The sequence below is a fragment of the Balaenoptera ricei genome, chromosome 14, assembly GCF_028023285.1.
Source record: "Balaenoptera ricei isolate mBalRic1 chromosome 14, mBalRic1.hap2, whole genome shotgun sequence".
In the NCBI taxonomy this organism is placed as follows: Eukaryota; Metazoa; Chordata; class Mammalia; order Artiodactyla; family Balaenopteridae; genus Balaenoptera; species Balaenoptera ricei.
The window spans coordinates 59,144,112-59,216,200 of NC_082652.1; the positions used below are offsets into that span (position 1 = coordinate 59,144,112).

Genomic DNA, 72,089 nt, shown 5'->3' on the forward strand with positions numbered 1-72,089 from the left:
AAGTGTATTTTGTTGTTTTTGGATGGAATGTCCGATAAATATCAATTAAGTCCATCTTGTTTAATGTATCATTTAAAGCTTGTGTTTCTACTGTATTTTCATTTTTGATGATCTGTCTATCGGTGAAAGTGAGGTGTTAACGTGCCCTGCTATGATTGTGTTACTGTTGACTTCCCCTTTTATGGCTGTTAGTATTTGCCTTATGTTCTGAGGTCCTCCTATTTTGGGTGCATAAATATTTACAATTGTTACAACCTTCTTCTTGGATTGATCCCTTGATCATTATGTAGTGTCCTTCTTTGTCTCTTGTAATAGTCTTTATTTTAAAGTCTATTTTGTCTGATATGAGAATTGCTACTCCAGCTTTCTTTTGATTTCCATTTGCATGGAATATCTTTTTCCATCGCCTCACTTTCAGTCTATATGTGTCCCTAAGTAGGAAGTGTGTCTCTTGTAGACAGCATGTATACAGGTCTTGTTATTGTATCCATTCAGCCAGTCTTTGTCTTTTGGTTGGAGCATTAAATCCATTTAGCTTTAAGATAATCATTGATACGTATGTTCCTATTACCATTTTCTTAATTGTTTTTGGGTTTGTTGTTGTAGGTCTTTTCCTTCTCTTGTGTGTCCTGCCTAGAGAAGTTCCTTTAGCATTTGATGTAAAGCTGGTTTGATGGTGCTGAATTCTCTGAGCTTTTGCTTGTCTGTAAGTTTTTAATTTCTTTGTCAAACCTAAATGAGAACCTTGCAGGGTAGAGTAATCTTGCTTGTAGCTTTTCCCCCTTCATCATTTTAAATATGTACTGCCACTCCCTTCTGGCTTGCAGAGTTTCTGCTGAAAGATCAGCTGTTAGCCTTATGGGGATTCCCTTGTGTGTAATTTGTTGTTTTTCCCTTGCTGCGTTTAATATGTGTTCTTTGTATTTAATTTTTGATAATTTGATTAATATGTGTATTGGCGTGTTTCTCCTTGGATTTATCCTGCATGGGACTCTCTATGCTTCCTGGACTGGATTAATTATTTCCTTTCCCATATTAGGGAAATTTCCAAATATAATCTCTTCAAATATTTTCTTAGTCCGTTTCTTTTTCTCTTCTTCTTCTGGGACCCCTATAATTCGAATGTTGGTGCAGTTATTATTGTCCCAGAGGTCTCTGAGACTGTCTTCAATTCTTTTCATTCTTTTTTCTTTATTCTTTTCTGCAGTAGTTATTTCCACTATTTTATCTTTCAGGTCACTTATCCGTTCTTCTGCCTCAGTTATTCTGCTATTGATCCCTTCTAGAGAATTTTAAATTTCATTTATTGTGTTGTTCATCATTGTTTGTTTGCTCTTTAGTTCTTCTAGGTCCTTGTTAAACGTTTCTTGTATTTTCTCCATTCAATTTGCAAGATTTTGGATCAACTTTACTATCATTATTCTGAATTCTTTTTCAATTAGACTGCCTATTTCCTCTTCATTTGTTAGGTGGGTTTTTACCTTGCTCCTTCACCTGCTGTGTGTTTCTCTGTCTTCTCATTTTGCTTAACTTACTGTGTTTGGGGTCTCCTTTTCACAGGCTGCAGGTTTCTAGTTCCCATTGTTTTGGTGTCAGCCCCCAGTGGCTAAGGTTGGTTCAGTGGGTTGTTTAGGTTTCCTGGTGGAGGGGACTAGTGACTGTGTTCTGGTGGATGAGGCTGGATGTTGTCTTTCTGGAGGGCAGGTCCACGTCTTGTGGTGTGTTTTGGGGTGTCTGTGGCCTCATTATGAATTTAGGCACCCTGTCTATAATGGAAGGGCTTGTGCTCCTGTCTTGCTAGTTGTTTGGCATAGGGTGTCCAGCACTGTATTTTGCTGGTCTTTGAGTGGAGCTGGGTGTTGGCGTTCAGGTGGAAGTCTCTGGGAGATTTTCACTGTTTGACATTACGTGGAGCTCAGAGGTCTCTTCTGGACCAATGTCCTGAACTTGGCTGTCCCACCTCAGAGGCACAGCCCTGACGCCTAGCTGGAGCACCAAGAGCCTGTCATCCACATGACTCAGAATAAAAGGGAGAAAGAAAGTAAGAAAGAAAGAAGAAGGTAAAATTAAATAAAATATAATATAATAAAGTAATTAAAATAAAAAATAAATAAATTAAAATTATTTTTCAAAAGTAATTAAAAATAAACGACAGAAAGGAAGGAGTAACCTAACCTAAAAGCAAATCCACCAATGATAACAATCACTAAAAACTATACAAAACAAACAAACAAGCAAACAAAATGGACAGACAGAACCCTAAGAGAAATGCTAATAGCAAAGCTATACAGACAAAATCACACAGAGAAGCATACACATACACACTCACAAAAAGAGAAAAAGGGAAAAATATATAGATATCATTGCTCCCAAGTCCACCTCCTCTGTTTGGGATGATTCATTGTCTATTGATATATTCCACAGATGCAGCGTATGTCAAGTTGATTGTGGAGATTTAATCCGTTGCTTCTAAGGCTGCTGGGAGAAATTTCCCTTTCTCTTCTTTGTTCGCACAGCTCCTTGGGTTCAACTTTGGATTTTCCCGTGTCTCTGCATGTAGGTCACCTGAGGGCATCTGTTCTTCTTTCAGAGAGGACAGGATTAAAGGAGCAGCTGATTTGGGGTCTCTGGCTCACTCAGGCCTGGGGGAGGGAGGGGTATGGAGTGCAGGGTGAGCCTGTGGTGGAAAAGGCCAGCATGACATTGCAACTGCCTGAGGCATGCCATGTGCTCTCCCAGGGAAGTTGTCCCTGGATCACGGGACCCTGGCAGTGGTGGGCTGCACAGGTTCCCTGGAGGGGAGGTGTGGATAGTGACCTGTGCTTGCACATGGACTTCTTGGTGGCTGCAGCAGCAACCTTAGTGACTCAGGCCCGTCTCTGTGGTCTGCGCTGATAGCCGTGGCTCGCGCCCGTCTCTGGAGCTCCCTTAAGTGGCTCTCTTAATCTCCTCTCCTCGCGCACCAGGAAACAAAGAGGCAAGAAAAAGTCTCTTGCCTCTTTAGCAGCTCAGACTTTTTCCCAGACTCCCTCCTGGCCAGCTGTGGTGCACTAGCCCCCTTCAGGCTGTGTTCACACAGCTAACACCAATCCTCTCCCTGGGATCCGACCTCTGAAGCCCAAGCCTCAGCTCTCAGCCCCAACCCGTCCTGGCGTGTGAGCAGACAAGCCTCTCGGGCTGGTGAGTGCTGGTCAGCACTGATCCTCTGTGTTCAAATCTCTCTGCTCTGCCCTCCACACCTCTCTTGCTGTGCTCTCCTCCGTGGCTCTGAAGCTTCCCCCCTTCACCACCCACAGTCTCTGCCAGTGAAGGGCCTTCCTAGTGTGTGGAAACCTTTCCTCCTTCACCGTTCCCTCCCACTGGTGCAGGTCCTGTCCCTATCTTTTTGTCTCTATTTTTTCTTTTTTCTTTTGCTCTACCCATGTACGTGGGAAGTTTCTTATCTTTTGGGAGGTCTGAGGTCTTCTACCAGCGTTCAGTATGAGTTCTGTAGAGGTTGTTCCACATGTAGATGTATTTCTGTTGTATTTGTTGGCAGGAAGGTGATCTCCACGTCTTACTCTTCCACCATCTTGATGCTCCCCCCCCCTTCGCCAATTAGCTTAATCTTGTATGATGTGTGTGCCTCATGGATATCTAAAGGACTTATTATCACATTCTTATTATTTCTTCCTCTTGAAGAAGCCATTTATAATTTATTCTTACATATTGCCCTATTCAAGCCATTAGACATGAGAAGCTGGATAGCAAAATTAGGTTTTTGAAATGCCAATTCATGTAAAGCTTAAACAATGATGAAAATAATAAACAGTATAGTGAATTTATGATTTCATAAATGATATATTATACTGTTAAATTTTATAACAAGATAAAGGATTCAGAGCTATTGCCCAGAGATTCTTTTCTGTAACTCATAGTGGGTCATGCAACGTTATCAACATTCCAGTATCAAGATACTTAGAAAACTGATTTAGAAGAAAAAGAAAGGATTGCAGCAAACAGCCTTTAAAAGTTTACAAAGTGATTATTTTCTCTTCAGAAACATAATCTTTGAGGAAATACTTCTTGACTAACAACATACATATTGCCTATAATTTAATGTTACTAACTGAGTTTCATTAATAAAGAGGCCTTGCTGAATTATGGGATATTTTAAAATGAGTGCATTTTATTCATTTCAGCAATAGCTTTTAAGCAAATACCCTGGTGTATTTTCAAGAAGGGATACAAGATAACTTGTGTAGGATATAGTTTGTATATACAGTAGGGCCTTGCATTAAAATTGAATAATGAGCAAAATAGGAACTAGAGGAACTCACCTATTGGGGGTGAGGGTAAGAGATATTTAGATTGAGGGAGTAAAAAGGGTAAGTGATGATATGTAGTCAAAGTGTCTCACAATCTAGGAAAGCAGACAACCATGGGGGATCCAAAAGCCATGTTTTCCTCTACCACAAAATAATGCTTGATATGTTTTCAGTGCCAGCATGTTTCTTGACAAAGAATGTTATGGCAGAATCTACTTGGAAATTTTCCACTGATACTTTAAAGTGCCTCTTTGAATGAGTAAAACAGTTTTAAAGACATCTTTTCTGGTTTAATTGAGGAAGAAAATATGTTCCCAAGTGCAATGTTCCTGCAGTGTATTATGATAGAAAGAAAACTGGATAGGAAGGATGAAACATGTCTGGAGGCTGTGACAATATTTTGATTCTTTGGGTCTTAATTGCCTCATCTTGAAGATGGTGAACAAAAGTATACTACATTTATACCTATATCTAACATCTTTTCCAAATGCACCCTTAATATTCTTAAATAATTCTGCAATAAAAAGTTCAGAGACTTTAAAGTGAGCAAATGACCAAATAAGCATACAACTACATCAGATATATTTTCCAGAGCACAGTTTTTCAAGTGCAGGTAGATACCCATTAGTGGATCCTGAAATCAACTTAATGTATTCCATCATCATTTATCAGAAAGAAACAGAATGTAATGGAAAACACAAGAATGCATGGCAAGAAGTAAGGACAAATATTGTATCTTGAAACTTTTCTTGTGGTAGCCTACATACTATATATGTATGTGTGCAATGGGTCTAGAGTAAAATATATTTTTTATTGTCCATAGGTATCAATATATTTGTGAACTATTTAGAGTGTCTGTTTGGGTTAAAGGAGAAAAGAGGCCTTTACTCAACAATAGTTGAAACCGTGCAACTTCATTTGGGACTTGAACACTTGTGTTGGGACTTGAACTCTTGTGATGGGACTCGAACAGAGGCTAAACCCAGATTGGAGCTTGAACCCACATGTCCTGGACTCAAACCTGGCCAAAACCCTGATTGGGACTTGAATTCATGAGGTTGGGACTTGAACCTGGCCAAAACCTACAGTCTTCAAACTGAGATCATACATCTGGTTTCAAGACTTAATGAAGCCCAGGTTCTTGATGTCTCATCCAGAAAGAATTCAGTGAGAGACAAAGTGATAGGTAAGAAGTGGATTTATTTATTCCACAGACAGAGTGTAGACCATCTCAGAAGGCCAGAGCAGCCTTGGAAGAATCACACTCCACAGACAGAGTGGGGGCCCTCTCAGAATGTGAAAAAGGCACCAGGGTATAGGGTTGTCAGTTTTTATAGGGGTGGGTAATTTCGTAGGCTAATGAGTGGGAGGAGTATTCAAGCTATTTTAGGAATTGGGCTACTGCCCACATTTTGATATTTATGGTCTGTCTTGGAACTGTCATGGCACCTGTGGGTGTGTCATTTAGCTTCTTGATGTGTTACAGTGAGTGTATACTGAGGCTCAAGGTCTAGTGGAAGTCAACTTGTCCACCATCTTGGACCCATTTTGTTCTAATCAGTTTATGTCATGTCCTCGGGCTATGTCATTCTTTCAAGGGTTGTGCCCTGCCCCCTTCCCTCCTGTTTCGGTTGGGTCATGATAATCAGGGAACTGATGGCTACATTGTCATTGCTGAAAAACAAATAAATTAAATTTAACAAAAATTCACCAGGTCATCAATAAATTATTAACCAATGTAACATTAGTATTCTAATAGGTTCTAGTAAGTAATTTATTTCTCAGTGACTAATTTAATTATAAAACATGAACCACAAAATGATAGTAAGATAAAGTTCTAGAGGGAAAAAAATATATCTAGAGGAAAAAATAATCCCAGATATTTCTCTGGAATAAATTTGTCCAAATTTTAAGTGTATTTCAATAAAAATTGCATTGAAGTAAAAATAAAGAAGCTCTTTACATAAGAGGAATGTAAACTAGCAGTAGGATCCTTCTTGGCTTGCTCTGGTTAAACAGCTGGTATTAGCAGGGAAGAATTTTTCACTAAGAGATGTTCCCGTACATTTTCTGTGACTTAACTTCCTCATCTTTATAATAAACAAATACTCTCTGAGGTCTCTATTAGTTATGAAGGTACATGATTACATGAGGTTTTATCCTTAGTTTTTCATGGCTAAAATTATTTGTCACTTTTATTTTGTCTAATTCATATTATTTAGAACACTATTAATTTGCATTACTTTTTTTTTTTGGTGTCTCTTCTCAGTTTTCTACACTCTTTTCAAAACTATAATTTTGTAAAACATATTTAATGTTTCTGTTGTAGAATTTCCCCATATAAATTTCCATTATTAGGAGACAAAGAAAACTCTGAAGCAAAGCAACAAACTCAGAAAAAATTTGGTATATAATAGTTCTTCTCTTCCTTTTTCCTTCTGTGTGTGTTTGTGTATGTGTGTGTGTGTGTTGATAATGACTCTCTCTTTGACCAACTTTATTTAGGTTTCTCTAAGTCCTCTTTTCAACTAGGCCTTGACCTTGGCCCCTGTCCTTTCTAGGCCTGTACAGTCCAGCTGTAACAAGACTCCTGCTAACTCAGTGTAGAGAAATTCCCCTACCGTTGATATCTAACACCTTGGCCTGGCTTCAGTAAGAATTCTTTTAAGTCTGTTTAGCAATAATTCTCCTACCCTTGATGTCCCTTCTTAATTATTTTTTATCCACCAATGCCTCCTCTCATTTCCCCTCCTTTGCCTATAAAACCCCACTTTTCCTTGTATTTGGAATTAAGCTCAGTTTATAATGAAGTCTCTTTACTCTTAGTTCCTGAATAAAATGTGTTTTTACTACTTTACTGTCTGGCTTTGGTTCCTTTTAACAGCATACATGCTTTAGAAAATGTTCAGAGCAGAGAAGACTCTGTTAAATTCAACAAACCTGTACAAGGCACTAGCTGAAAAATGCAAAGAAATAGAATCTGACACAGTAAAAGAGAATTTGTTTACACTTTGACAGTATTTACCTCCTGTCTTTGCATTAACAAAGGAAGTCCATATGAAAGTATTACTTAATTTGACAGCTTAGGGAAAATTTTTGAAATGCAAATCAATATTCCTTATAGATAGCCTTAAGACTAAGAATATTTCTTGTAAACAAACTGAAAGCAACATGTTTATTAAGTGGATATCGAGAATTTGGAAAATGTTTTTCATTAATTGTAAAATAGCGGTCTCCTCTATCTCTTAGTCCCTTGCTGGTTTACTCTCAAGTAGATCACAGAGGTCATAAGCCTGGCCTCATAATGAACAATTAGATTGGTTAGTCAATCAACTAAATTTGAAAGATATCTCAGGTTCATTTAAAACAAAAATGAAGAGACCCACTCCACCTCACTCAAAGCAAAGAGATATGCACCTATTCATTAACATGATTAAGAGCCTCAACATCCATTATATGACAGTCAATTATTTAGGCCAAAATCTTGAAGACATCTTTGGGCATTTTACTTCTCTTAAGTTTTATGAATTTTTAGTTTTACTACCAAAATATCATTCAAATATGTCTAGATTCTTTATCATATTACTCTAGTTCAGAATCTTATGTTTCTCTTGAAAATCTCTTGCAATAGACTGAAAACTGATTTCTCTGTAGCTATTTTCTTTCCCTTGCATTAGAACTTTTACAGTGATACTAGAATTATTTGAAAAAACATCATGCATATGTCATCAACTATTAGGATAAAAATCATAGTTGTTAATACAACATGATAGTGTACATTGTCTTTCATGTTACCCATCATACTTTGTCAGCCTCAATTTACACCACTGTCCAAACAGCTACTCTGTATAGTCAGACTTACTGAAGTACTTTCCATATATGAGCATACTTTTATCCCATGGCTTAGAATGGCCTTCAACTTTTCCTTCATTTTCATATCATACCAACACAGACTTTCCTTGACTAACATTTAGTCAAGCTCCTCTGACCCCTCCTCTAAACTAGGCCTTGACTTTTAGGCTTCCATATGTTTCTCTGCATTGCCTAGTGTTAGTAAGAATTTTGCTAAGTCAGTTTAGAGGGAATGCCCCACAATTCATATCTGATCAAATTCATCATTCCCCACTATCATCCCCCAGGTGATATCTAATTATTTTGGTCTGCATTCAGCAAGAATACTATTAAGTATGTTTAACCAGAATCCACTCTAGACAACTAACTGCTGAACAATCATCGACAGGAAGACACTAGAACTCACCAAAAAGACACCTCACATCCAGAGACAAAGGAGAAGCCACAATGAGATGGTGGGAGGGGAACAATCACAATAAAATCAAATCCCATAACTGCTGGGTGGGTGACTCAAAAACTGCAGAACACTTATACCACAGAAGTCCACCCACTGGAGTGAAGGTTCTGAGCCCCACATCAGGCTTCCCAACCTGGGAGTCCAGCAATGGGAGCAGGAATTCCTAGAAAATCAGACTTTGAAGGCTAGAAGGATTTGATTGCAGGACTTCGACAGGACTGGTGGAAACAGAGACTCCACTCCTGGAGGGCACACACAAAGTAGTGTGCACATCGGGACCCAAGGGAAGGAGTAGTGACCCCATAGGAGACTGAACCAGACCTATCTGTTAGTGTTGGAGGGTCTCCTGCAGAGGTGGGGGATGGCTGTGTCTCACTGTGAGGACAAGGACACTGGCAGCAGAAGTTCTGGGAAGTACTCCTTGGTGTGAGCCCTCCCAGAGTTTGCCATTAGCCCCACCAAAGAGCCTGGGTAGACTCCAGTGTTGGGTCATCTCGGGCCAAACAAGCAACAGGGAGGGAACCCAGCCCCACCCAGCAGCAGACAAGCAGATTAAAGTTTTACTGAGTTCTGCTCAACAGAGCAACAGTCATCTATACCCACCACCAGTCCCATCCACCAGGAAACATGCACAAGCTTCTTAGATAGTCTCATCCACCAGAGCGCAGACAGCAAAAGCAAAAAGAACTATAATCCTGCAGCCTGTAGAAGAAAAAGCACATTCAAAGAAAGATAGACAAGATGAAAAGGCACAAGGCTATATACCAGATGAAGGAACAAGATAAAACCTCAGAATAAAAACTAAATGAAGTGGAGATAGGCAACTTTCCAGAAAAAGAATTCAGAATAATGATAGTGAAGATGATCCAGGACCTCAGAATAAGAATGGAGGCAAAGATCAAGAAGATGCAAGAAATGTTTAACAAAGACCTAGAAGAATTAAAGAACAAATAAACAGAGATGAACAATACAATAACTGAAATGAAAACTACACTAGAAGGAATCAATAGCAGAATAACTGAGAGAGAAGAATGGATAAGTGACCTGCAAGACAGAATGGTGGAATTCACTGCTGCAGAACAAAATAAAGAAAAAAGAATGAAAAGAAATGAAGACAGTCTAAGAGACCTCTGGGACAACATTAAATGCAACAACATTCGCATTATAGAGGTCCCAGAAGGAGAAGAGAGAGAGAAAGGACCCGAGAAAATATTTGAAGAGATTATAGTTGAAAACTTCCCTAACATGGGAAAGGAAATAGCCACCCAAGTCCAGGAAGCGCAGAGAATCCCATACAGGATAAACCCAAGGAGAAACACGCCGAGACACATAGCAACAAAATTGGAAAAAATGAAAGACACAGAAAAATTATTGAAAGCAGCAAGGGAAAGACAAAAAATAACATAGAAGGGAACTCCCATAATGTTAACAGTTGATTTTTCAGCAGAAACTCTACAAGCCAGAAGGGAGTAGCATGACATATTTAAAGTGATGAAAGGGAAGAATCTACAACCAAGATTACTCTACCTGGCAAGGATCTCACTCATATTTGATGGAGAAATCAAAAGCCTTACAGACAAACAAAAGCTCAGAGAATTCAACACCACCAAACCAGCTCTACAACAAATGCTAAAGGAACTTCTCTAAGTGGGAAACACAAGAAAAGAAAAGGACCTACAAAAACAAACCCAAAACAATTAAGAAAATGGTCATAGGAACATACATATCGATAATGACCTTAAAAGTGAATGGATTAAATGCTCCAACCAAAAGACACAGGCTCGCTGAATGGATTCAAAAGCAAGACCCCTATATATGCTGTCTACAAGAGACACACTTCAGACTTAGGGAAACATATAGACTGAAAGTGAGGAGATGGAAGAAGATATTCCATGCAAATGGAAATCAAAAGAAAGCTGGAGTAGCTATACTCATATCAGATAAAATAGACTTTAAAATAAAGAATGTTACAAGAGACAAGGAAGGATACTACATAATGATGAAGGGATCAATCCAAGAAGAAGATATTAGAATTAGAAATATAGGTGCACCCAACATAGGACCACCACAATACATAAGGCAACTGCTAACAGCTATAAAAGAGGAAATCGACAGTAACACAATAATAGTGACAAACTTTAACACCTCACTTACACCAATGGACAGGTCATCTAAACTGAAAATAAATAAGGAAACAGAAGCTTTAAGTGACACAATAGACCAGATAGATTTAATTGATATTTATAGGATAATCCATCTAAAAACAGCAGATTAAACTTTCTTCTCAAGTGTGCATGGAACATTCTGCATGATAGATCACATCTTGGATCACAAATCAAGCCTCAGTAAATTTAAGAAAATTGAAATCATATCAAGCATCTTTTCTGATCACAATGCTATGAGATTAGAAATCAATTACAGGGGAAAAAAATGCAAAAAAACACAAACCCTTGGAGGCTGAACAATACGTTACCAAATAACCAAGAGATCACTGAAGAAATCAAAGAGGAAACCAAGAAAAAAACCTAGAGACAAATGACAGTGAAAGCAGGACGATCCAAAACCTATGGGATGCAGCAAAAGAAGTTCTAAGAGGGAAGTTTATAGCTATACAAGCCTACCTCAAGAAACAAGAAAAACTTCAAATAAACATTCTAACCTTACACTTAAAGGAACTAGAGAAAGAAGAACAAACAAAACCCAAAGTTAGAAGAAGGAAAGAAATCATAAAGATCAGAGTGGAAATAAATGAAATAGAAACAAAGAAAACAATAGCAAAGATCAATAAAATTAAAAGCTGGTTCCTTGAGAAGATAAACAAAATTGATAAGCCATTAGCCAGACTCATCAAGAAAAAGAGGGAGAGGACTCAAATCAATACAATTAGAAATGAAAAAGGAGAAGTTACAACAGACACCACAGAAATACAAAGCATCATAAGAGACTATGACAAGCAACTCTATGCCAATAAAATGGACAACCTGGAAGAAATGGACAAATTCTTAGAAAGGTATAACCTGCTAAGACTGAACCAGGAAGAAACAGAAAATATGAACAGACCAATCACAAGTAATGAAATTGAAACTGTGATTAAAAATCTTCCAACAAACAAAAGTCCAGGACCAGATGGCTTCACAGGTGAGTTCTATCAAACATTTAGAGAAGAGTTAACACCCATCCTTCTCAAAGTCTTCTAAAAAATTGCAGAGGAAGGGAGATTAACCAAGATGGCGGAGTAGAAGGACGTGCTGTCACTCCCTCTTGCGAGAGCACCAGAATCACAACTGACTGCTGGACCATCATTGACAGGAAGACCCTGGACTTCACCAAGGAGGATACCCCACGTCCAAGGACAGAGGAGAAGCCACAGTGAGACGGTAGGAGGGGCGCAAGCAGAGTAAAATCAAACCCCGTAACTGCTGGGTGGGTGACTCACAGACTGGCGAACACTTATACCACAGAAGTCCACCCACTGGAATAAAGGTTCTGAGCCCCACGTCAGGCTTCCCAACCTGGGGGTCAGGCAACGGGAGGAGGAATTCCTAGAGAATCAGACTTTGAAGCCTAGTGGGAATTGGATTGCAGGACTTTGACGGGACTGGGGGAAACAGAGACCCCACTCTTGGAGGGCACACACAAAGTAATGTGTGCATCAGGACCCAGGGGAAGGAGCAGTGAGCCTGGGGGAGACTGAACCAGACCTACCTGCTGGTGTTGGGGGGTCTCCTGCAGAGGCGAGTGGTGGCTCTGTTTCACCGTGGGGATAAGGACACTGGCAGCAGAGGTTCTGGGAAGTTCTCCTTGGCGTGAGCCCTCCCAGAGTCTGCCATTAACCCCACCAAAGAGCACGGGTAGGCTCCAGTGTTGGGTTGCCTCAGGCAAAACAGCCAACAGGGAGGGAACCCAGCCCCACCCATCAACAGTCAAGTGGATTAAGGTTTTACTGAGCTCTGACCGCCACAGCAACAGGGAGGGAACCCAGCCCCACCCATCAACAGTCAAGTGGATTAAGGTTTTACTGAGCTCTGACCGCCACAGCAACAGTCAGCTCTACCCACCACCAGAGCCTCCCATCAAGCCTCTTAGATAGCCTCAACCACCAGAGGGCAGACAACAGAAGCAAGAAAAACTATAATCCTGCAGTCTGTGGACCAAAAACCACAGTTACAGAAAGATAGAGAAGATGAAAAGGCAGAGGGCTATGTACCAGATGAAGGAACAAGAAAAAACCCCAGAAAAACAACTAAATGAAGTGGAGATAGGCAACCTTCCAGAAAAAGAATTCAGAATAATGATAGTGAAGATGATCCAGGACCTTGGAATAAGAATGGAGGCAAAGATTGAGAAGATGCAAGAAATGATTAACAAAGACCTAGAAGAATTAAAGAACAAACAAACAGAGATGACCAATACAATAACTGAAATGAAAACTACACTAGAAGGAATCAATAGCAGAATAACTGAGGCAGAAGAACGGATAAGTGACCTGGAAGACAGAATGATGGAATTCACTGCTGCGGAACAGACTAAAGAAAAAAGAATGAAAAGAAATGAAGACAGCCTAAGAGACCTCTGGGACAACATTAAACGCAACAACATTCGCATTATAGGGGTCCCAGAAGGAGAAGAGAGAGAGAAAGGACCAGAGAAAATATTTGAAGAGATTATAGTCGAAAACTTCCCTAACATGGGAAAGGAAATAGCCACCCAAGTCCAGGAAGCGCAGAGAGTCCCATACAGGATAAACCCAAGGAGAAACACGCCGAGACACATAGTAATCAAAGTGGCAAAAATTAAAGACAAAGAAAAATTATTGAAAGCAGCAAGGGAAAAATGACAAATAACATACAAGGGAACTCCCATAAGGTTAACAGCTGATTTCTCAGCAGAAACTCTGCAAGCCAGAAGGGAGTGGCATGATATACTTAAAGTGATGAAAGGGAAGAACCTACAACCAAGATTACTCTACCCGGCAAGGATCTCATTTAGATTTGATGGAGAAATCAAAAGCTTTACAGACAAGCAAAAGCTAAGAGAATTCAGCACCACCAAACCAGCTCTACAACAAATGCTAAAGGAACTTCTCTAAGTGGGAAACACAAGAGAAGAAAAGGACCTACACAAACAAACCCAAAACAATTAAGAAAATGGTCATAGGAACATACATATCGATAATTACCTTAAACGTGAATGGATTAAATGCCCCAACCAAAAGACATAGACTGGCTGAATGGATACAAAAACAAGACCCATATATATGCTGTCTACAAGAGACCCACTTTAGACCTAGGGACACATACAGACTGAAAGTGAGGGGATGGAAAAAGATATTCCATGCAAATGGAAATCAAAAGAAAGCTGGAGTAGCTATACTCATATCAGATAAAATAGACTTTAAATTAAAGAATGTTACAAGAGACAAGGAAGGACACTACATAATGATCCAGGGATCAATCCAAGAAGAAGATATAACAATTATAAATATATATGCACCCAACATAGGAGCACCTCAATACATAAGGCAACTGCTAACAGCTATAAAAGAGGAAATCGACAGTAACACAATAATAGTGGGGGACTTTAACACCTCACTTACACCAATGGACAGATCATCCAAAATGAAAATAAATAAGGAAACAGAAGCTTTAAATGACACAATAGACCAGATAGATTTAATTGATATATATCGGACATTCCATCCAAAAACAGCAGATTACACGTTCTTCTCAAGTGCGCACGGAACATTCTCCAAGATAGATCACATCTTGGGTCACAAATCAAGCCTCAGTAAATTTAAGAAAATTGAAATCATATCAAGCATCTTTTCTGACCACAACGCTATGAGATTAGAAATGAATTACAGGGAAAAAAACGTAAAAAGGACAAACACATGGAGGCTAAACAATACGTTACTAAATAACCAAGAGATCACTGAAGAAATCAAAGAGGAAATCAAAAAATACCTAGAGACAAATGACAATGAAAACACGACGACCCAAAACCTATGGGATGCAGCAAAAGCAGTTCTAAGAGGGAAGTTTATAGCTATACAAGCCTACCTAAAGAAACAAGAAAAAGCTCAAGTAAACAATCTAACCTTACACTTAAAGAAACTAGAGAAAGAAGAACAAACAAAACCCAAAGTTAGCAGAAGGAAAGAAATCATAAAGATCAGAGCAGAAATAAATGAAATAGAAACAAAGAAAACAATAGCAAAGATCAATAAAACTAAAAGTTGGTTCTTTGAGAAGATAAACAAAATTGATAAGCCATTAGCCAGACTCATCAAGAAAAAGAGGGAGAGGACTCAAATCAATAAAATCAGAAATGAAAAAGGAGAAGTTACAACAGACACTGCAGAAATACAAAGCATCCTAAGAGACTACTACAAGCAACTTTATGCCAATAAAATGGACAACCTGGAAGAAATGGACAAATTCTTAGAAAGGTATAACCTTCCAAGACTGAACCAGGAAGAAACAGAAAATATGAACAGACCAATCACAAGTAATGAAATTGAAACTGTGATTAAAAATCTTCCAACAAACAAAAGTCCAGGACCAGATGGCTTCACAGGTGAATTCTATCAAACATTTAGAGAAGAGCTAACACCCATCCTTCTCAAACTCTTCCAAAAAATTGCAGAGGAAGGAACACTCCCAAACTCATTCTATGAGGCCACCATCACCCTGATACCAAAACCAGACAAAGACACTACAAAAAAAGAAAATTACAGACCAATATCACTGATGAATATAGATGCAAAAATCCTCAACAAAATACTAGCAAACAGAATCCAACAACACATTAAAAGGATCATACACCACGATCAATTGGGATTTATCCCAGGGATGCAAGGATTCTTCAATATACGCAAATCAATCAATGTGATACACCATATTAACAAATTGAAGAATAAAAACCATATGATCATCTCAATAGATGCAGAAAAAGCTTTTGACAAAATTCAACACCCATTTATGATAAAAACTCTCCAGAAAGTGGGCATAGAGGGAACCTACCTCAACATAATAAAGGCCATATATGACAAACCCACAGCAAACATCATTCTCAATGGTGAAAAACTGAAAGCATTTCCTCTAAGATCAGGAACGAGACAAGGATGTCCACTCTCACCACTATTATTCAACATAGTTTTGGAAGTCCTAACCACGGCAATCAGAGAAGAAAAAGAAATAAAAGGAATACAAATTGGAAAAGAAGAAGTAAAACTGTCACTGTTTGCGGATGACATGATACTATACATAGAGAATCCTAAAACTGCCACCAGAAAACTGCTAGAGCTAATTAATGAATATGGTAAAGTTGCAGGATACAAAATTAATGCACAGAAATCTCTTGCATTCCTATACACTAATGATGAAAAATCTGAAAGAGAAATTATGGAAACACTCCCATTTACCATTGCAACAAAAAGAATAAAATACCTAGGAATAAACCTACCTAGGGAGACAAAAGACCTGTATGCAGAAAACTATAAGACACTGATGAAAGAAATTAAAGATGATACCAACAGATGGAGAGATATACCATGTTCTTGGATTGGAAGAATCAACATTGTGAAAATGAGTATACTACCCAAAGCAATCTACAGATTCAATGCAATCCCTATCAAATTACCAATGGCATTTTTTACGGAGCTAGAACAAATCATCTTAAAATTTGTATGGAGACACAAAAGACCCCGAATAGCCAAAGCAGTCTTGAGGCAAAAAAATGGAGCTGGAGGAATCAGACTCCCTGACTTCAGACTATACTACAAAGCTACAGTAATCAAGACAATATGGTACTGGCACAAAAACAGAAACATAGATCAATGGAACAAGATAGAAAGCCCAGAGATTAACCCACGCACCTATGGTCAACTAATCTATGACAAAGGAGGCAAAGATATACAATGGAGAAAAGACAGTCTCTTCAATAAGTGGTGCTGGGAAAACTGGACAGCTACATGTAAAAGAATGAAATTAGAATACTCCCTAACACCATACACAAAAATAAACTCAAAATGGATTAGAGACCTAAATATAAGACTGGACACTATAAAACTCTTAGAGGAAAACATAGGAAGAACACTCTTTGACATAAATCACAGCAAGATCTTTTTTGATCCACCTCCTAGAGTAATGGAAATAAAAACAAAAATAAACAAATGGGACCTAATGAAACTTCAAAGCTTTTGCACAGCAAAGGAAACCATAAACAAGACGAAAAGACAACCCTCAGAATGGGAGAAAATATTTGCAAATGAATCAACGGACAAAGGATTAATCTCCAAAATATATAAACAGCTCATTCAGCTCAATATCAAAGAAACAAACACCCCAATCCAAAAATGGGCAGAAGACCTAAATAGACATTTCTCCAAAGAAGACATACAGATGGCCACGAAGCACATGAAAAGATGCTCAACATCACTAATTATTAGAGAAATGCAAATCAAAACTACAATGAGGTATCACCTCACTCCTGTTAGAATGGGCATCATCAGAAAATCTACAAACAACAAATGCTGGAGAGGGTGTGGTGAAAAGGGAACCCTCTTGCACTGTTGGTGGGAATGTAAATTGATACAGCCACTATGGAGAACAATATGGAGGTTCCTTAAAAAACTAAAAATAGAATTACCATATGACCCAGCAATCCCACTACTGGGCATATACCCAGAGAAAACCGTAATTCAAAAAGACACATGCACCCGAATGTTCATTGCAGCACTATTTACAATAGCCAGGTCATGGAAGCAACCTAAATGCCCATCAACAGATGAATGGATAAAGAAGTTGTGGTACATATATACAATGGAATATTACTCAGCCATAAAAAGGAACGAAATTGAGTCATTTGTTGAGACGTGGATGGATCTAGAGACTGTCATACAGAGTGAAGTAAGTCAGAAAGAGAAAAACAAATATCGTATATTAATGCATGTATGCGGAACCTAGAAAAATGGTACAGATGAGCCAGTTTGCAGGGCAGAAGTTGAGACACAGATGTAGAGAATGGACATATGGACACCAAGGGGGGAAAACTGCGGTGGGGTGGGGGTGGTGGTGTGCTGAATTGGGCGATTGGGATTGACATGTATACACTGATGTGTATAAAACTGATGCCTAATAAGAACCTGCAGTATAAAAAAACAAACAACTAATACTAAACTTTCATTGGGTTATTTGTATGGAAACATGTTAATATAAATGTTTCAGACATTACATGAAATTTCTAAAAATCTTATATTTGTATTTGTATGGAAATATGTATGGAAATATGTTAATATAAATGTTTCAGACATTACATGAAATTTCTAAAAATCATATTTGTATTTGTATGGAAATATGTATGGAAATATGTTAATATAAATGTTTCAGACATTACATGAAATTTCTAAAAATCTTATATTTGTACTTGTATGGAAATATGTATGGAAATATGTTAATATAAATGTTTCAGACATTACATGAAATTTCTAAAAATCTTAGATGTTCTGGTATAATGTTATAAGTAATAATCCTAGTTATTACTTTAAAATGTATATCTCAGAAATAACTAATTTTCTTGTCAACTGCATTATTATGAACTGTCATCAAATCTTTAACCGTGGTCATTTTTAAGTCTTTTGTCATTTACAGACAGTTCTGGGTGTACTCTGGTGATTTTGCAAATATGTTCCTATAAAAGGGTTTCATCTTCAAGAAATACATGGAAAAGACTGACAAGTACAGGTTTCTGGTAACGGACTGTACTGCTGAACTGAATGAATAAGCATTTTCAGAACTCTAATGAAAAACTGATGAACTCATAAAAGTGCTAACAAAAGATCAAGATGAAAAAAAAAAATTAATTACATGGGACTGAGTGAACTGATGAGGATGAGTATAATTTTTGTGACTTTCTGTCTGAATTTAAAAAAAAAAAAAAAAAAAAATTCCACAAGGACTCAGAGGCAAAGAATATACAAATCAATTTTCACTGCAAAGTAAAGGAGCTGTTACAGTGGAGGATTACTGGACTGAATGTCAATACTATGACATAGTATGAGTGTGTTTCATGTTTGGTAATTGCAATCATTGTTGCTTTTGTTGTGGTCATCCATGTACAATGCTTGGTGTCAGTCGATTTATCTCTTGTAAAAATAAAATACAGTGTGTGTGTGTGTGAAAAAAAAAAAAAATTGCAGAGGAAGGAACACCTCTAAATTCATTCTATGCGGCCAATATCACCCTGATACCAAAACCAGGCAAAGATACTACAAAAAAAAACCATTACAGACTAATATCACTGATGAATATAGATGTAAAAATCCTCAACATAATACTAGCAAACAGAATCCAGCAACACATCTAAAGGATCATACACCATGATCAAGTGGGATTTATTCCAGGGATGCCAGGATTCTTCAATATATGCAAATCAATCAATGTGATACACCATAGTAACAAACAGATGAAGAAAAACCATACGATCATCTCAATAGATGCAGAAAAAGCTTTTGACAAAATTCAACACCCATTTATGATAAAAACTCCAGAAAGTGGGCATAGGCGGAACCTACCTCAACATAATAAAGGCCATATACGAAAAACCTACTGCAAACATCATTCTCAATGGTGAAAAACTGAAAGCATTTCCTCTAAGATCAGGAACAAGACAAGGATGTCCACTCTCACCACTATTATTCAACATAGTTTTGGAAGTCCTAGCCACGGCAATCAGAGAAGAAAAAGAAATAAAAGGAATATAAATCAGAAAACAAGAAGTAAAACTGTCACTGTTTTCAGCTGACATGATACTTTACATAGGGAATCCTAAAGATGCCACCAGAAACTACTAGAGCTAATCAATGAATTTGGTAAAGTTGTAGGATACAAAATTAAAGCCCAGAAATCTCTTGCATTCCTATACACTAATTATGAAAAATGTGAAAGAGAAATTAAGGAAACACTCCTATTTACCATGGAAACAAAAAGAATAAAATACCGAGGAACAGCCTAATTAGGGAGACAAAAGACCTGTATGCAGAAAACTATAAAACACTGATGAAAGAAATTAAAGATAATACAAACAGATGGAGAGATATACCATGTTCTTGGATTGGAAGAATTAATATTGTGAAAATGACTATACTACCCAAAGCATTCTACAGAATTAATGTAAACCCTATGAAATTACCAATGGCATTTTTTACAGAACTAGAAGAAAATATTTTAAAATTTGTATGGAGACACAAAGGACCCCAAATAGCCAAAGCTGTCTTGAGGGAAAAAAACGGAGCTGGAGGAATCTGACTTCCTGACTTCAGACTATACTACACAGCTACAGTAATCAACACAATATGGTACTGGCACAAAAACAGAAATATAGATCAATGGAACAGGATAGAAAGCCCGGAGTTAAACTCACCCACCTATTGTCAACTAATCTATGACAAAGGACACAAGGATATACAATGGAGAAAAGACAGTCACTTCAATAAGTGGTGCTGGGAAAACTGGACAGCTACATGTAAAAGAATGAAATTAGAACACTCCCTAAAAAGCTTACACAAAAATAAACTCATAATGGATGAAAGACCTAAATGTAAGGCCCGACACTATAAAACTCTTAGAGGAAAACATAGGAAGAACACTCTCTGATATAAATCACAGCAAGATCTTTTTTGATCCACGTCCTAGAGTAATGGAAATAAAACCAAAAATAAACAAATGAGACCTAATGAAACTTAAAAGCTTTTGCACAGCAAAGGAAACCATAAACAAGATGAAAAGTCTACCCTCAGAATGGAAGAAAACATTTGCAAATGAATCAACAGGCAAAGGATTAATCAGCAAAATATATCAACAGCTCATGCAGCTCAGTATTAAGAAAACAAAAAACCCAATCCAAACATGGGTGGAAGACCTAAATAGACATTTCTCCAAAGAAAACATACAGATGGCCAGGAAGCACATGAAAAGCTGCTCAGCATCACTAATTACTAGAGAAATGCAAATCAAAACTACAATGAGGTACCACCTGACACCAGTTAGAATGGGTATCATCAGAGAATCTACAAACAACAAATGCTGGAGAGGGTGTGGAGAAAAGGGAACTGTCTTGCACTGTTGGTGGGAATGTAAATTGATACAGCCACTATGGAGAACAGTATGGAGGTTCCTTAAAAAACTATAAATAGAATTACCATATGACCCAACAATCCCACTACTGGGCATATACCCAGAGAAAACCATAATTCAAAAAGAGTCATGTACCATAATGTTCATTGCAGCACTATTTGCAATAGCCAGGATGGAAGCAACCTAAAAGCCCATCAACAGACAAATGCATAAAGAAGATGTAGTACATATATACAATGGAATATTACTCACCCCTAAAAAGGAACGAAATTGGGTCATTTGTAGAGACGTGGATGAATCTAGAGACTTTCATACAGAGTGAAGTAAGTCAGAAATTGAAAAACAAGCATCGTATATTAACGCATATATGGAACCTAGAAAAACGGTACAGATGAACCAGTTTGCAGGGCAGAAATTGAGACAGAGATGTAGAGAACAAACGTATGGACACCATGGGGGGAAAAAAAATCCACTCCACACTCTTAGCAATTTTTCCATCCACTCACCCCCACCTTGCTCCTTGACTGTAAATTCCTAATTGTCCTTGCTGTATTTGAAATTGAGCCCAATTGTGTACTGAGTTTTCTCCCTCCTATTGCAATAATCCCTGAATACAATCTATTTTTACTTTTTAAACTACTGTCCAGCTTTGCTTCTCTTTAATAATGTTAATAATGCTCCATATCTCCACTCAAATATCATACCATTGAGTCCAGAGTGCTAACTAGTACACCATGGGGCCTGTTGCAATGCCATACCTTTCAATCAACACATTTAAACTCTTCACCTACCAGGTGCCAGTATGTGATAGTCATGTAAGCTCCCAAGAAGAATTAGAAAACAATGTGTATAATTATGGGCTAAGTGAATTACTATATATTTAGGAAAGAATTTTGAAGGCTGAGGAAGTTTGGAACAAACTTAAAGAAAAAAAAAATATATATATATATAAAGAATTGATATATATTTTATACTAGACTTGAGATTCCCAGGACTAGTATCAGGAATAAATGAATCAGTCAAAGATTTACCTATTACACTTATTTATAAGAAACCCAGCATATAGTTAGATGACGGGATCTGTGCTTTATTGGAAACCTGCTGCTTACTGTATAATTGTAAAAGCCCTTCAATTCTCAAACCCTATGACTTACTACTGAGACAGAGCTAAAGAAGAGAGAACCAGCTGAGCTTTGTTCCAGAACCTAAAAAGGTAATTTTAGAAAGACTGATTTGCAAAAGTTTCTTTTGTGTTTTACAAAGTGAATGCCTGATGGGACATCTAAGAGTCATTTCCCTTTGCAAAGATAATATGAAAACAAACCATTTTTGAAAAATCCCCCCTAAATACCTGTTGAATTCAATGTTGGATGTAATCAATCTGCTAAATACCTATTAATTTGACTGAGGCTTAAATTTCACTTATCTTATGATGTCTGACTTTATGTTCTCAAACTTTTGGGATTCTATTTTTTTTGTCAAAGAGCGATTCTGTAAGAAACTCAATAACAGCTCCTCCTCTCTTTTCCTGGATTTCAATAGTATTGACTTATTATAATCAAATCATTTGTTTCAACAATCTAATTAAAATGAAGATCTATGTCTCCTTCCCAAAATATACATTGTTATACACATATGTATACAATATTGAGAGATATGTAAGAATCAATAGGTCCCAAGTAAAAAGACTTATCCTAGCAAATACCCATATAAATCAGGCTTTTGCTTAGAAAGAGAATATCCATGAACAATATGATTTGAGAGCATCTGAAAGCCCCAACCTCAAAACTACCTCTCAGAAATTCCTAATATTCAGTTTATTCATTTCTTCCTTTATATATGTTATTGTGTTTTTTGTTTTTTGTTTTTTGTCCATGCTGTGTGGCATGACGTGGGATCTTAGTTTCCTGACCAGGGATGGAACTCGTGCTCCATGTAGTGGAAGCATGGAGTCTTAACCACAGGACCACCAGGGAAGTCTATATATATATATATATATATATATATATATATATATATATATATATATATATATATATTTTAATAAAATATTACCTTGAGGAGTTGTAGACAAAGTTCATAACACTTAACTGTAAACCAGTTCAATGGATCAACTTGACAAAACCCACCTGGAAGCATGACCAGTTTATATTCAATACATTCAGGAAAGATATAGACAAGCAAGGCAAGATAGTACTAGAAATAAATTTCACAAATATTATTCTAGAAGTTACCCTGGCTGTGTCTCTGCTGTTCTTTAAAAGATAGCAAGAATCATTTTGGAAAATTTTGAAGAAGATCAATTTCACATTGAGGCCAGGATAACTTTTCCATACACTTCAGAAAACCTGCTAAGTCAACAGAGTCAGAATTTTGAGGGGTTTACCAGAAGTTGTAGTCTTTCAATAATGGGAGACTCTTTTTGTATGTATGTATTTGAAATAGTTAAAAAATGTTTTACAAAGTGCTGAACCTCTGGATGATATACAGATGGATTTATTGTGTTCAGAGATTCACTCACAGTCAAAATCATTACCAATGTACATGTAGCAATCCTTGTCTCAGAGACTGTATTGCTAAATTCAGCAGGAGGACATGGATATTAGCCAGCAATAAAAATGTTCAGGAAGCAATGAGATGATGGGAAACAAGCACAAGAATTTGTTGTATCTCATAAAGTATCTTAGATCCCTTGATTTAAATAGAATTGTGTGTATGAATCAGGTAAATACTGGTATTGGACCATAGAATCTCTGTATCAAAGTGAACAATTATGGTACCTATCATTTGTTTTTATGAAGGCTATTGATTTTTATATGTTAATTTTAAAATATTCTATCTTGCTAAAGTATTTTATTATTTGAGTTATATTATCAAGATATTTTAGGAGTTTCTAACATCCATCTACAAATTGAAATAGTTACCAATTTTTATTTTCATAACTAATTAATCTTGTGTATGTTCATTGAGGACAATCTTCACGACAATATTAAATAGTAATGCAGAGAGTGATCACGTTTTATTTTTTTCTTGACCTTAGTGGGAATAACATTTTTGTTTTTCACAGTAAGATTCTGGCTTTAGCATTGTAATATATTTACCTATTTCATTACCTTATGATATAGTCATTCATTTGTGCTTTCTTGAAATCTTTAATAAAGAAAAGTAGTATTATTTTAAAAACTTTTTCAGTATAATGGAGATAATTATCAACTTTTTCTGCTGAGGATCATTAGTATGGTGATTTATTAGTAATTAATTTATAAATTTATTAATAATAGTTATGTCTATATAAATAGATATCTGAATATTAAAACAAGCTTGCATTTCAGTATTGAAATCTATTTGGTTATGATGTCTTTTTTTTTTTAAGTTATTGGAACATGCTAATAAATTATTTAAGATTTTCAAATTATTATCCATAAGTAATATTTGTCTGCAGCTTTCCTTTCTGGGTTATCTTTATCAGAATTAGACGTAAATCCTGTGCTTCCATTGTAAAATCATTTAGGAGATTTTTATTTATTTTCTATGCTCTGAAATAATTTATATAGCGTTGGAACTATGTGGTCTTTAAATGTTTGGTAGAATCTCCTCTGAAACCAGCTGGACTTGTCGCCTTTTTAATAGAAGTAGTTCCTTGAAAACTTTTCTCTATTTATTTTGTGTATATTTGTCTAAGTTTTCTAACTCTACTAGGGACAATTTTAGGAAACTGTATTATCCTGAGAACTTATCCACATAGGTTTTCAATATTATTTTCAAAGAGGTACATAAACTTATCTGATAATGTTTTAAATTTCTATTGTATCAGTAATCATTTCCTCCTTATAAATTTTTTGTTTGCTGACCCCATTTTTTAAACTCTAGTTTAAATTAGCTAGTAGTTTGTCTATTTCTGTTGATTTATTTTTGGTCTTACTGCACTGTTTCCTTACTAATACCCATGAAGGACACTTCTAAGTTTTTCTAAATAAAGTATCTTTTAATTTTTATTGAACAACTCAAGGAATTATTACAAGAAACCAAATTAAATTTTTGTAGGTTGCAGCAATCTACATGGTGGAAATCTATATATAATTTATAGATTTAAAAATTAGTTCTCCAGCTAAAAGTATGTTTGAAATGATGGGTATTTTGTTTTTCAGGTCAACTCTGTGACCATTAGAAAAAAGGTCAAAAAAGAAATAGTGACAGGAGACTTGTCACACTCCATGCACATAAATGCTTCTCTTTATGTCAGTTTGTCTTTCACTGGCTTTATAGATACAAAAAAGTGCAGAGTGCATAGAAGTACAGAAGACTTTTAAAGATCAGAATAGTTGAGTCATCCACTGTAATCTTAATAATAAGTAATTAAGGATGAAAATAAAGAGTATTTGGTGAATGCAGCCTTGGTCTGTTTGATTTCTAAAATTATTATTGGATGACCATTGTTAGCAAATAAGATTTTTTTTTTTTGCCTATAGAAATGGGTACTTACTTAATATTAAGCTGCAGACAGCATCAGATAGTACCTGATGGATTTTATACCAAAGACACTTTTCCTTTATTAGTGGCCATAGCTTTAACATACGCTATGTAAATGTAGTGCTTGCCTGAACTTTATAAAATATTCATTAAATGTATATAATAAATAATTACCAGTTGCATCTTCAGTGTTCATGCAAAAGTAGTGGTGAGAGATTAAATACAATCATTTTTAAATAACAAATCCATTTTGCTTGGACTAGTTTTTCATGCATATGTTTTTTATTTAAATTTCTATTTTTTATTCAGATATTCCATTAATTTACTATTTCATTTTAAAGTTAAATTTAAAATCAACTGCTTCTTGTTTTACACAGTTTAGTATTAAAATTTCATATGTACCTATATGAAAAATCTGACAATATTATATATCACCCTCATTGGAATGTCAGTGGTATTTGCCCAGAGGCAGAGACTGTCAGTTATGAAAAAGGAAAATTGTAGAAAGAAAAGAGTAACTTTCTACTACAAAATATTTTAAAATATTAAAAGACTGCATAAAATCACACTACTTCATTAGTACTCCCCCTACAAAAGAATATGATATTTATGAAAAGTACTAAACTGAAACACTTTGTAGAATGCTGTAATTTAATTACGCAGAGATAAGAGGTTAGCAAGTCTTTGCTGTTCCTTTGGGACTTGACAGTCTGTCAGTGGAGTAGGAAATATATGATGGGAGTCTGGTCACTAAGATTTATTCCCATTTTTCTCTTGGTTTGTTGTAGTACCTTGACAAAATCATTTAAACTTTCTGTGTCAGTTTTCTTGTCTGCAAAATGAGAGAAGGAAGGAAAGACAACTTAAAACTGCATCTAGATTAAGCATTCTGCAAAACCTCTTTCTTCATCTTATTGTCCTCGCCATCATCATCATTAGTCCTTTATCCATCTAAGATCTGGTTCTTTTCTCTGTTCTTATTCTGTCTTCTATTTAGTCATTCTGTTTCATTCATGCTGGATTTCTGTGAGTTTTCCGAACTTTTCCAACCATGATCCTTCCCAAGGAATTGCTTTTCCTGGTGCTGTTTCCTTTGCTGGAATTCTCTTCCCCCAAATAAACACTTGGTTTTTATCTTTAAGATTATTATGTACATGTGACCTCCTTTGGGAGGTGTTCTCTCACCTCTGAATTTAAATTGAAACCCATTCCTCCCCACTAGAACTCCCTATGCCCCCTTTCTTATATTCATTCATTCATTCATCTATTCAAAAATATTTATTTATTATGTGCCAGACACTGCTTTATATTATGTGCCAGACTCTATTTTAGGTTCTTGGGACACAAAATGAACCCCTGCTCTCTAGGGTCTTAAAATCTAGAAGAAGGTGGGGAATTGGAAAGGAAGACAAAAAATAAAAACACACATATTTGCACATGTATTAATAAAATGTTTGATGATACCAACTGCTATGAAAAAAGTAAAATTATTATAGAATCATTTTTTAAATATAAAGATATAGTACATTAGGATGAACTTCTATGGAAAAAATGTAATGACTATACAATTTCCAGGAGGAATAGGAACAAGGACACATTTTACACTATTAAAGAACTTGTGCATATAGTTTTTAAAAGGACAATAGTGAGTATAAAATTATTATGTCTTATATCCCAATGGACATATTTATTAAAAAATGTAACATTTTTATTTAAATGATTATTACTTAAAGTAAGCTGGGAATTATATACTTTAAAATGATTTAAATTTAAGATGAGGTTTTCAGATATCAACCTAGAAGTATGCAAGTTGGGTACTTAATCTTTCAAAATTCCGTCAAAGAATATTTTAACAAAAATGTTTTAAGATCCATGCATTAACTTGATCAGGGTTACAGATCTAACAAGGAATCAAACTGGTCAGGTCATAGGACTCCAAAGACAGACACTTTCCATTGTGCTACTTACTTCTTATTAATCTGTCTCTCTTAACTGAAAACTTTTGGTCTCTCATGAATGGATCGTGGATATTTACTGAATAATAGCATGGATAGGTGAGAAACATTTATTTTTTGAATGGATAAATAAATGAACGTCTAAAATTATCTTGACTGACAGTTAAACTCATGTGAAAATGGTAGATAGAACTTTTACTTGTCCACCAACACTCACAGTTACATTTTCTAAAATGCATTGAGTTGAGGGTCAAGGACAACGTCATAAGAAGCCACAGCATGAAATTTTTCCCACGGAGGACATGTAACATCCTGCTGAGTACCTTGAGTGAGATGAGGTGGCTACCAACCTGGAATGCTCCCAAACAGAAATGATAGAATTCTTTATAAAGTCAAGGTAATAGGGGGAGATACTAAAAATAGTAGTATAATAGAGTCTTAATGGAGTTTGGCAAACACATCTAGAGACTCCTCCTTGATTCTCTTTATAGCTTTATTTTTTAATTTTTAATTAATTTTATTGGAGTATAGTTGATTTACAATGTTGAATTAGTTTCTGCTGTACAGCAAAGTGAATCAGTTATACATATACATATATCCACTATTTTTTTAGATTCATTTCCCATATAGGTCATAAAAGAGTACTGAGTAGAGTTTCCTGTGCTATACAGTAGGTTTTATTAGCTTTCTATTTTATATATAGTACTGTGAATATTTCAATCCCAATTTCCCAATTTATGCCTCCCCCCTTGGTAACCATAAGTTTTTTTTCTACAACTCTGACTGTATTTGTGCTTATAAATGTTTTTTCGTACCTTTTTTTAAGATTCCACATATAAGTGATATCATATGATATTTGTCTTTCTCAGTCTGACTTGCTTTACTCAGTATGACAATTTCTAGGCCCATCCATGTTGCTGCAAATGGAATTATTTTGTTATTTTTTAATGGCTGAGTCATAATCCATTGTGTATATATACCACATCTTCTTTATCCATTCATCTGTCAATGGACACTTAGGTTGCTTCCATGACCTGGCTATTGTAAATAGTGCTGCAGTGGACATTAGGGTGCATGTATCTTTTTGAATTATGGTTTTCTCTGGATATATGTCCAGGAGTGGGAGTGCTGGATCATATAATAGCTCTAGTTTTAGTTTTTTAAGGAACCTCCATACTGTTCTCCATAGTGGCTGTACAAATTTATGTTCCTACTAAGAGTGTAGGAGGGTTCTCTTTTCTCTACACCCTCTCCAGTATGTATTGTTTGTAGATTATTTGATGAAGGTCATTCTGACCAGTGTGAGGTGATACCTCATTGTAGTTTTGATTTGCATTTCTCTAATAATTAGTGACATTGAGCATCTTTTCATATGTTTCATGGACATCTGAATGTCTTCTTTGGAGAAATGTCTATTTAGATCTTCCACCCACTTTTTGATTGTGTTGTTTTATTTTTTTGATATTGAGCTGCATGTGCTGTTTGTATATTTTAGAGATTAATCCCATGTTGGTTGCTTCAATTGAAAATATTCTCTCCCTTTCTGTGGGTTGTCTTTTAATTTTGCTTAAGGTTTCCTTTGCTTTGCAAAAGCTTTTAAGTTTAATGAGGTCCCAATTGTTTATATTTGGTTTTGTTTTCATTACTCTAGGAGGTGGATGAAAAAACACCTTGCTGCAATTTATTTCAGACAGTGTTCTGCCTATGTTTTCTTCTAAGAGTTTCATAGTGTCGGTCTTAAATTTAGGTCTTTAATCCATTTTTACTTTATTTTTGTGTATGATGTTAGGGAGAATTCTAATTTCATTCTTTTACATGTAGCTGTCCAGTTTTCCCTACACTGCTTATTGAAGATACTGTTTTTGCTCCATTGTATATTCTTACCTCTTTGTTGTAGATTAATTGACCATAGGTGCATTGGTTTATCTCTGGACTTTCTATCCTGTTTCATTGATCTATATCTCTGTGTTTGTGCAACTACTGTACTCTTTTGATGACTGTAGCTTTGTAGTATAATCTGAAGTCAGGGAGCCTGATTCCTCTATCTCCGTTTTTCTTTCTCAAGATAGCTTTAGCTCTTCAGGGTCTTTTGTGTCTCCATGCAAATTATAAAATATTTTGTTCTAATTCTGTGAAAAGTGCTATTGGTAATTTGATAGAGATTGAATTGAATCTGTAGATTACTTTGGGTAGTATAGTAATTTTGGCAATATTGATTCTTCCAATCCAAGAACATGGTATACTGCTCCATCTGTTTTTTTTTTTTTTCTCTTTCTTTTCATTTTGCAATTTTATTTTTATATATATTTTTAATTTTTTGGCTGTGTTGGATCTTCGTTTCTGTGCGAGGACTTTCTCCAGCTGTGGCAAGCAGGGGCCACTCTTCATCACGGTGCGTGGGCCTTTCACTATGGCAGCCTCTCTTGTTATGGAGCACAGGCTCCAGACACGCAGGCTCAGTAGTTGTGGCTCATGGACCTAGTTGCTCCACGGCATGTGGGATCTTCCCAGACCAGGGCTCGAACCCATGTCCCCTGCAATGGCAGGCAGATTCTCAACCACTGAACCACCCGGGAAACCCTTGCTCCATCTGTTTGTGTCACCTTTTATTTCCTTCATCAGCATCTTATAGTTTTCAGAGTACAGGTCTTTTGCCTCCTTAGGTAGGTTTATTTCTAGGTTTTTTATTCTGTTTGGTGCAATGGTAAATGGGATTCTTTCCTTAATTTCTTTTCTGATCTTTCTTTTGAGTGTATAGGAATGCAAGAGATTTTTTGTATTAATTTTGTATCCTGCAACTTTACCAAATTCATTGATTAGCTCTAGTAGTTTTCTGGTAACATGTTTAGGACTTTCTGCCTATGGTATCATGTAACCTGCAAACAGTGACAGTTTTACTTCTTCTTTTCCACTTTGTATTCATTTTATTTATTTTTCTTCTCTGATTGCCATGGCTAGGACTTCCAAAACTATGTTTAATAATAGTGGTGAGAGTGGACATCCTTGTCTTGTTCCTGATCTTAGAGGAAATGCTTTCAGTTTTTCACCATTGAGAATGATGTTTGCTGTGGGTTTTTCGTATATAGCCTTTATTATGTTGAGGTAGGTTCCCTCTATGCCCACTTTCTGGAGAGTTTTTATCATAAATTGGTGTTGAATTTTGTCAAAAGCTTTTTCTGCATCTATTGAGATGATCATATGGTTTTTATTCTTTAATTTGTTAATATGGTGTATCACATTGATTGATTTGTGTATATTGAAGAATCCTTGCATCCCTGGGATAAATCCCACTTGATCATGGTGTATGATCCGTTTAATGTGTTGTTGGATTCTGTTTGCTAGTATTTTGTTGAGGATTTTTGCATCTATATTCATCAGTGATATTGGTCTATAATTTTCTCTTTTTGTAGTATCTTTTTCTGGTTTTGGTATCAGGGTGATGGTGGCCTCATAGAATGAGCTTGGGAGTGTTCCTTCCTCTGCAATTTTTTAGAAGAGTTTGAGAAGGATGGGCGTTAACTCTTCTCTAAATGTTTGATAGAATTCACCTGTGAAGCCATCTGGTCCTGGACTTTTGTTTGTTGGAAGATTTTTAATCACAGTTTCAATTTCATTACTTGTGATTGGTCTGTTCATATTTTCTGTTTCTTCCTGGTTCAGTCTTGGAAGGTTATACCTTTCTAAGAATTTGTCCATTTCTTCCAGGTTGTCCATTGTATTGGCATAGAGTTGCTTGTAGTAGTCTCTTAGGATGCTTTGTACTTCTGTGGTGTTTGTTGTAACTTCTTCTTTTTCATTTCTAATTTTATTGATTTGAGTCCTCTCCCTCTTTTTCTTGATGAGTCTGGCTAATGGCTTATCAATTTTGTTTATCTTCTCAAAGAACCAGCTTTTAGTTTTATTGATCTTTGCTATTGTTTTCTTTGTTTCTATTTAATTTACTTCTGCTCTGATCTTTATGATTTCTTTCCTTCTGCTAACTTTGGGTTTTGTTTGTTCTTCTTTCTCTAGTTCCTTTAGGTGTAAGGTTAGATTGTTTACTTGAGATTTTTCTTCTTTCTTCAGGTAGGCTTGTATAGCTATAAACTTCCCTCTTAGAACTGCTTTTGCCGCATCCCATAGGTTTTGGATCATCGTGTTTTCATTGTCATTTGTCTCTAGGTATTCTTTGATTACCTTTTTGATTTCTTCAGTGATCTCTTGGTTATTTAGTAACGTATTGTTTAGCTTCCATGTGTTTGTGTTTTTTCCTTTTTTTTCCCCTGTAATTCATTTCTAATCTCATAGCATTGTGGTCAGAAAAGATGCTTGATATGATTTCAATTTTCTTAAGTTTACTGAGGCTTGATTTGTGATCCAAGATGTGATCTATCATGCAGAATGTTCCATGCACACATGAGAAGAAAGTGTAATCTGCTGTTTTTAGATGGATTGTCCTATAAATATCAATTAAATCTATCTGGTCTATTGTGTCACATAAAGCTTCTGTTTCCTTATTTATTTTCAGTTTGGGTAGATCTGTCCATTGGTGTATAAGTGAGGTGTTAAAGTCCCCCACTATTATTATGTTAGTGTCAATTTCCTCTTTTATAGCTGTTAGAATTTGCCTTATGTATTGAGGTGCTCCTATGTTGGGTGCATATATATTTATAATTCTTATATCTTCTTCTTGGATTGCTCCCTTGATCATTATGTAGTGTCCTTCCTTGTCTCTTGTAACATTCTTTATTTTAAAGTCTATTGTATCTGATATGAGTATTGCTACTCCAGCTTTCTTTTGATTTCCATTTGCATGGAATATCTTTTTCCATCCCCTCACTTTCAGTCTGCATGTGTCCCTAGGTCTGAAGTGGGTCTCTTGTAGACAGCATATATATGGGTCTTGTTTTTGTATCCATTCAGCAAGCTTGTGTCTTTTGGTTGGAGCATTTAATCCATTCACGTTTAAGGTAATTATCAATACGTATGTTCCTATGACCATTTTCTTAATTGTTTTGGGTTTGTTTTTGTAGGACTCTTTTTTCTCTTGTGTTTCCCACTTAGATAAGTTCCTTTAGCATTTGTTGTAGAGCTGGTTTGGTGGTGCTGAATTCTCTGAGCTTTTGCTTGTCTGTAAAGCTTTTGATTTCTCCATCAAATCTAAATGAGATCCTTGCTGGGTAGAGTAATCTTGGTTGTAGATTCTTCCCTTTCATCACTTTAAGTATATCATGCCACTCCCTTCTGGCTTGTACAGTTTCTGCTGAGAAATCAGCTGTTAACCTTATGGGAGTTCACTTGTATGTTATTTGCCTTTTTTCCCTTGCTGCTTTCAATAATTTTTCTGTGTCTTTAATTTTTGCCAGTTTGATTACTCTGTGTCTCGGCGTGTTTCTCCTTGGGTTTATCCTTTATGGGATTCTCTGCGCTTCCTGGACTTGGGTGGCTATTTCCTTTCCCTTGTTAGGAAGTTTTCAACTATAATCTCTTCATATATTCTCTCTGGTCCTTACTCTCTCTCTTCTCATTCTGGGACCCCTATAATGCGAATGTTGTTGCATTTAATGTTGTCCCAGAGGTCTCTTAGACTGTCTTCATTTATTTTCATTCTTTTTTCTTTATTTTGTTCTGCAGCACTGAATTCCACCATTCTGTCTTCCAGGTCACTTATCCATTCTTCTGCCTCAGTTATTCTGCTATTGATTCCTTCTAGTGTAGTTTTCATTTCAGTTATTGTATTGTTCATCTCTGTTTATTTGTTCTTTAATTCTTCTAGGTCTTTGTTAAACATTTCTTGCATCTTCTCGATCTTTGCCTCCATTCTTATTCCGAGGTCCTGGATCATCTTCACTATCATTATTCTGAATTATTTTTCTGGAAGGTTGCTTATCTCCACTTCATTTAGTTGTTTTTCTGGGGTTTTATCTTGTTCCTTCATCTGGTATATAGTCCTGTGCCTTTTCATCTTGTCTATCTTTCTGTGAATGTGGTTTTTGTTCCACAGGATGCCAGATTATAGTTTTTCTTGCTTCTCCTGTCTGCCCTCTGGTGGTTGAGGCTATCTAAGGGGCTTGATGGGAGGCTCTGGTGTTGAGTACAGCTGACTGTTTTTGTGGTGGTCAGAGCTCAGTAAAACTTTAATCCACTTGACTGTTGATGGGTGGGGCTGGGTTCCCTCCTTGTTGGTTGTTTTGCCTGAGGCAACCCAACACTGGAGCCTACCTGGGCTCTTTGGTGGGGCTAATGACAGACTCTGGGAGGGGTCATGCCAAGGAGTACTTCCCAGAACTTCTGCTGCCAGTGTCCTTGTCACCATCGTGAAACAGAGCTACCCCCAACCTCTGCAGGAGACTTTCCAACACTAGCAGGTAGGTCTGGTTCAGTCTCCCCCGGGGTCACTGCTCCTTCCCCTGGGTCCCGATGCACACACTATTTTTTGTGTGCCCTCCAAGAGTGGGGTCTGTTTCCCCCAGTCCTGTTGAAGTCCTGCAATCAATTCCCACTAGGCTTCAAAGTCTGATTCTCTATGAATTCCTCCTCCCATTGCCGGATCCCCAGGCTGGGAAGCCTGACATGGGACTCGGAACCCTCACTCCAGTGGGTGGACTTCCGTGGTATAAGTGTTCGCCAGTCTGTGAGTCACCCACCCACCAGTTATGGGATTTGATTTTACTCTGATTGCACCCCTCCTACCGTCTCATTGTGGCTCCTCCTTTGTCTTTGGATGTGGGTTATCTTTTTTGGTGAGTTCCAGTGTCTTCCTGTTGATGATTGTCCAGCAGCTAGTTGTGATTCTGGTGTTCTTGCAAAAGGGAGTGAGAGCACATCCTTCTACTCCGCCATCTTGGTTCCTCCTCCCAGGTCTTCATTTTTTAATGAAGGTTCCAGCGTCATATAAAACTTATATAAATGTATATGTTTCCTCTTGCTAATGTCTTTTGTCAGTCGAACTTACAGGGCCCCAGTATGAGAATCTAAGATGCGTACAGGAAGAGAATTTTCCTCCCCTACACTAGTCAGCCGCTTACATTACCAGAAGAACATTGGAGGGTTTGAACAATTTTCTTCTGCCCCATTACATATTTCTTCTTTCTGCCTGAAATTTCCCATTCAGTGCTTTGTGCCTTGCATGATTCTGGGTTCCTTTACTCTCTTTTGAAAACATCATTATGATAGGGATAGAGTAGTATAATTAAGTAGACAGTTTAGAAATCCCATTAGGAGATTAAGGAGAGAAAGGGAATTTTAAGGGAGTTTGAGAGACTGTTTTAAGCTAATGACCACTCAAGAAAAGAATCCAGTAACCTAGCAACAATCTGCACTTCCTTGAAGGAAGACCAGGTGTATCCAAGTGTCAGACACACTCAAGACAGAAGTCGTGATAATCAAAACACAAGACAATAGATATGGGGCCTGAATCTTGTTACATGAAGTCAGAGAGTTAATAGTCCCTGAAGAGTAGCATTTCTGCATGTAGACAAGACAGAAATATAGGTGAAAGGGAAAAAAAAAAAAAAAAAAACTAGTTGAAATGGGACAATATACGGAAACCTGAGATGAATTACCATATTTTAGTATATGTTACTACCCTTTTGTTAATATACATATGATTTAAATAGTGCCATGAGAGTCCCAGTTAAACCATAAAAGGCCAAGGGAGGAACTAATAATGTAAGCCTTGAGGTCTGCCCAAGAATGAGGAAGAAGATGATCTTCTCCCCTCCCCACTTTTTCTTTGATTATAAAAGTGTAGTCCTCTTTGTTCTTGGGGCTGCTGCACTCCCTTGCCACTCTGCTTGTGTCACTCACAAGTATCCTATGGTAATAAATTCACTCTTTGCCCCACAGTGAATTCTTTCTGCAAAGAATGAGACAAAAGAACCTGAGCTTCATTAAGTCCTGAAAACAAGTGAGCAGTTTTAATCAAGACAGTGGTTTTGAGGCCCCTCCTCATCAGGAATCACACGTTCAAGTCCCAATCTGAGTTTTAGCTGAGTTTGAGTCCCATTCGAGAAGGAGTGCAGTTTCAATTAGCTTCTATCAGGTTTTACAGTCCTTCATGATACAATAGATGTTTCAACCAGGCAGAAAAAGCTCTGAAAAGGGGGATGGACTATACTCTAAATAAAAGTCACACTTTTTCCATGGCGTTACCTAGATGATTTCTAAATAATTATTATAACCTTTATAATACTATACTCCTTCAGGGCATTTTTTGGTTTATACATAATTTTAAACTATATGCTTTTATCCACAACAGTGTAAAATGACATAAAATTAAATTTAATAGCTAATAGACTGGGTTTCAGAAGCAAATTTTATTGCAATTCCGTTAGGCTGGAATGATGGAACAAACCCAGAAAGACGAAATATTAAAAAATTAATGCAAGGGCCTAAGTCAAGAGCAAAGCGCGGGACCAACGAAAGTACCAGCCCACGGTGTCATCATGCCCTGGAGATGACAGAGCGTGCCAGCTTCCGATGAAAGCAAAAATTAAAAAGGCCCTTGACATTAGGGGTAGACTAGAGGGAAGTGAAAAACATCTAAAGATGAAGGTATTTCAGATCATCTGCAGGCAGCTTATAAGTTCAAATGGGGTATTCTGTAAAACCAGCCCCCAGTGTGGTCTTCTCCACTTCCTCTTATACGTGTGGCGGGAAGAAAAAAGTGAACCGTTATGAAGAAGTGGACCAAAAAAAGTACTCTGATTTAGTAAGGTCTGTCTTGTCATTCAGAGGCCACGCTCAGACTCCACATCCTTTGTTGGAGGAAGATGCTTTACTCTATGGACCTGTGAGGAAGTGTAAGGCCCCGAAGCAAGAAGAAGAGACAGGAGGTCCACGAAACTGGGGTCCTATCTTCAGTCTGGAGAAAAGCAGAAAACCAAATGCAACAAATGATCCTACAATTCCTCTGAAAATTACTTTGCAAAGGAATATGATACCAAGGGTGACCCGAGTCCTTCAGCAGACCATGAACTCAGAACAGACTTCCTGTTTGGAGAGGTGGAAACAGTGGATGATTCTGGAACTGGGAGAGGATGGTTTTGCAGAATATACTAAAAACATGTTTTTACAAGGGAAATGGTTTCATGAAGCCTTGGAAAGCATACTTTCACCCCAGGGAAACTTAAAAGAGCGAGATGAAAATCTCCTCGAATCTGGCTACATCCAAAGGGTCCAGCATGTTCTGAGAGATGTCAGTGGAGTGTGGGCTCTGGAAAAGTGCCGGTTAACGTGAGATCCTAAAGTATGTAGGTCTGCTGCACTGTGTGGCTGATTATCAGAGCAAGCTCTGTGTGACTGATCGGAAGACATCTGAGAAACCAAAGCTTTTCATCCGAAATACATTTGACAACCCGCTGCAAGTCGTGGTGTATGTTGGTGCCATAAACTATAAGGCCAACTACAGCTTTCAGGTTCAGTGTGGCTTGATCATGGTGGCCTACAGAGACGGGTCCCCCACCCACCCACATTTCATGGATGCAGAGCTCTGCTCCCAGTACTAGGCAAAGTGACTTCTTCGACTAGAAGAATATACAAAGAAGGAAAAGAACCTGAATATTCAGAAACTAGATTAGGGGCAGGAAGCTGTGTGGGAACGTTCAGGACTTTCTCACAGTTTGGGAAGATGTATTGCTGTTTCCTGTGATCTAGAATAAGGTGCCACAGGGTCTGAGAGCTGCAGTAACACAAGCTGAACTAGTAATTTGTTGAAATTTATTGCAACCAAAAAGGCAAAGCCGGAAAAGTTAAATTAAAAAGCCAGACTTCGGCACATAAAAGACCAGCTCTGCTATCTCTGACTAGCATTTACCCGAAAAAGGGCAAGCAGCATTGGCACAGTGTTGGTGCCTCTTGGACCCCCATAGACCTTTCTGTGTTCCGGGCAGGACGCCCAGTCTTTGAACTGAGAGATTCAGGGTAGTGAGGCCAGGTGCACAGAGCATTTCTCCCCGGGCACGCCAGCAGGGAGGGCCGTCCACCCCCAGGGTGTATGTGCAGTGAGAATTCGTATCAGCCAACTACTGCTGCCAGTGCAGGCTCCTAAAACTTGTTTTATGTATGGGGTTCCCTGTATTTCATTTGGGGGAAAAAGCTTCCATTTGACATTTTTGAAAAATAAACGTGATTCCTTAGCCTCAAGTAAACATTGCTCTCTGGAAAGATGGAGCATACTCATCATATCGTGGGCTATGCCCCTTGGCATCCCACCAAATAACACTCAGAAGCAGCCAGGCTCCAGTCTGAGAATCGTAATTGTAGGTATTTTGGTAGCTATTTTCTGGTTTGAGTCAAGGAATTGTGTACATGAAGAAAATGTATTGTTTGTTGAATTTTCCAGCTATGGGGAAAAATAATAACATGTAATTTTTTCTATGTTTGATAAGTAATAAAATTGATTAGTTGTCACTGGGTTCAGGAAACTTAAATAAATGCCCACTACAGCCCTGGGGGAAGGCTCCCTGTTTTATGGAGTAGGGTAGCATTTAAGTTACAGTTGCTGTCTTAAAATAGTAGGGTGATACAAACACCTTTTTCCTTCATTAGCCATTAATTATAAGAAATAAAATACAAGATATGAGTAAAGTAAAAAAAAAAAAAAAGCAACAATATTATATTTTAGTTTGAATAATAAATTTTACAATTCAAAAAGTATTAAATGAGTTGGACCTGCTATGACATCTGTTCAATGAAAAAATACATGGGGGTTAGAATTATTCAACATAATTATCTGACACAAAATAAATTTGAAGGAGATGAACAGTTTAGGGGAGATTTTATTATTAAATTTCAACATATCACAGGTTGGTTCATTATGTTGGATTTGTTATGGTGACATGAACATTTGTTCTTTTTCCACTGGCTTGCTCCAGTACCTGGGCTGGATTTCATCCAACCTCTAAGACAAACATGTTTTCACCCCAGTACAGCCCTGAGATGAGGTCTGCCTACAGCTGGATGTCTTATACTGGCTTCCAAACAGCTGATAGCTCAGGGCCTTGCTTACTTGGGGACTGGAAGAACTTTGCTAGCAGATGACACAGGTGGTTGCTCCTTTGCTCTATTAACATTTACAGAATTGAATTGTTTTTATTCTGTCTAGAGCAGTGGTTCTCAAAGTGTGGTCATGTAACCCCTAGCAGTCTGAGAGACTCTTTCACAGGATTAATGAGATTCTCTCTTTTTCCAACTTCCTATCTGTATGAAAATGGATTTTTTTTCATATACTCAACCAAAATATACTGAAGCATATTGAATACAGAAGTAAATAGGTGACTCCAAACATCTTTTAAGCTAGGTATCTTTGGAGATTTAAAAATAAGTAAAATAATGTCATTCTTCTCAATTTATTTTGAGACATAAATTTTTTAAAGTTACTTGTTATGATATATTTTAAATTAATAGTTATTACACCTTTTTAATAAATCAGTTCAATTTTATAAAATTTTAGTTTTAATTTATAATATGGTACATAGCAATAGAAATTATCCATGTAATCAAAAGTTCTTTGGGGTCTTTAGTAATTTTCAAGTGAATAGAATGAAACTAAGACCAAAAAGTTTGAGTTCTACTGATCTAGGGCAAAACTTTAGCTTGATAAAATAAAAGCAGGTGGAAAAAGTATGATTATTCATATTCAATTAATATTTATATTCAATTAATAACATTTCTAAAGCCTATAGTTAAAGATTAAACAACATGGACGCTCACTTGGTGAAGATAATTATATATGACTCCAAATTTCATTTTTTTCATTTTTGTGTACTATCTTTTCTTCTCTATGTTTCCATGTCATATATTCATGGCTAATGTGCTTATGTATTTTCCTTTTTTTTTTTTAATTTTTATTTATTTATTTTTATTGTATGGCTGTGTTGGGTCTTCGTTTCTGTGCGAGGGCTTTCTCTAGTTGCTGGCAAGTGGGGGCCACTCCTCATCGCGGTGTGTGGGCCTCTCACTGTCGCGGTCTCTCTTGTTGCGGAGCACAGGCTCCAGACGTGCAGGCTCAGCAATTGTGGCTCACGGGCCCAGTCGTTCCGTGGCACGTGGGATCCTCCCAGACCAGGGCTCGAGCCCGTGTCCCCTGCATTGGTAGGCAGACTCTCAACCACTGCGCCACCAGGGAAGCCCTGTGTTTTCCTTTTTATCTTTCCCTTTTTCTCTCTCTGTACCCAACTGTTTCTCCTTTATCCCTCTCTTTCTTCCCTCCCAGAATTTGCTGCCATTTTTTTCTATTTTACACTACTGTAAGTGTACATAGTATCAAATCATGGAATTAAAAATAAATGCTTTTCTTAGTAAATAAAATTTTAATATATTTATATCAAATCTCTCCTTTTACTCTCCCCTCAAGATAGTTAAAATTAAAAGTTTGGTGACATTTCTAACAACCAAAAAGACACCAAAAATAAATTTTTAATTCATACTTTAATGTAATGTTTGAAATTTTCTCTAGAAATATTTTAACATTCTTAGAAAAGCATAAAAGGAAAATAAAGTAAAAAGAAAAGAAAATTATTTTATTTATGGGAAGTGAAGTCTTCAAATGAGAAGAATAAATGAAATGTGAAGAAGAATGAAGAAATTGCTTTGACAAAATCTGAAGCCAGGGGCTTATTAATATCAATATTTGTTTTTAAACTGTTATTTGAAATTATTTATATGATTTCTTCCAGAGAGTAAGGACATGCCAGGGAGAAACTCTGCAATGGGTAGAAAATTTGACACCATTTAATGACACATGTCAAATTTGAAGTTTGTTTTTGCTTTGTGTTGCAATTATACTCCATTGTGCTTTCTCTTTACTAAAATTACATTACACACAAAATGTTGGGGGTTCTAATGTTTAGACCCGTCATGGAGTGGAAGCTGGATGTTTAAAGACAATGACATCCTTAGGAACTGAGAGCAAAACTCAAAGCACCTGACACCAATGAAGCATCTGGAGATACAGATTGACTGAGGGAAATTTAAGTCACATTTGGAATCTTCAAAGGATAGAGGAAGGTATACTGACCTTCATATGGTGTGTTGTGCTGGGGCTTGAATTTAAATCATGAAATTTATCTCTCATTAATTGAGAGATTTTCTAACTTTTAATCCAGTTATTTTAATTATTTTTGTATTATATTGGTTAGTGTTATCTTCTACCAGATGTAAATTTAGATTCTATACTGAGTTAGTGGCAAGAAACTTATTTCTCTCTTGCATTCATATTAATATTGTCCATTATCAAACATGATACTAAGTGTATTCAGTAAAGACTGGTGACTGACTTGCCACTGATAGAAAGAAATACATCAATTTTTAAAGCAAAAATTCAAAGAGATGGCTATTTAACTTGTAAGATTACAGTCTGTTGTCATTCTGGTGAAATAGTTAAGGAAGCAAGTACAATGAATTAAAACATTTTCTGGGTTTGAATCTTGACTCTGTTACATGTTTCTTACTTTGAGAGAGTTAGTAAATAATTTAAATAATTTGTTTTGTTTCTCAGTTGTCCCATCTGTAAAGTAGATTAATAATAATACCTACTATTGAACTGTTATGAAAAGTAAGTGAAAAAATATATATAAAAAACTTAAACTAGTGATTGGTCAATTCTAAGGGCTCAGTGAACGTTATCAAGACCTAAAAATTATTTTATTTGGAATGATTTACAGGATTTCTCTTTTCCAATATTGCATTTGTGGTCTCAGGGTCAAATTGGCTAGAATATAATGTTTTTACAAACTGCAACACACATATGTTCATATGATGTTATCCCATCTGTTTGAAATATAACATTTCAATCAACTGGTGTTTTGCTTTCATGAATACACCTGGATTGATAGCTCTTGTATTATCCTGGGAATGCCAGTTGGTTTTGTTTTTATCTTTTGCCTTTGAATTAATGAGTCAGTAGAGAAGAGAATATAATTAATGTACTGGTTTCAAAGATTGTTTAAACCACATGGTACACTGAAATTAAAAAAAAAAAAATTTGTTCAAGCCTAGAATATATACCCTGATTACTTCATTAGGGTTGTTTTCTGTTGCTTGATCTTCTTAATATATAAACTGTAGCACTACTAGTACAGCATTCCAACTCTCTAGAGCAAAACCTAAGTGAATTATGTAAAAATAACAGGTAAACCAGCACTGACATACATGGTGATAGTGAATACTGGTGTGAGAACTCTCAAAGACAGCCTGTACTTACCTTTCATAAACAATGACACAGTAGGAGCTACTTGGAATTTGTCTAGGGTTTAATAGAAAAATCACTGAGCAATGGTGTGAGCTGAGTTCTCAAAATGGCTAAAGCTAAGTTAATTCAGACTAATCATAATAACAGCTCTAGTTTAATTTCCTTAACTCTAAACCACAAGGGCTATACCAGATATATTATTAATTTTTATTCTACTGTATTTTTATTCAATAAACAATTGTACTACTGTTAGGTACCCTGTGAAGTTTTGGGACACAGAGTTGAAATAGGTAAACCCTGTCTTGAAGGAACTCACAGTAGAATGAAGGACACTAAATGTTATATTTAATCCCAGGTTCTTATTTAGGCAAAGAAGAGAAGAATGTAATCTAATCTTGGAGATGAGTAATTATTTCTCTGAGACAATAGGGACAACTCTGAATCTTAAATAGTGAATATAGTAAATGTGTGTTAAAAATGTGCATGGAGGAGGAATTAATGGAGACTTCCAGGCAAAGGAAACAGTATATTCAGGAGTACCAAAGGCTAAGGCAACGTGATAACTTCAGGAATTTCTGGTAATTCAGTATAATGGAGCCTTGGGTGTGGAAGGGTCAGATGGAAGATGGAGAGGGAAGACAAGTTCATATTGCCAAGGTCCCATTACGCTAATCATTTAAAATTTTATCCTGAAAGCAATGGGTAATCGTGAAATAATTTTTAAGAGGAAATTACATATTCAGAATTGCATTTTGAAAACAAAACCCATTGGCAGAAATGAAACAATAGATATGAAGTGGCATTACTGGGTGAAGGGATACCTGTTAGGAAACTGCTATGGGAAAGCTAGGTAAGAAATAATGAAGGCTTGACATATGACTCCAGCAGCAGTAGTGGGAATGGAGGAATGGATTTAATAAATATTATAGGAAGAAAATTTGTAGAAATTAGAGACTGATTAAATGTATGAGATCTGGAAGAGAGTTATTTTTCTGGGTGGATGGGGTGGTGCTCTTTGCTGAAAGAACACAGGAATGGGAGCAGGTTGGAAAAGCTGATAAATTTCCATATAGGATAAGTTCAGTTTAAGTTTCCTGGGGGTTTATAATGGGAGACATCCATCAAAAAATTGGACATATGCATCTAGAAATCAGGAGATGATCCCTCAATTATCTTTTCAAATAATTTTATAACTCAATTTACCCAAAAATTACTTAACTAAGAGAAACTTTTTTAGTGCTAACTATATTCTAGCCATTAGTCTAAATCTGAATAATTGAAAAAAATGAATATTATTTAAGTATTTGCATTGCTCTTGCTTTGAAGTAGCTCACTAACTCAGAAGGGATATGTCTTGTTATCTAATAATTAACCCACAAAATATAGAAAATACAATGCCAAAAGAAATATTCACCTTTTAATTCTTTAACCTATTTTAGAATACCCCTAAGTCACCTTTTTCCAGATAAAATTTCTACTTTTTCAAGCTAGAGCTTCCTTTGAGCTTCTTCTGTTTAATACTCCCTGTCTTTTTGTGTGGCTTTTTGGATTATCACAAGACTGCTCATATGCTATTTGACACAGAGACAGACAGCGTACCCAGGGCTCTACCAAAGTTTTACAAGCCAAGTATTGCCAGACAATAACTTCCTGGACAATGACACTTCTCTTTTGAATTTATCTTAAGCTTTTTGTCTTGTTACTTCCATTGTCTTTCTGCTCAACAATTGCTAATAAATAACAATCAAGTCTCTTTCCCTTCTCACAATGTCAACTTTTAATTATTGCATTAACTTTTATTACATATATAATTTTTTAAGTTAAATAGTTCCATTGGTATATGAGAAAAAGAATCATTACAAAAACACAGATGCTCTAAGAAATTTAATTAGGATTATGTAAATAATAAAGAACTATGTATAGGAATTATTTATTAATTGGACTTTCTTGTTTCTATTATAATATCTGTCGTGATTTATATAATGAAAAATCTGATTGAAAACAGATGATATTTCCCAGTTCTAACTTCCTGAATCTTTCATGGAATTTATATAATCCCCCATAGAAGACATTTTAATCTCCATTGCATATAGGATCAATTCCAAACTCCCTAGTTTGATGCTCAAAAATTCTTCCTAATCTGTTAGACTGAATTTGAACATAAAATTTTGAACTCCAGTAGCTGACCCCCTTTCCAGCCTACACCTTTGTCTTGGCCCCAGCCATGTCTATTTGTTTGTTTCCTTCTCTCTCTAAACTCACCAACCTTTAGTTCAGTTTTTCTTCTTTTTTGGGAACTTTCCTGATCTTTCCAATTTTCAGTGATCCTAATTATATTCAGCATTTATTCTCTGTCTCCCTTCTCACTTTCTTCATATGTGTATATCTGTGTTCCCAAGTCACCTATAAAAGAAACATTGAAGGAAGTGACCAGGAGTGAGCAAGAGACAAAGAGTTTTATCTTGCCCTCTAATTCCAGTCACATTGCATATTTTCTTACGTCTTAATAGTACTTTTAGATAGATTATAGGCATATGATTAAATGAGACTCAGATTATATGCATATAATTAAATGAGACTCAGAGAGGTTCAAATAACTTCTTAAAACTCCCTCAAGTTTTAATGGGGAACTGGATTTGAATTCAGAGCTGTCTGTTTTTTTCTCTTGCTCATCTTACCCATGGCCAGAATGAGGTGGGAATGGGCTTTCAAATTGGGGTGTTAGGGTTTAAATTGCAATGCTGCTCCTTACTAGCTATGTGGACAAATTTATCAAACATTTTCTATATTCTCCACTAAGGATTTTACAAACCTTATTACAGGTAAGATTGTGAGCAAGAACACTAAGCCATGGTGGTAATATTATTGTCACTTTATAAATAAGGAAATTGAAGCACAGGGAGTTTGGGTAACCTACCCAAGGTCATAGAATTAGAGGCACAGCTGAACTTCAATGCTGGGAAGTCTGAACCTACATTCTAAATTAATATGCTAATCATTATGCCCCTATGGGAAACTACTATGACCCTTTTAAGCAGCAACAGTTTCCTCATGTATAAAATGGATATAAGATTATTTAGAAGATTAAATGAGATAATAGGAAAACACTAAGCACAATGACTTGCATAGTAGTAACTAGATAATAATGATTGTTGTTATCTTAGTTATTTTGTTTCAGAATTAAGTCCTACAGAGCCTCCTCAGGCCATAGGCTGTTTGAGGTCCTCTGCTTCAGTGGGGGAGGGTACTTTTTCAGTTTGGGTTCAAGCAGCCAAATAAAACTGAAGCTGAGATCAACACAGCACAAGCTTTATTCAATGGCTAAAGAATGGAGAAGCAGGAACTAAGTTCACCAAACAAATTTTCATCCACAAGATGAGAAGGATTTAATTTTAAAGAGTAAAGACAAAGGGAGGAAGAGTGAGGCTAATGATGGGGACGCACATGCATTAGTCTACCTAGAAGGGACAGGGGTTTTTCAAGGGAGTGGGAAACCACCCCTTTTTGATTCTTCTTTGGTCCTTAATGTCCTGTAATGGCCATTGGTAGGTGTGTTATTTAATATGCTAATATAGTAAAAGCAGTGTATAATGAGGCTCAGGGCCTATTGGAGGTCAGATTTGTTTGCCATCTTTGTCCGAGCTGGTCCCATTTGATTTTCGTTTGTTTGTAGCTTTCTTTCTTATCTCTATACCCTTTAAATTAAAGATTTATGTTAACTCCTGCTAAAGATGGGGGTAGGTTTGTTTTGAGCAAAGACCTGAAGCAGCTCAGACAACAATTTGTGCTGTATGGAGGGCTGGGGGCAGGAATTATATATTTTTATCTCATCAAAAATTAACTCTGCATATAGTTACTTGCTTCATAAAAACTTATTCATTTTATTATTTAATATATTAGTTATTTTGAAAGATGGTGAAGTGAAAAAAGACAGAGTGTTGTTAAATATTGACAGATACATCAATACAGTATTAGATATTTTTAGATTTAAACCATATTCAATAATGGAAGCATATTTTATGCCACCACTTAGAAGCTTTGTGGGAGAAATTTCATCATTGGACATTATATCCATTTAATAGCAAAAACCTTCAATATAATCTACCTCAGAATCCAAAACTTGCTTTACTCATATTTTCCAATAATATTGCAATCCAAGTGTATTTTGGACTCTGCTTCATTATTTTCTATCATTACTCCCTTTAGGACACTCATATCTAAATGTGCCCACAGCATAGCACCTAGCATGCATTGGTATGGAGAACTTTCTGATGATTTGCAATCTGTACCAGGAGAGGAAAAGTTGTGGAGTCAGTTTTTATTGAAAGTTAGTTTTATTTGTCTCCACCTCCAAATTCTAGCCACTCTCCTTCTAAATATGTGCCTGTGATTGTAAGGATGACAAGGCTAGAGTGTGCAGTTAGGTCAGTACTCAAATACCCCTCTGAAAAAAAATGGAAGAACTGAAAGTAGACAGGATAATGACATCACCCAACGGATAACAGAGAATTCCAGAGAATTTTATATCACAGTTTCAATTTCATTACTTGTGATTGGTCTTTTCATATTTTCTGTTTCTTTCTGGTTCAGTCTTGGAAGTTTATACCTTTATAAGAATTTGTCCATTTCTTCTAGTTTGTCCATTTTATTGTCATATATTTGCTTATAGTCGTCTCTTCTGATTCTTTGTATTTCTGTGATGTCCATTGTAACTTCTCCTTTTTCTTTTCTAATTTTACTGATTTGAGTCCTCTCTCTTTTTTTTCCTGATGAGTCTGGCTAAATGTTTATCAATTTTGTTTACTTTTTCAAGAACCAGCTTTTAGTTTCATTGATCTTTTCTATTGTTTTCTTTGCCTCTATTTCATTTATTTCTGCTCTGGTCTTTATGATTTGTTTCCTTATACTATCTGTAGGTTTTGTTCTTTCTCTAGTTGCTTTAGGTGTAAGGCTATGTTGTTTATTTGAGGTTTTTCTTGTTTCCTGAGGTAAGATTGTATTGCCATAAACTTCCCTCTTAGAACTACTTTTGCTATGTCCCATAGGTTTTGGATCATTGTGTTTTCATTGGTATTTGCCTCTATGTATTTTTTTATTTTATCTCTGATTTCTTCAGTGATCCATATTGTTACTAACATACTGTTTAGTCTCTACGTGTTTGTGTTTTTCACAGTTTTTTTTTTTTTTTCCCTGTAATTGATTTCTAATCTCATAGTGTTGTGGTCAGAAAAGATGCTTGATAAAATTTCAATTTTTTTTCTGCATTTACCAAGGCATATTTCATGGCCCAAGATATGATCTATCCTGAACAATGTTCCATGTGCACTTGAGAAGAAAGTGTATTCTGCTGCTTTTGGATGGAATGTCCTATAAATATCAATTAAATCTATCTGGTCTAATGCATCATTTAAGGCTTGTGTTCCCTTATTGATTTTCTGTCTGGATGATCTGTCCATTGTTGTAAGTGGGGTGTTAAAATCCCCCACTATTATTTTGTTATTTTTGATTTCCCCTTTTATGGCTGTTAACATTTGCCTTATGTATTGAGGTGCTCCTATGTTGGGTGCAGATATATTTACAATTGTTATATCTTCTTCTTGGATTGATCCCTTGATCATTATATAATGTCCTTCCTTTTCTCTTGTAATAGTCTTTATTTTAAAGTCTGTATTGTCTGATGTGAGCATTGTTACTCCAACTTTTATTCGATTTCCATTTGCATGGAATATCTTTCTTCATTCACTCACTTTCAGTCTGTATGATTTCCTAGATCTGAAGTGGGTCTTGTTTTTGTATCCATTCAGCCAATCTGTGTCTTTTGCTTGGAACATTTAATCCATTTACATTTAAGGTAATTTTCAATATGTATGTTCCTATTGCCATTTTCTTAATTGTTTTGGGTTTGTTTTTGTAGGTCTTTTTCTTTCCTTCCTCTTTTGTTCTGTTCTTTTGTGTTTTAATGACCATCTTTAGTGTTGTGTTTGGTTGTTTTGTGTGTGAGTGTGTTGTGTGTGTATCTATTGTAGCTTTATGGTTTGCATTTCCCATGAAGTTTTGATATAGCAGTCTGTATATATACAAGGTGGCTTTAAGCTGCTGGTCTCTTAAGTTCCATTTCCTTCATTTGTACTCTCCTCTTCTCACAGTTGCTGGGTTTGCTTTCATATTTGTGTGTGGGTGATTTCTTACTTTTACTGTATATTTACCTTTACCTGTGAAATTTTTCATTTGTACTTTTCTTTTTACTAGTTGTGGCCACTTATTTTCCCCCCACATAGAGAAGTTTCTTTAGCATTTGATTCAAAGCCAGTTTGGTGATGCTGAATTCTCTTAGCTTTTGCTTGTCTGTAAAGGTTTTGATTTCTCCATCAAATATGAATGAGAGCCTTGCTGAGTACACTATTCTTGGTTGTACATTCTTCCCTTTCAGCAATGTAAGTATATTGTGCCACTCCCTTCTGGCCTGTAGAGTTTCTGCTGAGAAATCAGCTAATAACATTATGGGCATTCCCTTGTATGTTATTTTTTGCTTTTCCTGCTGGTGTTTAAATTATTATTTTCTTTACAAATAAAAAGTTGATCAGGGTAAATTATTCTCAGACTTATTATTCCCATGTGCACTCATAAAAGTTCATTTCTGAACCTGAAAAGCAAAGAAGATCTTGAATCTGTTGAGATGCCCCATGGTACATATTTGTGGTTTAAACCTGCTGATATTTTTCATTTACACTTGGGCTGTCAAATCTAACTTTGCATTGGATTCACCTTGGTTGTTGTTACAAGCATTAGTTCATAATTACCCCTCAAAATATGTGCAATCAGCCAGGGGTTGATATATCACTATTTTAAAGAGTTCTTCAGCTGATTCTGATGGTACTTTTGCTATGCCTTCTGAAATACAATAATGTCATGTTCAAGAGAGAAAGGCAACCTGATAAATTGTTTCTTAATTGTGTATGTGAATAACCACCTCAAAAAGTAGAAAAAAGAAATTAGCCATTTTCTTCTTATGAAGAAAAGCTCTGCACTCAGTATAATTCCTTCTGTTTTACAACAGAGTCCCATCCAAGACCATGTTCTCCAAGAGTATTTGATGGTACCTGGTGAGGAAAAAAATGATGAAATGGCAGTAGGACACCAAGATGGAAATTACGGTTGTGGGTTCTTGACAATTCAGTACTAGAGGACGAATTAGAAGCAGATGAGTTAGGTCTCTCAATGTCAGGTGTATCTACCTCTAAGTGAGAAGAGCTTGATTATTCAGGTTCTCCAGAAAATAATAAAAATGATTAAATAAAATAGATCAATTGTTATCAACAACTGAAAGAATGCATACTATATTTTTTTTTTGTAGTTTCTTTTGTAACTCCTTAAAAACAAAGACAAAATGTTTCTTTGTTGTGTTTGTAGAAAAGATGTAATTTAAAATATAGCACAAAGTCCACAGGCTTCACACTGAATAATTGACATTCTCTAATACCAGGGGCAGTACTGTAGAACTGACAATAAGGTTTTTGCACATGTTTTGGCCTAGGAGGAAAAAAATTGGATTCTAAGGAACATAAAAGTACACAGGCAAACTGGATTTACTAAGGAAGAATCTGAGTGCAGAGAAGTAAGATAAATTAACCAAGGGCAGGCAGATACTGTAGGTGTTGGCAAACAGGTCTCTAAGGTTATGGGTTTGCAATAGCAATTTAAAAATTAGGATGCAATAAAGGTGAATTCTGTACTTAGCCCTCATCTGTTCTCTGAATTTTATTGGCTGCCTTGGTGTGTGTGTGTGACCTAGAGCATGGAGGTAAATATTTACATATAGACAAAATCCAGTCCTGTTTGCAAAGTGAGAATTAAATGAAGACATTTAAATAACATGCTTGTATCTGCTCATAATTGACACTCAAGAACTGGTTTATTATTACACATACATAAGTCTAAGCTGTCCAGCCGTTTCTTGCACAATGATATATTTTGTGGCACAGATACTGTTTACATTTTTAAAAGTTATTGGTAGAGACAAAGTTCAGGGTACTAAAGGATGACTCAAGCTGTCTGTAAATCTAAGCTGTCACTGTAAAACTCATCAATGATACACTAAATCTGAAAAACAGCAAAAGTAATATTCCTCCCAAGACTGCAGATACTGTCATCAAGGTTAATAAGCATTTATTGTAAAATATTATTGGAAAGTTTCCCAGAACTGTTTTCTCCCCGGGAAATATGTACTTACAAGAGCCATGGTCTAAAGGTAACTCTATCCCCCATCATATATTAAGTTGAGAAATAACCAATAAGGGACAGTGTAATTGGTGGCACTTATGAAAAAAGAAGTTGGCATTGACAGCCATTTTACTACATTTCAAAGATATTGAAGAAATAAATCATGATGATTGATAGTAAAGAATTTGGATTTTTAAAACCCTAGGCTTGGAAACTCAAATGATATAGAGACTCAAGATGGATTCTAGGCACTGAACACATCTGAATTGCTCCAGGCATCAGTAAGAACCTCAGCATTCATGGGTCCCCTAGGCCTTGCCAGGAGTAATGACCAGGACAATAGCTTTTGAATGAACAAAGCTCTTATAACATTTGAATTACCTTCAGCAAACAAAGCAAACTGCTTATTTCATTATTCCTGCCTTCTGATACTTCAGATGTCCAAAACAAACTTTTATTTAATTGTATTCATGTAGTTTTGCTTTTCCATGGTCTGACTTCTGAAAAAAAATATTATTCTTATTCTTATGATGGAGGCTAGATAAGCACTTCTAATCATCCCAGGTGGTTGTGTTAATGTGGGATACCAGTGGAGACTATTTTTGAATATAGTACATTGTGTTATCTATTAATTAAGGCAGGGAGTATTGCTAACAGAATTAAATACTTGTTTAGATTTGTTTGCCTCCTCTTGTCCCCTAAAATACTGTTCTAATCAGCAGACCTATTTTCTACCCTTTTTGATACCACAAACTTACCTATTGTTTGAGTTAAATCATAGAAGGCCGTAGCCCTTGGCTTTCCAATGTGAAGCACTAAATATAAAATGAGTTACTGAAAATAAGACAAGTCTGGTGCCATAAACCTGTCAACCTCATCTCCAGGATTTTCTTTCCAGATGGCACCACATACTTTCTTGATATTACCTTGCACTGAAAAAGTTGGGCATTTATGAATCTCATGTTTCAACACATTCTCAATAATGTAAAAGAATTGGGAGTAATAAGCATGGATCATTTTGAATCTATCATGTGTGTGCATTAAACTGGCATTCGATATTTAGTTAACATGAAAAGCAGAAGACTTTTAGTTTGAGTTTAAGATTTGATGATTGCATTCTTCCGTTTTCCATGCTCCATCAAAGAACATCAAAACAATCATGGAGGAGCAGATGTTGATATTTTCTCTAGTGATGAAGCTAACATCCAAAGGATTCACAATTCCTTTTTTGTATATCATCTAAAGCAGAGCCAGATGCAGCAAGTGGATTTGGCCCAAAAATTAGAATTAGCTCAAGCCAAATGTCCTTAGGAGGATTGTAATGTGTCCTGCCTGGGCAACACAAAATACAATATTGGACTTTCTGGAGCTATATGAGAAGAGGCAACGTGCAATTTACAAACAAAGCTAATTGGAACTGTATCAGGAAGACTTTATTTTTAGCAAAGGATCTGGTCAGTTTATTATACCTAAATTACAGTGGTAATTAAAATGAAAAAAAAAAAAAAAGAAGTGGGTCGTGGCTTCAGAGTCAAGCACTTTGCTGCCATGCTTAATGGTTTAGAATCACAAGCATGGTTGTAACTTTGTTGATGGTTATGTTAAGACATTCTTTCCTATGTATATATTTTAGATTAAAATAATTACTTGGATGTACAGTGATACAAAAATTACTGAAATTATAGGCTTAGCTGTGAATTATCAGACTAAAAAATAAAGATTCTACATAACCTGACTGCTCAAAGAATGGTCCAACTTTGATGTCATTGGGGATTTTGTTAGAAATGCAGACACTATGGCTGCACCCCAGACCTACTAAATTAGAATCTCATTTAACAACATCCCTGGGTGATTTATATGCACGTTGAAGTTTGAGATGCACTGCTCAATTACTTTAAGAAGGTTTGATGTGTCAGTGTTTGTGTATGTGAGTCACACGTACAAGAATAGCACTGTCATTGAAAATCAGTTTATGTTTTATTTTTCAATATATTGCAGCCTTGAACCTATGACTAATTTTGTTCCCTACTTCTTGCTCTTCAGAAGCAACTTGCCCCCATGTTAATCATGTCTGGCCATCCCTACTGGACTCACATCAAGGTAAAACTTCTACAGAGGCTGTAGGCTTAAAGAATGTTTGGGTTATAAAGTTGCCTCTATATTTTTTCAATGAGAGATATCATGAAATTTTCTTAAGATAATAAGAGTAATTGCTAGTATTTACTGAATATATATATATATATATATATATATATATATATATATATATAAAATGTGCAAACAACTCTTGCAAGGGTTTCATAAGCATCATCTCATTTATCCAAATATATAAGATGGGTATGATTATTCCTGTTATAAAGATGTTGACAGTGAGTTTCAGAAACTTTAAATAAATTACCCAAAATCACAAAGGTAGTATGTGGAAGAGTCAGAATTCATACAACATAACCACTACTGTAAGCAGTTTTTGCCAGAAAACCACCCTCAGCAGGAAATCCCCTTTCTTGCCAATTTAAGAAAAGCTACATTGTAACTAACTTTTAAATCAGGTGCCCCCGTGCTCTACTCATCTCTGGCCCTAGCACAACATTCAAATCTTTTCATCATGGCATACCTTGCCTAAGCTGTTGGTTCTTTCCATAGATCAAAGAAGTAGAAATAAAGAATAAGCAATTAACAGATGACCAGACCTATTCCCTAGCTTCCCCTTCAGTACTCCTGTGAACAAACTGTGTGAACAAAATATTATCTAAAGAAGAATCACAAGAAGTCAACAAGCCTGCACACAAGCTTGCACACAGTGGGGGATGGTGATGACTCTGATCCCCCATCTCAATGATTATCTAAGATGACTTCCCTTTTTCCCATTAAAAACTTTCATGGCTAAGCAGAATCTTGAGAGATGTTTTTTGGGGGACACTGAGTACACCATCTCCACAGATTGCTGGTATTCTGATTAAAAGCAACTTTCTTTTCTACCAACATTCCTCTCTTTCATGTATTGATTTTCAAGTGGTGAGCAGTCAGACCTGATTCAGTAACAGATGCTGAATATCTCTAATTAGTAGAGAAATGCAAGCCCAAACCACAATGAGAGATCACCTCACACCTGTCAGAATGGTTATCATCAAAAAGTCTACAAATAACAAACGTTGGTGAGAATGAGGATAAAAGGGAACCGCTTGTACACTGTTGGTGGGAATGTAAACTGGTGCAACCACTATGGGAAACAGTATGGAGGTTCCTCAAAAATCTAAAAATATAACTATTATATGATCCAGAAATTCCATCCCTGTGTGTATGTATATATATATATATATATATATATATATATATATACACCAATTTGAAAAGATACATGGACCCCCATATTCATAGCAGCATTATTTACAATAGCCAAGATATGGAAGCAACCCAAGTGTCCATCAACAGATGAACAGATAAAGAAGATGTGAGATATATACATATATATGTGGAATATTTCTGTATATGGCTGTAATATTTCTCAGCCATAAAAAAGAATAAAACGCTGCCATTTACAACAACGTGGTGGACCTAGAGAGTACTATGCTTAGTGAAATAAGTAGACAAATACTGTATGTTATCACTTATATGTGGAATTCAAAAAACAAAACACACATGTATATAACAAAACAAAAACAGCCTCATGGATATGGAAAACAAACTGCTGATTACTAGTGAGGAGAGGGAAGAAGGGAGGGGCAAGATAGTGGTATGGGATTAAGAAATACAAACTAGTATGTATAAAATAGATAAGCAACAAGGACATATTGTACAGCATAGGAAAATGTAACCATCTTTTTTAAATAACTTTAAATGGAGTATTATCTATAAAAATATTGAATCATTATGCTGTACACCTGATATAATACTGTAAATCAACTACAGGTCAATAAAAAAAGAAAGTTAAGAGTAATTACATATATTGTGTTTCAGTACACAGAAGAGTGCATTCTTTAATATGGTCAGCTATATCCCAGTTATGAACAAAAATGTCACATTTCTTTCTTCTCAATATGTTCTATATACCTCTATATATCTTAGAGTATAGTCTACAATATTCAGTGGCAAAAGCATTATTTTTTGGAGTTTATGAGAATCATGATTCTTAACATTCTATTCAAAATAAATATTGCATTATAATATTGAATATGCATTTTAAAATTGCATAATGCCCCCAGAGACTTTGATAAGCCACCCTTTCTCCCCATGAAAATCAATAAATTTATGAGCTCCACAACACCAGGATCATTAGTTTAAATATCCTCTTCAACAGCCTACTCATTCTAGAACAGCAGTGTAAAAAGTTAATACACTTTTGATAAATATTCATCTTATTTAACAGAATGGAAAAACTACATGCTTAAATATGGGTTAGTGATGCAGTACCAACTGGGTGCATAAAAAGGAAAAAAAAATCTGTCATGCAAATAGAGAACAGAGTGGCATAGAAAGCACTGATTAGACAAAGGCATCCTAAGTCAAATATGATGTAGATAACTTGTAGTGAGTGGCAGTCAAGATAACGGACATTCTTGAGAAAGAATTAGAAATCTGTGATTATTTTTAAAAGGAAAGGGATGGGGACATACTCAAGAGATGGCTCTGGCAACGGTTACATATTTAAGAGTAAAAACAAGAGCAGGAAGATTAAATCACAAAAGAGCAGATTCAAGTCAAGTCATAAAGATCTAGTCTATTATGGCTGGAATCATGCCTTTCTTTTAAAATATTTTCAGTAAATATTAGTAGATTTGAGTAAAAATGATATATTTTATAAATGTGATTATGGAATCATTATATTATACCATCTATCAGGGGGAAAGGGTGATTTAAAATAAGAGTCACCGAATGTGTGTCTGGAACTTTTGCTCCCAGCCAGCCGTCAAGAGCACAGTGTCTATGCTTTCAATCTGATAAGACTGTTGACCAATATTGACTCACTTGCTTGGCTCCATTGGTGACCTTCAGAGTTGAAGAAGTAGCCAACCTCTGGTTTATATGCAGGGAGATAAAACTCAAGACCCACCCAAGACCTTTCCGTTTGGGTAAGGAATGATTTAGGGACATTGGCAACCCTAAGCCATTGACACATTTGATAAAAGTCATTTACTTCATTTTTGAAATTGATTTTAAACTTTGTTGGAGAGTTTTTATGTTCCAATCAGGAATCTAATCCAAAGCTTTTAAAGTTCAATTTTTACTCATAAGTTATTTTCCTTTGTTTAGGGTATAGATTTTTTGGAAGTATTCAAATGAAAATAATACAATTCTTAAATGACAATTTAGAACATTAACAAATAATGAACACTTTTGCAAAATCAAAAAAATTAGAGAATTCATTTTATTACTAAACAGGCTACCAGGTGAGTTATATTAAAAATGAAAAATGAGCCATGGGAATGATGATGGAAATGTCTATCAGGGGCCCACAAAATCTGGGATTTGAATTGGTGGAAATCACAGGGAGGACTGAGGCCTCACCCAGGTGCCACATCCTCAGTACAGAATTCCAATGTCTTAAAATGAAAAGCACGTTAAAACTTCAACTGCATGTTTTACAGATGAAATAATTTGTGTCCAGGGAGGCTAAAGGATTTTCTTAAGGATGTACAAGCTAAACAGTGGCAACACTGGAAGCAGACATAAGATTTCATGACTTCCCTAACATTCAATCAATAAAACCTGTTAAATTATTGGATGGATGCCCTCATAAGGTGGTTCAAAATTTCAGAACAGAAATGAATGGGATCCAATCCTAAATTTTGTTGAAGAAATGTAGATTAAGGCAAAGGTAAATCTGGCATCTTCCTAACTCCAGAAATCTCAACTCACCATAAAGTCATATACCAGAATATATAATGAACACATAAAAAACATTTATTAAGCATTGGTTCCAAGTTACAGTAACGCATGGCCTTTTTGAAAGAGTGTTAAATGCATTTATTATTGGTGAATAGCTTATTCCCCTGACTGCAGTATTTCTAAGTAATGACTATTTTGGAGGTGACGAATCTCTCTTTACATCCTATTACCAAGCAATACACATTTCACTTAGGATAACATGGGAATTAAATAAAGAGACACAATTTCAGATGGAAAATAGTACTTGGAATAATTAGATTACAGGTAGGTCTCCATAAAACTTTTAAAGAACACTAGAGCAATATGAATTCTGGGGCAATTTTTCTTCTGGGTTTATATGATGTGTTTTAACACAAAAATGCTTTTCACAATAAAGTTCTAAAAGACCAATGGTCTCAACAAGGACCATTTAAAAAATTCAAAATCAGAGCATCAGAGCAAATCAAAATCAGAGCAAATTCTAATGCTCAATGAGGTAATTGGCCACATGCCACTCTTGCTACAATTTAATCAGAATTTTTATATTCTATAATCATCACAATAAAAATTCAAATATATTCATTTTATTAAGAAGTATTAGATTTTAGTGAATTTTATCTTCAGAAACTCCATTTTGTCCCATTTTCATCTTTTCTAAGCATTTAAAATAAGTCATGGAATGACAACTTATTTCAATTTAAATGAACATTTTTCTGTTTTTGTTTTTATTTCTCTGCCTTCCTTGAGTTAATGCTAGTCAATACAACTTTCTGGGATGCTGAGAAAATGTCTTCAACCATTTGTACATATACAGGTAGTTCAACAGTAATCAAAGTGGTTTATCTTCTTTATTCACTTGAATAAATAATATTTGTATTCCCACCCACCTCAAACTTTGGCTTAAAAAAAGAAAGATACTAGACAGGTACAATTACATGCTATTACAAATTGTGTGGAAAGTAAGAAAAGAGGGGAAAAGAGGGTAGAACTAGTTAACTTTAACTTACTACAATTAAGGAAGGTTTTATAGACAACATAACATGTGAGTGAGATGATGAACAATAAATAGAATACATAAAGGCAGAAATGGCAGATGGGGTACATTTTAGATGGCATGGATGTAGATGTACATGTAGATGTAGTTAGATAAATAGATAATGACTTAATTGAAAGCATGGAGTTGAAGTAGAAAAATAAAAGACATGGTTAAGGTATGCTTAGTGGGTAGCATTTATGTTTAGGTTACAAAATTATATTCAGATCAATAGAGTGCTTTAATTGTAAGACAATGGATTTTAACTTATATCATTATTTCTCAAATTTAAGACCTTGTGTATCTCCAAAAAATATTCCAATGGTTTCACAGACTTTGATTCCAGTTGAATTAAAATTTGAGTGGGAACTCTCTAAGTGAACACTTGAAGTATCACCATTGTAATAAAAGTGTAAGCATATGAACTAAAACCAAGTGGCAAGTCTGGATTACAAAGTGGCCATCCAGAATGATCCAGAATATGCTTATATTGATTTATTAATTGTTATTTAAATGAATTTGTATAATTAAGAAGAAAATCCATAGAGAAATTTCATTCCCTGATAAGAAGGATCTGTAATCCCCAATTTAAGAGGCACTGTCTTATAGTGAATGTAGAGCCATTAAAGTTTAAAAGTACAATTAAATTGTCACTTTAGAAGAATTATTCTAGAGAATTTCATCTTAAGAGATACTGGGGAACTTTCCTGTTCATTAGATTATTCTATCAACTAATATTTAACTAATTCCCTAGATTCCACCTAGATACTAGGTGTCAGAGAAACAAAGATGAATACATGGTTCTGCCATAAAGAAGCTCATGGTTTAGTTGAGGAAAATGTCCTTGGCTTATAAAAATAATAAAATATGAATATGCAATGGTAGAGAGATTGACAGAGAGGTGGCATTTAACCCAGCATGGAGGGCAGAGAAGACTGAATGACTAAGCTAAGTGTTAAACAGTACATTGAAATTGTGTTTAAGTTTGAGAGTGAGTGTGTGTGTGTGTGCGTGTTTGTAGGGGCAGGGGTGGGGCCCTTGAAGAAAAAAAAAAAAACAGCACGAATAAACATTCCTTTGATGTTGCTAAAGTGAAAAGTTTGAAGCAGCAGATATTAGGGAATCAAACTGGGAGTGTAAACAGCAGCTAATCCCTGTGGTTGTAGTAAATTGCTGTTAAGACACTGGCTTTATCTTTGGGCCATGGAGAGCTCTTAGGGAATGGGAAGTGAGGGATGACACAGTTGACTTGATATTTTAGTAAGATAACTCTCAGAAGAGGAATAGGGATAGTAGATAGAAGATTATTCTAATATTATCCCAAGTGATGAGTCCCTGGGCTAGAACACGGGTGATAATAGATAACAGAATGAAAAAAATTACGTTTAAGAGGTAAAATCAGTAGAATACTGACTATGCATGGGGCATGACTGAAAGGAGGAAGTCAAGGATAAATAAGTTTTCTGGCTTAGACATATCTATCAATTGAGAATGAGATTATAATGAGATGGAAAAAACCTTGAAGAGAAAATGATGAGTTAATTTTGACATGTTGGGAGTATAGGGCCTGTGGGCTACCCAATACATGACTCTATTGACAGATGAATATACAAATCTGAAACCTAGGCAAAAGCTATGGCTTAGAAATACAGTTTTAAGATTCAAAAATTTAATAGTTGAACAATCTGCTGATGTTTAAGATAGGTGCAAGTTATTAAGCAATTACAGGAGGCTAGGCTCTTTCCAAAGTCCTTTAAATGAATTATCTCATTTAACACTCAACAAATATATGGAGTAAATACTAGTAAAATCCCCATCTCAGAAAGAAGTTCAGGAAATCTGACTCCATAGACTATATGGCTTCTCTGGGAAACTGTATAGTGAGAGAAGCTGTTGGCAATAGCAGAACCATGGAGAACACCAGCATTTAGTGTTTTATGTTTATTATTTTATTAAAATATAGGTGAGCCTATGAGTGAGACAGTCATCAGAGATATTTATAGAGAACCAGGCTACATAGTGTCATGGTGGTCAGGTCAGCGGTCAATTTGAGAAGCCAGTAAAAATCCATAATTTGGTTTGGCAATTGAAATGACATTTGTAAAAGCAGCTTCAGTATAATTTAGGAATATAAGGGATATTATAATTGTCAAGGTGATAATTAACTTGTTTTGAAATAACTACTGTTTTGAAAGTTCAGAAGACAAAAAGAAGAGAGATTCAAGTAGACTCTAAGCTTTGATTTGTATTGGATCCAGTCTGCATGGTTGTGCAACTTCCATACCTTCCCTAAATTCACCTTGTTCTAAATGATCCTTAGTGTTATTTCAGTTAACTTGGAAATATAACCAGTTATCAGCACCTCTTTAATCCCAACTGGGCTTGACTTGTTTCCACCATCTAAGCAACCTCCTTGCTTTTGTAGGACAAAAAAAAATAAAAGCCCGCCGACAGCCTATTCCTCATAAAGTAACCAAGGTAATACTTAGATATATTTGTTTCTTCTAAAGTGTAAATTCCATAGATCCCTACAGCTAGAACAAAGTATTACCCAGAATAATTCTCAAAAATGTGTGTTAAATGAATAGACAAAAAAAGGAAATAATGTTTATAGCAATGATTCACATTGCTTGTTCCCTTTGGAGGTTTTCTTCAACTGGGAAATAATTTTCCATAGCTATATTTAAGAAGGCATATCATCACACTGTCAAATAGACATAATGAGGTAGCAGGAATTGATAATCAATAGAGTATCATTTCTTCACAAAGATCTGAAAATTTAAGAATGCAAAGGAAAACTATAAGCACAATTTCTTTTTCTTAACATAGGACAAAACCTGATATTGTCCTCTAAATTCTTCGTTTATATCAAAGCAGAAATGAAATTACAGGGGTGATGATTTTAGTTCAACTCAATAAAACTAGTTCCTGAGTGCCAAGGGCTGTTTTAGATACCAACAATAAAGTGCCATTTTAGAAATGAAAATCATGGGCTGACCTAAAAAATCATGTTTGTTCTCAGGTCACACAGGGTGTACTTTTAACTAGAGTGAATGTAGCAGGGGTTAAGAGAAGCAGTCTTTTTGTTTATCATGTTATTTATAGAAAAATATGATTTGCCTATTTACCACAGTGTCCATTAAGTGCACCAGCTATTATGTAGTAAATTTTTCCAACATAATGAATATATTCAGTTGAAAATCACCAGAGCAACTCTTTTATAGAATGATAATGGCTGTGAGAAATACAGCAGTAATCCAGTCAAATGTCTGCCCACAGACCTGGGTATTGCTATAGCAGTCCACATGCTTCCTGCAATTACAAGCCAGTCTTATATTTATCAGCTTATTTTTCATATACAGCCAGTTTTACCACCCCTTAAACACTGTGAAGGATCTTGTAATTAACTTTTTCTTGTTACACTTGTATAAAAAGTGCCTCTGAAGCAACTTAATGTAGAAAATGATAAGAATATTAGATTTTCTTGTGGTTTATATCACTTCAAATAAAAATGTTTATTTTTCTCAACACTTTTCTGGATTCCTCCATCTGAATGATAGAGATCATGTAAAATTTATTCCATTGCAATTTTGAAGAATGAGAATTTCTAATCTAGAGACTTGCTTTAATGGCTCAGTTCCTCTGAAATTTGGAAGTAAATATTTTAAAAATTCCTAAAGATCCTTTTCTTCAAATCTGCCTTGCAGTCAGTCTTAATTTTATTTGAGAACTCTGAATTATTAGAGTCTCATATTTTTATTTACACTCTAACCTATAGTATTATCCCTGGATGGGTCTAAATAAATGCAACTAGATCACGGGTTCTCAATTTACTGAGTCTATGTATTTGAATGGAACAAAAAGAGAACATATTTATTTTTAACTAACCTCTAATTGACAGTTGTTATTTGTTCCATTATAAATATAGTCAACCAACTGGAGCACTACTAACAGTACCTATGCTTTGTCACAAATAGAAAAGACAGTTTTCAAATCATCTGCAAGTTCTGCAGAGAACCCAAGGTATCGCTAATGATTATCACTACTTTGAAATTACAGCAGTTATTTTTCCTTCTGGTTAATCTTATTTAATATGCTAAAGAAGCATTTACATTACTGTATCACATTTATTAATACTATGATAAATGTATTTCAATATAATTGGTTTCCTTTGCAAATTCATCTCCTTTATTTTATGTGTTTAAAAGCATTATTTTGAGGAGGGGCTCTATAAACTTCACCAGACTGTAAAATGTGTCTACTACTCAAAAGATGACAGGGTGGGTTTGGGATAGCCTGTTCCTTTTTTGTTCACACACTTAGTCTCCCTTCAAATCAGACAATTATCAAAAGAATGTTCAGTTTTCAGAATATTTCTTCATACCTCTACGTATTCCAATTGTTGGTAGTTTTATTCCTCAGCAATTCATCAAGAAAATTGCAGAATTGGGATCTATCTTCTAAATTTTTTTTCCAGATCAATCTGCTCCTAATATTGTTGTCAGAGTTAAAAATTCAGCCAATTACTTAGGGCTAAGAATTCTTTTGAGCTTTTTATGTCTATTACAGAATTGCATAAAGGAAATAAAACATCACTTTTAGAGGTAAATGGAAGGAAGCCCTTCAAGCCCTCAGGAAATTACAAACATAATGTTACAGTAAAAAACAAAACAATCAGTTAGCAAGTTAGTTATCAACTCCAGCCAACTAGCAAGTTGAATTGGTCATCTAGTTTTTGGTCAGAGGACACTGGGAATTTTTCCCCTATGCTGGTTTCTTCCACAAAACTTTACCTTCTCAAAATTTCTATTTTTACATTACATCTGCTTATTCTGAATCTCATTTTCTCAGGCTCTTTGCAACCTCCCATATCTTCCAAGGTGGTAGGTAATTAATCTCTTAATGGAATTAATACTATAGAAAAAAGAAAGGTAGAAGAAAAATATATTTTCACATCCACTTATTTTTTCTTTCATCATTTGTTGAGCACTTTCTAGGGATTAGGCACTATGGAGAGTAAGAATAAATCATGGTGCTTCTCTGCAAGTCCCTCTTTTACACCTCAGTCCCCTCTTCTTTCTACACTATGCTACTCACCACCCCCTTGGCATGTTTTAAGAGATACTATAAGTATCTGAATTTTTAAAGTGACCTTAGAGTAGTAAATTGCTATTTCTAACTTACAGAAGTGTGACTTTTGTGTTGGACTCTCCAATGGTCCGTGCTTAATTATCTGAAGAGAAAGGGAAGGGATTGCATAATTGACAGAATTTAATGCCCCTGCCTTCCTAGTCAGATGACAACCCGGCCACCCATTGCTTAGTGTCAGTCCTGGTGGAACCAGGGAATGTTGGCTCCAACTTGTGTATGTATTTTTAAGCAAAAATTAGATCACACTGTACATACTGTTTTCTAACAACTTTTTCAGCTAATAATTTCCATCTTTCCACTTCAGTAAATGTTTCTTTCATCTAAAATTCAGACTCATTTCAAAATGCCCCAGTGATTACTAAAATGTCCTTCATAGTAATTTGTCTAAACTAGGATCCTATCCAGAACTGTGCATTGTCCCTTATTGTTCTGTGCCTTAAAGCTCTTTTTAAGACATAGCACCAAAATGTCTTCAATTATTTATCATTCTTAGTTTTGTGGTTGTTGTTCAAACACCAATATATCATGTTTTATAATCATGCTTACATATTCCCTGAGTATATTTAATTTTAAATTTCCTCTCCCTCTTTTATTTCTAATTTGACCACAATTACCGTGAAAAATGCATTCCTTCACACCAATCTATATGATACAAGCAATAAAATATTAGTTTGTCCTCTCATGAAGGGCTATGAACAGGGGTTATGGTGACAACAGTTTGCTGACATTTTCTTTTCTTCTGTGTCTATGAATAAATTCCTTTACAAGAAATTGACTCCTTTGTAAATGTTAATGTTTAACTAGTTCAGAAACTGTAAGAGGTTTTGATATAGCCAATCTTGAGCATACTCAATACATACATATCTTATATTTTTAAAAGACTAGCTTTTTATAGGAAATTAAATTGAATTCTGCCTTGAGGCACACAATTTAAAGCATGCAGTTATTCAGCCTAAATATACACACATATTATTTTCAGCATAATTTAATCATAATTGGAATTGTCGTTGGAATCATCATTCAGAATTGCTGCCTCCTCACCTATTGCCATGAAGTTTCATTCTGTCCCCCACTCCCCACTTTGTCTAAGAACTCTGTCAGTCTTATCAATATGCCTTAGCTTTTTTCAGACTGCACTAGACATAAAGGAAAGGGGAGAAAATGGGCTTTTTGAAGATGATTGAATTTTGTATAAATCCAAACCTCATTTCCTATTTGGCTTTAGTGAATAAAATGATATTTGTAAAATCCTGCAATAGTGAGCATCATTTTTATCATTTGTAACATGAGGCCAATTCAATAGAAATGAGCTGAGATGAAGGACAATTAAACATAGTTCTGACTTTAGAGTGTTGTTGGCATTCCTAGAAAGGTTCCTTTTTCTGATCATATCTAACTTCTATTCATTTCTCCTGCTTTATATTGTTTTACTTACAGCTTCACACTATTTGGATTCTGAGAATATATTATTTCTTCCTTACAAAGAGCTTAAAATAGTGAAACCTAAATATACAGGATAGTGGCAGAAATAGGGCAGTCTCCAAAGTGCTGACTCTGATTTCTGCAGTTCAATTAAGGTGGCTATGAGATGCCCTTCTACTTGAGCTGCATAGCTATAGCCTTCTTTCCCTAAAATTGATACTTTTCTAGTCAATAAGTATTTATTGAGCATATACTATATGTCAAGCTTGGGATACAGCAACAGTAAACGGAATAGAAAAAACAAAATCCCCACCCTACATAGTTTATGTTCTAATTAGGTTTGTGTGGTGGGGGGAGGGGATAAGGGTGATAAGAAATAGTAAGGAAAAAAAGAAAAGAATAATATAAATCATATTGGATTATGGTAAGTGCTAAGGAGAGACCTGAAGTTGAGAATGGGGCAGTCATCAGAGAAAGTCTCTTAGAGAAGAGAACATTTGATTAAAGCCCTAAAAGAGGTAAAAGAACAAGCCCTGTAGATATTTGGAGAAATATCTGTAGTCATGATTCTAAAGAAGGCAGGGAGATTCCTGTAACCAGAAAGGGTTGGGCATAGTTAAAAACTAAGGGAAATCCAGAATTTAGAGTGTAGACTCTCACTCCTTCTTTTTGCAACTCTGAGTACCTTGCTGAGCTACTGGATCACATGGAGGCTTAGCTGGATTTTATCTTTTTTTCCTGAGTGATAATAAAAATTATCATAACCATTTGAGTTCTTAATACTTTTCAGACGTTTTAAGATCTTTACATAAAGTGTTTTTTTTAATCCTCTCATCAGTTCTCTGAGACAAACAATGACATATTATTTACCAAGGGAGGGGACTGAAATCTGTGCTTAGCTAGTGGAAAGCGGAGCCAGATAAAAACCCAGATCCAAAGCAAGAGGTCTGTCTGCCTCCAGCCTGTGAACTACTGACTGCTCTGCCATACAAATACCCAAACATCTTGAGATGCATGTGTGGACATATTCATAGATAGGATGAATTACTTTTGTAGAGTGTTGACTTGAAAAAGAATCACAACATGAGAACTGTGAGGTAAGTTTTATTTGTGGCAAAATTAGGACTATAACCTGGGAGACAGAATCTCAGATATCTCTGAGAAACTGCTCCAAAGAGGCAGGGGGAAATGTCAGTATATATGTGATTTTGGTGAAGGGGGAGTACATGAAATCAAGCACATATTTTTTGCAGAAGTTTTCTGCTAGTCTTGTGAAGGTTACTGCTAGTCACAAGGAGCAGATGTCACCATGAAGGATTTTAGTGCTTTTCTAGATATGAGGAGATATAAGAACTGGGCTCATAAAATCGTCTTCTGAAAATATCTATCTGAAGAACTGTTCTGCCAGTTTTTCCCAGAGCACAGAGTACCTCATTTCTGCTCTCCACCCTGAGCTCCTTTCAGTGGGTGTTAAAAGTCAGCAGCTGCAGCAGCACATGCTTTAATCCTTGTAGAGGCAGATGGCAAGTGCCAATGGGCAAGTGCCATTTTGTAGTAGACAATAGGACATTAAATTTTCAAAATAACATCAAAGATTCAGTAGTTTATTTTTAAGAGGCTCAATTTAAAATCTTCAGTCAAATCTGATATGACCTATAATTTCTGCTTTTTCACAAATACTATTAGAGAAAGCCCAGGTATGGGATGACAAGAAGTAAAGAAGACCTGTAAGAGTGCTTTCTACAGGCAGCTGTTGAGAAGACAAAATTCTGCTTGTGCATATGTAAATGTTTATTATAGAATATTACCCCAAGAAGGGGTAAGATTCTATAATATTGAATAAGGAAGGGTAGTGTTGGAGAGGAAGAAGTTATCCTCTACTTTTCTAGATTCATCTGGCTGGTCTAAGAATTAAATTAACATTAGACAGGAGAGGGTCAAACAAAATTTAATAACATGTATACATGGGAGAGACCCAGAAAAACTGAGTAACTCTCCAAAATGGCTGAAATCTTCACCTTATATGCCATCTTCATTTAAAGCCAAAAAAGGAGGTTGGGGGTAGTGGTTTGGGAACTCAAAGGGGAGGAAGGCAATTTACATGGAGATACAAAAGCAAATGTTTGTAAACAAAATTTTGCTGGGTCATGCAGAGACAATGGGACATAGAGAGAAATTTTAACAGACTTTCTTAGGTTCCTTCCTGTCTACCACACTCAGTTCATACTATAGTCATCTATGGTGATAACTCCTTTCCTGGAACAGTTCCTCTATCTATATTCCTTAGTCGGTTAGGGTGAAGATCAAAGTTTCTTCCTAAGACTTTTGGGCCTTGATTTTTTTCAACTCAAAATAATCCGCATGCCAAAGAGACAATTTTGGTTGACAAGTTCGCTCCCCTACAGTAGCTAATAGCATCTAGTTCAAACTCAGTTGGGGCAGAAATTCTTCATTCATCTCTCTGACAAGATGGCCAAAGCATTTCCTTGAACACTTTTTTTTTTTTTTTTTTTGGCTGCGTTGGGTCTTCGTTGATACAGGCGGGCTTTCTCTAGTTGTGGCAAGTGGGGGCTACTCTTCATTGCAGTGTGCAGGCTTCTCATTGAGGTGGCTTCTCTTGTGGAACATGGGCTCTAGGCGTGCGGGCTTCAGTAGTTGTGGTGCACGGGCTCTAGAGTGCAGTCTCAGTAGTTGTGGCACATGGGCTTAGTTGCTCCATGACATGTGGGATCTTCCTGGACCAGGGATTGACCTGTGTCCCCTGCATTGGCAGGTGGATTCTTAACCACTATGTCACCAGGGAAGCCCCCTTTGAACACATTCCTCTGTGACATTTTGTTGTCGGACAGTTTCTATCCCAAGGAAAAACTGCTTCACATTGAGTTTCTTTGGCCTGTTGTAACTTGATATCCTATCTGTTTCATCTTTATTACATTTTTAGTGAGAATACTGTATTGTCAGGCGAATCAAGTTCTAGTCCATTGTTGAACACTAACTAGCTTTACACTATAATGATTCATGTAACACCTTTTGGGTTTAAATTGTGACATGAGCAGCATAGCAAGTCTTTTTTCTCTAACAGCCCTTCACTTATCTTATGGCCATTGTGCACACCATCCTGTCATAATGTCTATTACATTTTTTTAATTGAAATATAGTTGATTTACACAATTGTGTTAGTTTCAGATGTACAGCAAAGTGATTCATATATATATGTATATTTCAGATTATTTTCCATTATAAGTTATTACAAGATATTGAATATAGTACCCTGGGCTATACAGTAAATCTATTTTGCTTATCTATTTTATGTATAGTAGTTTGTATTTATTAATCCCATACTTCTAATTTATCCTTCTCCCCTCCCTTTTCCCATTGGTAACCATAAGTTTGCTTTCTATGTCTGTGAAACTGTTTCTGTTTTTTATATAGATTGGATTGTATTATTTTTTAGATTCCACATAAGTAATATCATGTATTTGTGTTTCTCTGACTTACATCACTTAGTGTGATATTCTCTAGGTCTATCCATGTTGCTGCAAATGTCAATGTTTCATTCTTTCTTATGGCTGAGTAATATTCCATTGTATATATATATATTCTTAAACCAATGTTCTGTTGGTTGGGCACTTAGGTTGTTTACATGTTTTGGCTATTGTAAATAATGCTGCTATAAACATTGGGTTGCATGTATCTTTTCAAATTAGTGTTTTCATCTTTTTTGAATATATGCTCAGGAATGGGATCACTGGATTGTATTGTAGCTCTATGTTTAGTTTTTTAAGGAACAGCCATACTTTTTTCCATAGTGGGTGTAATAATTGACATTCCCACCAACAGTATAGGAAGGATCCTTTTTCTCCACACCCTCTCCAGCATTTATTATTTGAACACATTTTGATGATAGCCATTCTGACTGTGGTGAGGGGATACCTCATTGTGGTTCTGATTTACATTTCTCTAATAATTTGCAATGTCGAGAATATTTTCATGTGCCTGTTGACCATATGTATGTCTTCTATGGAGAAACATCAATTTAGGCCTTCTGCCTATTTTTTTGATTGGGTTGTATGTTTTGTTGATATTGAATTATATGAGCTCTTTGTATATTTTAGATAATAACTGCTTGTTGGTTGCATCCTTTGCAAACATTTTCTCCCATTCTATATGTTGTCTTTTCATTTTGTTCATGGTTTCCTTTGCTATGCAAAAGCTTTTAATTTTGATTAGGCCTCATTTGTTTACTTTTGCTTTTATTTCTTTTGCCTTTGGAGATTGGCCTAAGAAAATATTGCTACAATTCATGTCTGAGAATGTTTAGTCCATGTTTTCTTCTGGGAATTTTATGGTGTCTTGCCTTAAATTTAGGTATTTAAACCATTTGGGGTTTATTTTGTTTATGGTGTGAAGGAATGCTCTAATTTTGTTTTACATGTAGCTGTCCAGCTTTCTCTTTACCACTTGCTGAAGAGGCTGTGTCCATTGTACATTCTTGCCTCCTTTGTCATAGGTGTGTGGGTTTATTTCTGGGCTCTGTATTCTACTCCTTTAATCTATATGCCTGCTTTTGTGCCAATACCATGTTTTGATTACTGTAGCTTTGTAATATAGTCTGAAATCTGGATGGGTTATGCATCCAGCTTTGTTTTTTTTCCTGAGGATTGTTTTGGAAATTTTAGACCTTTTGCGCTTCCACATAAATTGTAGTATTATTTGTTTTAATTCTGTGAAAAATGGCATGGGTGTTTTGATTGGGATCGTGTTAAATTTGTAGATTGCTTTGGGTAGTTTGGCCATTTTAACAATATTAATTCTTCCAGCCCAAGAGCTTAAGGTATCTTTCCATTTCTTTGAATCTTCTTCAGTTTTCTTTACCAATGTTTTATAGTTTTCAGCATATAGGTCTTTCAACTCCTTGGTTAAGTTTATTTCTAGTTTTTTTTACTCTTTTTACTTTTTCTTGATTTTATACAGGATTGTTTTGTTTTACTTCCTCTTTCTGATATTTCAGTTCTTGGTGTAAAGAAATGCAATAGATTTCTGTATATTAATCTTGTATCCTGCTACCTTGCTAAATTCATTTATTAGTTCTAATAGGTTTTGTGTGGAGTCTTTAGAATTCTCTATATACAGTATAATGTCATTTGTGAAGAGTGACAGTTTTACCTCTTCCCTTCCAATCTGGATACCGTTTATTTCTTTTTCTTGTCTGCTGTGGCTAGCACTTCCAATACCATGTTGAATAGAAGTGGTGAGATTGGGCATCTTTGTCTTGTTTCTAAATTTAGCAGGAAGTCTTCAGGTTTTCAGTGTTGACTATTATGTTAGCTGTGGGCTTACCATAAATCACTATTATGTTGAGATATGTTCCCTCTATACTCACTTTGGAGAAAATTTTTATCATGAATGGATGTTGAATTTTACTAAATGCTTTTTCTGTGTTTATTGAGATAATCATATGGTTTTTGTCTTTTCTTTTATTGATGTGGTTTATCACATTGATTGATTTGTATGTGGTGAACCATCCTTGTGACACTGCAATGAATCCAACTTGATCATGGTATATGAACTTTTCTATTTATTGTTGGATTTGTTTTGCTAATATTTTGTTGAGAATTTTTCAGTCTATATTCATCAAAGATATTGGCCTCTAATTTTCTTTTTTATGATATCTTTGTCTGGTTTTGGTATCAGGGTGATATTGGCCTTATAGCATGAGTTCAAAAGTGTTCATTCCTCTTCAATATTTGGAATAGTTTAAGAAGGATAGGTATAAGTTCTTTCTATGTTTGGTAGAATTCCTAAGTTGAAGCCATCTGATCCTGACCTTTTTTTTACAGGGAGTTTTTAAAATTACAGATTCTTTTTCACTTCTAGAGATTGGTCTGTTCAAATTATCTGTTTCTTGAAATTTGTCCATTTCTTCTATGTTGTCCAATTTGTTGGCATATAACTGTTCATAATATTCTCTTATGATATTTCATATTTTGGTGGTATCAGTAGTTATTTCTCTTCTTTCATTACTTGTTTGGTTTATTGGGGTCCTATTTCTTTTCTTCTTGGTGAACTTGGCCAGATGTTTGTTGATTTTGTTTATCTTTTCAACAAAAGCAGCTCATGGTTTTACTGATCTTTTCTATTTTTTAAATCTCCATTTCACTTATTTTCTCTCTGGTCTTTATTCCTTCCTCTGCTGTTGACTTTACATTTTGATTGTTCTGTTTTTTTCCAATTCTTTTAGGTGATAAGTTGAGTTGTTTGAGATTTTTGTTGTTTCTTCAGGAAGGTCTGTATCACTATGAACTTGCCTCTTAGAACTGCTTTTTCTGCATATTTTGTAGAGATGTGTTCTAATTGCCATTTGTTTTGAGGTGTTTCCTGATTTCCTCTTTGACATTATCACTGACCCATTGGTTTTTTAGTAACATGTCGTTTGATCTCTATGTGTTCATTTTCTTCCCCCATCATTTCTTGTGGTTTATTTCTAGTTTCATACAATTGTGGTCAGGTAAGATACTTGAAATAATTTCTATTCTCTTAAATTTGTTGATACTTGTTTTGTGTCTTAGTATGTGGTCTATTTCATGCGTGCTTAAAAAGAATGTTTATTCTTTTTTTCTTTCTTTCTTTTTTTTTTTTTTTTTGAAGTCCAACAGGTGTATTGTGTAATTTAGGATCTCTGTTGCCTTACTGACATTCTGTCTGGAGCATCTGTCCATGGATGTCAGTGGTGTGTTGAAGTCTTCTATTTTTGTGTTCCTGTCAATTTCTCCATTTATGTTTGTGAATTTTTGCTTTATATATTTATGTGTTCCTATGTTAAGTGCATATATGTTAACAAGTGTACCATTCTTTTTTGTTTTTGATCCTTTTATTATTATATAATGTGCTTCTTCATCTTTCTTTATGGACTTTGAGTATTGCTACTCCCACTGTCTTGTTATTTCCATTTGCATGAAATATCTTTTTTCCATCCCATCACTTTAAATCTGTGTGTGTTTTTTGCCCTGAAATGAGTCTCTTATATGCAGCATATTATTGTAGGTTCTTATTTTTTTTTATTCAATCTACCACTGTTTTCTTTTGATTGGAGCTTTTAGTCTATTTACATTTAAAGTAATTATTGATAGTTGTATACTTATTACCATTTTAAAATTTGTTTTCTAGTTAATTTTGTAGTTTTTCTTTGTTCATTGCTTCTTTTTTGTGGTTTGATAGTTTTCTTTTATATTATGTTTGAGTTCCTTTCTTTTGGGTTTTTGTAAGTCTATTGTATGATTTTTATTTGTGGTTACCTTGGTTTTCAAGTATGCTACCCCATACCTATATCTACTTGCTTTAGATTGATAGTTGTATATGTTCAAACACATGCTGAGGTCCACTTTTTTATTCCTCTCCCCCACACTTTGTGATTTTGATGTCCTATTTTACATTTTTATGTTTATCCTTTTGCTGTTGATTGTACTTATAATTGCTATTACATTTTTTTAAAAAATATATGTTCTGACTTATTTAAATGATCTTCCATTCTTTTATATATTTGCCTTTCCTATTGTGATTTTCCCTTTCCTGTAGATTTTTGCTTCTTTTCTATTTAGAGAAGACCCTTCAATAGTTCTTTTAGGTTATGTTTAGTACTGCTGTATTCTTTAATTCTTGCTTGTCTGAGAAATTCTTTATCTCTCCTTCTACTCTAAATGATAATCTATCTGGGTAGAGTATCTTAGGTTCCAGAGTATTTTTCCCTTTCAGGACTTTGAATATATCATGCCACTCCCTTCTGGCCTGCAATATTTCTTCAGAGGAATCAGCTGATAGCTTTATGGGGGTTCCATTGTAACTGACTCTTTGCTTTTCTCCCACTGCCATTAGTAACCTCTGTTTAACTTTTGCCATTTTAATTATGATGTGTCTTGGTGTGGGTTTGTTTGGGTTCATCTTGTTTGGGAACAACCCAACCCCATGCTTCCTCTATGAAGATATCTGCTTCCTTCCTTAGGAAGTTTTCAGCATAATTTCTTTAAATATATATATTTGTTTTTTAGAGTTCACATTGTGTTAAAAAACATTTTTTAACATCTCTATTGGAGTATAATTGATTTACAATGGTGTGTTAGTTTCTGCTTTATAAAAAAGTGAATCTGCTATACATATACATATATTCCCATATCTCCTCCCTCTTGTATCTCCCTCCCACCTTCCCTATACCACATCTCTAGATGGAAACAAAGCACCAAGCTGATCTCCCTGTGCTATGCAGCTGCCTCACACTAGCTATCTTTTCTACATTTGGTAGTGTATATATGTCCATTCCACTATCTCACTTCATCCCAGCTTACCCTTCCTCTTCCCCGTGTCCTCAAGTCCATTCTCTATGTCTGTGTCTTTATTCCTGTCCTGCTCCTAGGTTCTTCAGAACATTTTTTTTTTCTTTTAGACTCCATATATATGTGTTAGCGTATGGTATTTGTTTTTCTCTTTCTGACTTACCTCACTCTGTATGACAGACTCTAGGTCCATCCACCTCACTAAAAATGACTCAATTTCATTACTTTTTATGGCTGAATACTGTTCCATTGTATATATGTACACATCTTCTTTATCCATTCATCTGTCTAAGGACACTTCGGTTGCTTCCATATCCTGGCTATTGTATATAGAGCTGCAGTGAACATTGTGGTACATGACATTTTTTTTTTCTTTTTTTAACATTGACACAATATTTTATTTTTTTGAACATGACACTTTTTGAATTATGGTTTTCTCAGGGTATATGCCCAGTAGTGGGATTGTTGGGTCGTGTGGTAGTTCTATTTATAGATTATAAGGAATCTCCATACTGTTCTCCAGAGTGGCTGTATCAATTTACACTCCCACCAACAGTGCAAGAGGGTTCCCTTTTCTCCACACCCTCTCCAGCATTTATTGCTTGTAGATTTTTTAATGATGGCCATTCTGACTGGTATGAGGTGACACCTCATTGTAGTTTTGATTTGCATTTCTCCAATGATTAGTGATGTTGAGCCTTCTTTCATATGTTTGTTGGCAAT

General features: G+C 35.6%; 1 pseudogene; it reads left to right on the plus strand.

Moving 5' to 3' along the window:
- Positions 1-35,704: 35,704 nt before the first annotated feature.
- Positions 35,705-36,735, plus strand: LOC132347311 (mitochondrial genome maintenance exonuclease 1-like; annotated as a pseudogene).
- The last annotated feature ends 35,354 nt before the right edge of the window (positions 36,736-72,089 follow it).